The sequence below is a fragment of the Gastrolobium bilobum genome, unplaced genomic scaffold (genome assembly GCF_033153095.1).
Source record: "Gastrolobium bilobum isolate Gb01-03AN ecotype WA unplaced genomic scaffold, APGP_CSIRO_Gbil_v1 utg19485, whole genome shotgun sequence".
NCBI lineage: Eukaryota > Viridiplantae > Streptophyta > Magnoliopsida > Fabales > Fabaceae > Gastrolobium > Gastrolobium bilobum.
In genome coordinates this window covers 32,368-104,456 of record NW_026895112.1, presented here as the reverse complement: position 1 = coordinate 104,456, position 72,089 = coordinate 32,368, and the positions used below count along the sequence as shown (strand labels likewise).

At 35.3% G+C, this 72,089-nt stretch overlaps 1 protein-coding gene and 1 non-coding gene across 3 annotated transcripts; one reads left to right on the top strand and one right to left on the bottom strand.

Annotated features, from left to right (window-relative positions):
• Positions 1-23,231: 23,231 nt before the first annotated feature.
• On the bottom strand, positions 23,232-44,157 carry LOC133311060 (cytochrome P450 716A67-like). 2 transcript variants are annotated; one of them, XM_061512165.1, is made up of 6 exons: positions 44,141-44,157; positions 35,935-36,173; positions 25,232-25,449; positions 24,739-24,983; positions 23,869-24,256; positions 23,232-23,787 (listed from the first exon to the last, which is right to left on the bottom strand). In XM_061512165.1, the coding sequence occupies exons 2-6, from the start codon at positions 36,158-36,160 to the stop codon at positions 23,356-23,358; spliced, it is 1,509 nt and encodes a 502-aa protein (XP_061368149.1). In that variant the 5' UTR covers positions 36,161-36,173; positions 44,141-44,157; the 3' UTR covers positions 23,232-23,355. The 2 variants fall into 2 exon arrangements, with proteins under 2 accessions (XP_061368149.1, XP_061368086.1); XM_061512102.1 differs by lacking the exon at positions 44,141-44,157 and having other exon boundaries at positions 35,935-36,217.
• Positions 44,158-67,390: 23,233 nt separating this feature from the next.
• On the top strand, positions 67,391-67,496 carry LOC133311543 (small nucleolar RNA R71). Its single transcript, XR_009751563.1, has one exon. It is a non-coding gene; the product is annotated as a small nucleolar RNA R71 (small nucleolar RNA).
• Positions 67,497-72,089: the final 4,593 nt, after the last annotated feature.

Here is a 72,089-nt window from a genome sequence, read left to right as displayed (position 1 = left end):
GACCAGCAAGATTGTTGGTGTCGGTGATGTAACTTTGACCACGGATGTCGGATGCCGACTTGTGTTGAAAGATGTAAGGCATGTTCCTGACATGCATTTGAACCTAATCTCGGTAGGCAAACTTGATGATGCCGGGTTAGTGAACTACTTCGGTAGTGTTAGATGGAAGCTGGACAAGGGAAACTTGGTCGTGGCCCGAGGTAAGAAGGAATGCTCCTTGTACGTGATGCAAGGAAAGATCAATGGCGGAGAAGCCAATTTTGTCCGAGATGAACCTAGCTTGGAGCTATGGCACAAGCTCCTCGGCCACATGAGCGAGAAAAGGGCTCCAGATCCTGAACAAGAAAGGATTACTGACCGGGTTGAAAGGCCAAGCGTTGGAGAGTTGCACGCATTGCCTAGCTGGAAAGCAGCATCGGGTTTCTTTTGTGAGACCGGATCAACCTAGACGACGCAGGTATATTCTTGACCTCGTTCATACTGATGTCTGCTCCATGTCGGAAAGATCCCTTGGAAGAGCTCAATACTTTGTTTCATTTATTGATGACCATTCCCGCAAAGTGTGGGTATATTTGTTGAAGACTAAAGACCAGGTATTCCAATCCTTTAAAGAATTCCATGCAATGGTTGAAAGGGAGACTGGCAAGAAATTGAAGGTGGTCCGATTTGATAATGGTGGTGAGTATTGCGGCCCTTTTGATGCATACTGCAGAGCGGCTGGGATTCGACTTGAGAAGACGCCCCCCCAAGACACCTCAGCTGAATGGACTGGCTGAGCGGATGAACAGAACTATTGAAGAAAAGGTCCGAAGCATGTTATCCAATGACGTATTGCCGAAATCATTATGGGGAGAATCCGTCAAACAGCTGTTGACTTGATCAACCTCTCACCATCACGGCCACTTGAAGGAGAAATTCCAGAAGAAGTCTGGACAGGTCGGAAAGCGACCTATAATCAATTGAAGGTGTTTGGATGCCGAGCTTTCGTGCATATCCCTAAAGATGAAAGGGCAAAACTTGATGCGAAGACAAAAGAATGTGATGCGTATAATCGGCAAGTGCACCGATCGTACCAAGTAATAAAGAGTGAGTAGAGTATCGTCTCCATGAGGATTGAGGCACCTAAGTTGTTATAACTATTCCTCTCTTGTTGGATTAATCAAAATAAGTTGAGAATGATTGTTGTTCATCAAACAAACTAAAATAATTAAAGTAAAAATGTAAATGATTCCAAAAGTGTTTTCAGAATGCAAGAACAAAAGATTACGGATTGGGAAAATATTTGAGAAAATATTGCGGTAAAGAGAAACAAACACCTTTCCGATCCCCACCTTGCAACTTGGATTACGTTTACATTTACCTATTCAATTGATCGAACAATCCATCATTTTTTATATAAGTAGTTAAGCCCTAATCCCTTAGTGACTTTAACCTTGTTAACTCTATTAGAATCCTAATCCCTTAGAAATCCCTTTTCGAGTTAACCCTTAGAATCAATGAACCTTTAACGTTCGCTGTTCATGTAGCCTATCCCTAGTGCATACATGAACAGTTATCTTATTCTTTGTCAGGAATTAGAATTCCAACATCCCTATTGTAAACCCTAACCCTCGCAACCCTACTAGATTGATCAGTTCCAGTAGAATTATAGAATGAAGAACAAGAAAAGATAAATGCAATTAAAATAGATAAACATAAATTTCAACCAAGGTACAAGGGGTTCACATCAAGGGTTGTGACCCTTACCACAATGATAAAACTAGCCAGACATGCTCATGTCTGACAAAATAACAATAAAAGAAAGTAGCATTTAAAACCTAGAAGAGAAAGGGAAGATGAAGATCTTCCGTCTTGATCGATCGAACCCTTGAATCTCCGAGAAGCTCCAAGGAATCTCTGCTCTATTTGTTGTTTTTCTCTCCTTGATTCTCCAAAAGTCCCTTCTTCTTATGTTTCTGATCCTTTTATTAGGTTTTGGGAAAACCTCTCTTCCTTTGCACTCCAATTGGGCCTTATTTTAGCTGATTCGCACTTAAAAATATATCGCCCGCGCACGGGGCGCCAAGCCTGGCGCTCCAAACTTGGGAGAAACAGAAGCTGAATCTGTAAACGGCGCCCCGGGCGCCAACTCTGGAGTGCCGTGCGCCAACTCCCGCGCGCTGGGCGCCAGGTTGGAGCGTCGTGCGCCACTTCCCGCGCTCCGTGCGCGGCCGAAACAGAAGCAAATCGTCGATAAGGCGCCCCGTGCCCCAGGTACCGAGCCCCGTGCGCCAGTTTGGCGCGTCGTGCGCCAACCTCCGCGCGGCGTGCGCCAGCGGGAAATTTGGTTTCTCCGTTTTTTCTCATTTTTGCGGCGTTTCGTGCTATTTAACATATAACTTGAGTGAGAGCATGATTGAGAAGGAATAATCAATATTTCTTGCATTTAATGACTATTTTCACACATTTATGATTAATTCCTTGCTTCTTTTAAGTTAGAAAACATCATCTGCTAGACTCACATCAAACAATTCCCAGATTTAGATGTTGCTGTCCTCAGCAATAAATTGAATTTAAGCATGGGAAGCAAGGTTCAATTAATCAGGCATAGCATTGCACAGACAATCATAGAGATTACTATACTAAGCATGAATAATTTCCAAGTCAAACTTAAGATGATGCTTAACACTACATTCAAACGCCAGAGTCTAACTTGATTACCCCTCACAAGACATGATATTCACTCATCACTCAGTGTTTGGGGTCATTCATCATCACTCATTTCATCACAGCTGTTGTACTACCATAAGCTTGATCTTTTTCTCAAGTTCCTAAAGATGAGGAACATCAACACATGTCTGATTGATCAAAAGGGCTTCTTAAGGTTATAACTTGGTTTGGCTTAAGGTTAGAATCTTTTGGAAAGTAGCTGAATAATTATTGAGATTGAAACACCATTTTCATTAATACTCAATCATCTCTCAATTCAAGTTTCAGCACCACTTTTTATTCGAATTCATGATTCCTTCCTTTTTCTCACTTTTTCCTTCATCATTGCTTGTCAATTTTTGCAATTTATTTTTCTTTCTCTTTATATTCATGTGAGAACTATTCTTTTCTTTTCCTTTTCAACTGCTTAACTTCTAGAGGAGCTTACCTCAATTTCTTCTAACTTTTTGATTATTGACATTTCAATCTCAATCAAGGTAAGTTCTGATGGAAGTGGTCTAAACAGTTTAATAAGGTAATTAAAAAAATTGGTCTCAGGCACAACATGGCTAACAATGGATGATTTCTCAGGTAGCTATTTGGCCATAAGCTTAATAGAACAAAATGCCTCTATCACTTCAATCAACACATGCATTGGAGAGAATTAGATCAAGTTCTAGAGTACCACTGCAGTGAGGACTCTCAAAAAAAATTAACTGTATAGGCACAAACCTCACAAGCTGTGGTATCAAACTAGACTCTTCTTAATTTCATTTCAAGCATCATTATCATAGAAATCAAACAAACGAGCAATCATAATCTCTATTCATGCTCTATGCAATGTCATGACAATCTTGCATATCATGCAATGCTTCCTCATATTCAACCAAGGAATTGACTGAGTAGCACATCTAAATCAGGACTGTGCTTTCACATAGCAGGAAATGAAACTAAAAACACAAAATTTCTACCAAAATGAAAAAATAAAAATGAAAATAACTAGAAAGGTTAAAATAACTCCCCTGAAGTAGCTATGAATCCGCTGAACCTTTTTCTGTGTGTGATACCTCGATTGCCGTGTATGCGGCCCCAATTCCCAGATTTAGAATATTGTTGTCCTCAACAATAACTAAAGTAGTTGGAGAAAATACTGCTGCACAAGTATAAACATCACACATATGAAATATCAGGCATAAAATAACATAACCAATGTACTGGAGAATTATAACTCAAAATACCAAAGAGGTTCAAATTACCCTAACATAAACCTAGATGGTCAAACAAAGACAACGAAAATAAAACATCAAAATAAAAATTAAAGTCAGATAAGGGGAAGGAAATAAAAATAATAATAATAAAAACTCATTGGGTTGCCTCCCAAGTAGCGCTTGTTTAACGTCACGAGCTTGACGTACCCCTTGTGATCATGGTGGCTGGTAACTCGGGCTCAGTGATGACACTATACCCTTGCTCAGAATTTGTGTCCCGCCATGGTTATACTCATATGCATGTGGATAAGGATGAGGGTTCTCAGAAACTTTAAACTTAGTCCTCTCATGCTTTTCCTTACCCTTGGGCTTTTCCATCTTAACCTTTGGCTTGCTTCCTTCATGCCACTGATGAATTTCCTGCTTATTCCTTTCCTCAACCTTTTTCTCCGCAATGTAATTGACTTGATTCTTAGGTTGAGGAGCAGGCAATGGAGGAGCTTCATTTATAAGTACTTTGAATATTGCTTGCTCTCCATCCACGCGCATTATCAACTCACCCTTAGGTACATCGATTAATGCTCCTGAGGTTGCTAAGAATGGCCTCCCGAAGATCATAGGCACACTGGCATCTTCATCAATGTCAAGGATAACAAAATCAGCAGGAATTAGAAATTTGTCTACCTTGACTAGCACATCTTCCACAATACCATGTGCTTGCTTTGTTGAGCGGTCGGCCAGTTGAACATTCATCCTAGTTGGCTTGACTTCATCAATTCCCAGCTTCTTCATCAGGGTTAATGGTATCACATTAACGCTGGCACCAAGATCACATAAGACTCTCTCTATAGTTGTCTTGCCAATGATGCATGGAATACTGAAGCTTCCTGGATCCTTCAACTTTGGAGGCATGTTTTTCTGTAGGATTACACTGCACTCCTCTGTTAATGTGACAGGTTCATCCTCTGTGAGCTTCCTCTTCTTAGATAATGTTTCCTTCAAGAATTTGGCATATGAGGGCATTTGCTCCAGAGTGTCTGCAAAAGGAATATTAATCTGCAATTTCTTAAAAATATCTAAAAATTTAGACAATTGCTTCCTTTGCTCATTTTGCTTTGGCCTCATTGGATATGGGAGTTTCTCAAAACGTGAGAAATCCCATTGCTTCTTTTGAACTGCAGGAGGTTGTTCCTTTGCTTCTTCTTCATCTTTTTGAGCTTGTTCATCCTTTCTTGTAGAAATTTCAACTTTCTTTTTTTCTAGCTCCTCATTCCTTGTAGTGATGACATTGCATTGCTCCTTTGACACTGCATCGCTCTTTTCTTGACTCCTCTCAGCTAGTTGTCTTGAAAGTTGGCCAATTTGAGTTTCCAAGTTTCTGATTGAAGCGTCTTGGTTCTTGTGGTAGGCTCTTGTCTCATTTATGTGATCATTAGTGGTTTTGGAAAGTTGTATCATCGCTTTCTCCAATTCAGATGGCTCTTTTTGTGGCAGAGGAGGAGGTTGCAGATAGTTGTTGGATTTATAATCCAAGCCGCTCCCTTGATCCCTCCTTTGAAAGTTATTTCCTTGGCCGCCATTCTGATTCCTTTGATAACCTTGAATATTCTGTGGAGGCCTTGGATCATACCAAATTCCATTGACCTGGAATGGTTCAGCTCTATTGAGTGTAGGGCACTCATTAGTATCATGCGGCTCCTTGCAATACTCACAGTTAAATATATCAACCTTGGATGTTGAGAGCTGCATCTTGTCCAGCTTGGCATTCTAACTGGCCAATTGCTGTGAAATCACTTTTTGCTCCGCCAGTGATGCATCATTATTCCCCAATTGTAAAATTCCTTTCTTGGGCTGAACAGATGGGAATGTTGCTGCCATAGACGCATTCTCATTCCTTGCCATTAAATCCAGCAGCTCTAAGGTCTCATCTGCTGTCTTCTTTCCTATGGTGCCACCAGTTGCACCATTGACAATCATTCTGCATTCTGGCGTCATCCCATTATAGAAGACTCTGACCTTCTTTGTATCTGGCAAGTCATATTGTGGACACTTCCTGATCAACTTCTGGTATCGAGTCCAGGCTGCACATAAAGTTTCTCCTGGTTGTTGGGTAAAATTGGTGATTTCATTCACCAACTTATTGTACTTTTCCATGGAAAAGTGTTCAGCAAAAAATTTAGCCGCCAAATCCTCCCATGTTCTGATGCTGTTGGGAGCTTGTCGATCCAACCATTTGAGAGCTCTCCCGGTCAATGCAAACGGGAACAATCGGAGTCTGATCGCATCGTCTGACACTCCGTTGTGTTAAGTTGTATCACAGATCCTTAAAAATCTGTCTATGAAGTCGTGAGGATCTTCATAGTCCTCTCCACCAAACTGAGTTTTCTCCACCAAGGTGATGAGTGCTGGCTGGATGTCATAATTATTAGCAGCAATCGGTGGTTTGACAATACTCGAGTTTGGCCTTGTGAATTGAGGAGCCAAAACTGATTCCATCAGCTCAGCTGCTGGTGGATTTTCTTCTGCCATCTCTGTTTCTACTTCAAAGTGTGAAGTAGAATTTTCTGCTTCAGAATGTGAAGTAGAAGCCTCTGCTTGCCTCTTCTGCTTGGTATGTTGTCTTATCCTCTTTGCAGTCCTTTCTATCTCTGGATCGTAAATCAAAGCTGCAGGATCAACTGTACCACGCATAAACTAAAGCAAACAGATTAGTAACACAGAGATCTAAGCAAGAAAATCAAAAGTTATAAATAACTTGGCGTAGTCAATCCCCGGCAACGGCGCCAAAAACTTGATGCGTATAATCGGCAAGTGCACCGATCGTACCAAGTAATAAAGAGTGAGTAGAGTATCGTCTCCACGAGGATTGAGGCACCTAAGTTGTTATAACTATTCCTCTCTTGTTGGATTAATCAAAATAGGTTGAGAATGATTGTTGTTCATAAAACAAACTAAAATAATTAAAGTAAAAATGTAAATGATTCCAAAAGTATTTTCAGAATGCAAGAACAAAAGATTACGGATTGAGAAAATATTTGAGAAAATATTGCGGTAAAGAGAAACAAACACCTTTCCGATCCCCACCTTGCAACTTGGATTACGTTTACATTTACCTATTCAATTGATCGAACAATCCATCATCTTTTATATGAGTAGTTAAGCCCTAATCCCTTAGTGACTTTAACCTTGTTAACTCTATTAGAATCCTAATCCCTTAGAAATCCCTTTTCGAGTTAACCCTTAGAATCAATGAACCTTTAACGTTCGCTGTTCATGTAGCCTATCCCTAGTGCGTACATGAACAGTTATCTTATTCTTTGTCAGGAATTAGAATTCCAACATCCCTATTGTAAACCCTAACCCTCGCAACCCTACTAGATTGATCAGTTCCAATAGAATTATAGAATGAAGAACAAGAAAAGATAAATGCAATTAAAATAGATAAACATAAATTTGAACCAAGGTACAAGGGGTTCACATCAAGGGTTGTGACCCTTACCATAATGATAAAACTAGCCAGACATGTTCATGTCTGACAAAATAACAATAAAAGAAAGTAGCATTTAAAACCTAGAAGAGAAAGTGAAGATGAAGATCTTCCGTCTTGATCGATCGAACCCTTGAATCTCCGAGAAGCTCCAAGGAATCTCTGCTCTATTTGTTGTTTTTCTCTCCTTGATTCTCCAAAAGTCCCTTCTTCTTATGTTTCTGATCCTTTTATTAGGTTTTGGGAAAACCTCTCTTCCTTTGCACTCCAATTGGGCCTTATTTTAGCTGATTCCCACTTAAAAATATATCGCCCGCGCACGGGGCGCTAAGCCTGGCGCCTCAAACTTGGGAGAAACAGAAGCTGAATCTGTAAACGGCGCCCCAGGCGCCAACTCTGGAGTGCCGTGCGCCAACTCCCGCGCGCTGGGCGCCAGGTTGGAGCGTCGTGCGCCACCTCCCGCGCTCCGTGCGCGGCCGAAACAGAAGCAAATCATCGATAAGGCGCCCCGTGCGCCAGGTACCGAGCCCCGTGGCCAGTTTGGCGCGTCGTGCGCCAACCTCCGCACGGCGTGCGCCAGCGGGAAATTTGGTTTCTCCGTTTTTTCTCATTTTTGCGGCGTTTCGTGCTATTTAACATATAACTTGAGTGAGAGCATGATTGAGAAGAAATAATCAATATTTCTTGCATTTAATGACTATTTTCACACATTTATGATTAATTCCTTGCTTCTTTTAAGTTAGAAAACATCATCTGCTAGACTCACATCAGAATGCATCTATCTTGGTTCGCCGAGATGTGAGTTCGGGTTCCGACTTTGGGATCCAATCAATAAGAAGATCGTGAGAAGCCGAGATGTGATCTTTCATGAGCATGAGAACATTCATGACATCTCGAAGCCCAAAGTCCAAGTTACTGTCAGACGAGAAGAACTCAATCCTCCTATCCTGTGGTGAAAATGACCTCGGTCCGAACCGTGTTAGCCATGACTGCTTCGATGGACCTCGAGGTAGAACAAATGGACGTGAAGACGACATTTCTTCACGGTGATTTAGAAGAAGAAATATATATGGAGCAACCTGAAGGATTCCAAGCTCCAGACCAAGAAGACTTGCTATGTCGGTTGAAAAAGAGCCTCTATGGCTTGAAGCAAGTACCTCGGTAGTGGTACAAGAAGTTTGAATCATTCATGACTGACTGATCATAAGTTTGAGAAGACTGAGGCCTAAGATTTTCTGATTTTGTTGTTATATGTTGACGACATGCTTATTGTAGGGAATGATAAATCGAGGATAGCCGCCCTGAAAAAGGCGTTGAGCTAGTCCTTCGCAATGAAGGACCTCGGCTCTGCAAAGCAGATTCTCAGAATCAAGATCATCCGAGATAGACAGAAGAAGCTACTGTGGCTGAGTCAAGAGAAATATATTGAGAAGATTCTGAAGAGATTCAGCATGGACAAAGCCAAAACAGTGAGCACCCCCCCTAGCCGGACACTTAAAGCTGAACCAGAAGCAATGTCCGAGATCTGATGAAGACAAAGATGAGATGATGAAGGTCCCTTACCAATCCCCTGTCGGAAGCTTGATGTATGCAATGGTTTGCACTAGACCCGACTTGGCGTATGTTGTTGGAATGGTAAGCCGGTATTTGTCAAACCCCGGCAAAGAGCACTGGGAAGCAGTGAAGTGGATCTTCAAGTACCTCCGAGGTACGACCGACTTATGTCTCCGATTTGGAGAAGGCAAAGCCGAGTTGCAAGGCTACTCGGATTCTGATTTAGGGGGAGACGCCGACTCGAGAAAATTGACGACGAGATATTTGATGAGATTTGTCGGAGGAGCTGTCTTTTGGCAATCAAGACTTCAAAAATGTGTTGCACTATCGACAACAGAGGCTGAGTACATTGCCGCTACTGAGGCAAGCAAAGAGATGTTGTGGATGAAGAAGTTCCTCATGGAACTCGACCATGATCAAGACAAGTACGAGCTGGGTTGTGACAATCAAAGCGCAATCCATCTTGCGAAGAATTCAACCTATCACTCCCGCACTAAGCATATTGATGTGAGGTATCACTGGATCCGGGATATGGTGGAAGTGGAGAGCTCGAACTCGTCAAGGTGCACACTGACCAAAATTGGTCCGACATGATGACAAAGCCGGTTCTAGCAAGAAAATTTGAAGACTGCTGTGAAGGAGTCGGGTTGATGCTGAAGCCGACGCATTGAAGTCGGAGGGGGAGATTTGTTGGGCTTCCTCCTTCAATGCTAAGCCCAAGCCCATTGAGGGGTTTCCTAAAAACCCTAACCCTAGATCTCACCTCCTCTATATATTTATTAGTTGAGGGTGGAGACTAGGTTAAGAGATTAGAGAGAGAAAATTTGAGATAATTATTTGATTGTTTGAGCAAAGCTTTATGCTTTGTATTTGAGAGATCTCTAGAGAGTGTTTGAGTGAAATATCTCTAGGGAGGTTTGATTATCACCAATGTTGGAGAGGTTGAGTTAACCACCACATTGGTGATTCTTATTATTTGTAACCATTATTTTCATAGTGGATTTTTGATCTGGACTAGGTCCCGTGGATTTTTACTTCTTTATTGAATAAGGTTTTCCCACGTTAAATCTGGTTGTGTTCTTCTCTCTCTCTCCTGTTTTTCGTTTTTGACTTTTCCGCTGCGTTGCCTGACCTGGTGAAATTCAGGCCGAGGTATTGCCGAGATCAGGATCTTGTTGATTGACTTCCGCACAAAGGCTGCTTAGCCGAGTTAGAGGGAACCGAGTTTTCCCAACAGAAGGATTTACTAGAACTTACTGGTTTGGCTTCTCCAAAACATAGGCAACTTCAACTCCGCACCTAAAAGCTGAATTCCAATCCCTATTCGAGTTGCTCCATAAAATTCATCCATTTCCCCCTCTCGGATTGTCACTCTTTTTGTCTCCAAAGAGTTCTTCTCCTTCGATTTGCACTCCAATGAGGGCTGTAGTTTAAGGAAACCAAACCCAATTCACGAATTAATCAAAGGACTCAGCACTCTAGCTTTGAATAAATAAAACTCCTATGGCTTCTCATGTGTTTCTCCTCGGTGATGGTTTAGAAGAAAGTAGGAATGCTTCTTTCTAATTCCCTTATGGTCATTCTCTTGCCCTGCCTATCACATGCAGATGCAGCCATTAGATTGCTCATCCTAAGGCTGAAATTCTTTGATGATTATCCCTCAGCGACGTTGACTTTCCACCTTCATCTCTTTTTTGATTTGATGATTTTATCTTCCTTCTTCTTACTTTCGTGTCAAATGACCAACCTAAAAGGTTCCATGCAACCCGTCCTTGACTACCACATTAAGAAGAGCATCTTAATTTACAAAAAAGAAAAGAAAAGAAGAGCATCTTACGTGTAGCTCATTTGCGCCCTTTTTGCATTTGACATTAATTTACTCTTCCCATACATAGTTTACAGCACCACCCCACTTTAAGACTTAGGCAAGTATCTAATCTAAGGTTAGGGAAAATTAATAAATTAGAACAACTGTGTAGGTATATTTTGAATAGAGAAAGAAAAAGGATTCATTTCCAGCAAGGTTTTCAAAAAAATCAATTTACTTTTTGAAGAAATTGATAAAATTACTTAGATTAAAAGTGTATTTGAGGGAATCAACTATAATGACCCAAAATGGTAAATCTTAATTAGAGATTTAATTTAAGGATTTAAATGCCATAATTAGATTTAGTGCGTAATTACGAGTATTTTGACTGTAATCATGACTATGTTATGAGCAGTGCGTTCTGTCGAAGAATTCGCAGTATTGTGAATTAGTCGGTAGAGCTTAAATAAGCAAAAGAAATTTAGAGACATAATTTGACAATTCTGACGACAAATATGAGTTCAGAATGAAAAATTGCATAGTCTGACACTTTCCGTAAAAATCTCGTGAATAGTGTTTCTACCGGGTATTTAGTACTGTTGTTTGAGCAATCGGTAGAGTCCAGAAAATAAACAAATGATGGAATAAGAGTAAGAAAGTCCAATATATGCCATACAAGTCAAAATAGGCCCAAGAAAATGATAAGTTTATAAGTGCTAAGTTTCAAAAATAAATAAAGTACAGTTAGTGGTTCACAGTGTTTTTCGTCAAAAACGGTGCATAAACTGTACTGTGAATTATGAATATTGTTTCTTGGGAAATAAAAATGAATGTAAATGTGGACAGAAAAATAAAAATAAGTCCGTAGCTTTAAGTTAAGTGTCGGGCCATTTTAAGGAAATACGCGATAGAAAAACAACCGAGTAAAAAACTAATATATGTATAAGTCACTTAAGTGGACCAAGACACACTTTTAAAAAAATGATCAGTTCTCTCTCTTATTTTTCCCTGAAAGAACGAGCTGCACCTTTGGAGGGGGGGGTTAGGGTTTTGCTTTGGTTTTCTTTGATTTCTCTTGCAATATCCAACCAAATCTCATAACCCACTACATGAAATCTACGGTAAACTACCCAATGAAGCTATTCCAACCATCAATGTGAGCTATTGTTGAGTGTGTGAAGAGTTATTCTCCTTTCCCTAATTCGTACACTATTCATCAAGGAGGCAAAAGGAAGCTTTTGAAGGAGATTCTCTTGATGGAAGTCTTCTAGGTCTTGAATAAGTGATTAGAGGTAATTAAACTCTAATCCTATGATTATTTTATTGTGAATATGGTGTTAAAAAGCATGGGTATGGTTGGGTAGAAAATAAAGTAGTATAAACTTGAAGGTGATGATGGTTTGGTTGTGTATAGGAAGTGTAGTGAAAAAAAGCAAGCATGTTGCATGTGTAAATAAAAGAAAAAAAAATCCCCTTGTGTTTGGTCCCTTGTTGTTCGGCCATGAGAGGGTTTATAGAGGATGATGTGCAAAATTGTTAGTTATGTATTTGGAAGGTGAGGTGTTGTAAAGAGTAGAGAAAAAAAATGATGAATTAGCAAAGATGTAAGTTGGAAAAAAATCCTTCAAATACTTGCTCTATGCTTCGAACTATAGGATGTTTAGGGGTATATATTTGTTACATTTTATTTTAATAAAATGTGTTGCATTTTAATATACCAATGGATGAGCTAAGAAGTGAAATGCTTTGACAAATGGTTGAAAAATACCTTGAGTCCCTAAGGGTATGCCCGCGACTTTTAAAGAAAAATAGCATGATTTATGTGGAAAATTCTTAAGTAAATGCTTGATTAAATTAAAGAACGCCAACGGGTGTGTAGAGGTCTAGACTTGTGTATTGGCATAGAATTGGCAAAAATATAAAGAAAGGAAAATAAGCGATAAAATGTATGCTTATGAAATAATCATGGTATAGCATAATTTTATTGATGCATTGTAAATTATTCTCTAGGTGTGCCTAGGGATTGAGAAGGATCGGAAATCTCTTGAAGCGATAAAAGTAACTTGTTCCACAAGTAAGCGTATTGGTAAAGCTTCAAGAGGTAAGCTCTATGTTTAAGGAGTCTTTTCCTACTTGAGTGCTCCACCATAGTTAGTGGACTATGGTTGGACTCTATGACTGTATTGATACTCTGTATAGGTGCATTCATATAGAGTTATTTGATGATATGATATGATATAAAATGATATGATATGATATGAAATGATCTGATATGACACGATATGATATGACTGGTTCTGATATAAATTCTGTATTGACTTCTGGTACACTGATGTCTTCTTAGGACTTTCCTGAGATTGACTATGTACACCTTTGAGATACTCTGGTTCCGCTTGGGGTCATCCCTTGGGAACACGTGCGTTGAATTCCGCTTGGGGTCATCCCTTGAGAATTACAGCGCACACCTCTGTTATGATATGGTTATATGTTCTGTTCTGTTATGATATATGTTATATGTTGTATTGGTATACTCTGTATCTGACTTTCATGCAGGAGTGAGCCAGGGGTATGGAGAATTCTCTATAAACCTGGAGCTTACTGAGATTCGAAATCTTACCCCTCGTTGGGGCAACATTTTCAGGTGCACAGACTTCCGGTGAGCCTTCGTTAGGCAGGGACACGACACGGGGCTAAGACGTTTGACGGATCAGTATTTTGAGTAGCTGTAGGCTACTAATCTTTTTGGAGTGTACCTATGTATTTCGTATTTCCGTAGTGATGGATCATTATGTTAGATCCTGTATTTTGTATATGGCCTGTATATGTCTTGTACATGTCATTCAGTGGATGCATGTACCTTTTGTATTCAGGCATGTTGATATGACTATGTAGTATTCAGTTATATTTCTGTATTGGACTGCATGCTGTTAGATTAGTGGCACGGAGCCAAATTCTGCATGCGCCCATGGATGGGTATCTGATTATATTGCATGACTGGTACTTCTGAATATGAATATTATTGAAACTGTCTATCAGGAACTCTTGGGAGTGGGATTGGAAAATCCCCAGTTGTCCGATTTACAGAGGTTACTCTGTCCGATTTTTGGTTATACTTTGTATGAAGCTAAGAAAAAGAAAAAGTTAGCCCGTATTTCTGTAAGATAGGTCTTCCGTTGTATCTGTTTATATCGTATGTATGTTAATTGAACCGGCTCGAGACGGGGATGTTACATCAACTTTCTATTTGTACTAATGAATTACCCGTGCGATGTCCGAGGGAAAAAGAACAAAATATTTGTCGTCCGCCGAGGTTGGTTAATCGCACTGCAAACCTTATACTTACAAAAACTTGTGTTGTTATCTTGTTCTATATTTCAGGTGGAAAAAACTACAGCATTGACACAGAACTTTGCAAATGTCAACCATAAACAAAAATTTGCTATCCAGAGTGATCAATATTACGCAAATCAAATATAATTATCTACTCGATGAGTTATGTAAAAAATAAATACACCATAGTAGACCATGTTAAAATGAGGATGGTTAAAAAAAGAAAAAATGCATACAACTTATTGCTAACTATAACAGTCACTAATAAAATCAAGGTAACAAACAGACCAAGCAAACATGGAATTAAAAGATCAGCTTGTACCTATACTATTAATTCAGTGTCATTCTGTAGCAATCATTGGAGGGATGAGTTTAACACATACCAAACATGTGATTTCCTATGTTTATGCATTATCAGAGACATCCTCTTCTACCATCATATCTATGCCTACGATACAAAATGAAAATGCTCATTAAATAAATTACGCTAATATGTTAACACCCAGAAATAATAATCTCAGCAAAAAAAAAATAGGTTATTTTTTTTAGAACCCAAAAAAACATTGTCTGAAAGGGATTTGAAAGCAAATTAACCAAATGGTTATGTGTGAGTCATATTTTTTGCTTACATTGGAACAAATGTGTCTAAATAACATCAAATCAATACCCATGCTAAAAACTTGTAACAATATAAAGAACCCACAATGATAAATTTTTAAAAAACAACAACATACATTTGGGTCCACCAAAGACTTAAAGAATGAGGTGACAATTAGGGGTGTTCATCAACCGATCCAAACCGATTCAAACCGCGGTGACCGAACCGAAAAACCGAAAACCGAAAACCGAAAAAAAAACCGTAAATTTTAATTAGATTGTATCGGTTTTTGGATGGGTTGATAAAAACTGATCCAATATATTAATTTCCCTCAACCTACTTGGATCTTTCCCCAATCATAGCCCAAAAAATTTTAAACCCAAGACTCATTGGGTATCAAACTATCAACTAAACCCAAGAAAAAATCTAGTCACATCTCATCAACAATTTTATCTTTGTACAGTTTCATATCTCATTGCCCAAAAAAAAAACTATATTATAGTTTACTAATGCTTTTATATTTAAAAAAATAATAATTTACAAAGCCAATATATACAAAAGATGTTATTTGCGTAATAATTATGAAATAAATTTTAGGATTTTTAAAAAACTGAAAACCGATCCAATCCAAACCGAAAAAATCGGATTGGATCGGATCGGATTTGAAAAAAATCCAAACCGAATGGATGATTATATGATCAAACCGAAGGGATTGGATCAGATGATTTTTGCTTCAAAAACCGATCTAATCCAGACCGCGAACACCCCTAGTGACAATAGCTTCGCTTCTTCAAACACTTGAAACTTGATATCTTGGCTCATTATATGACTCCAAATTATTTTTTTTACGTTGACCTTAAATAACATGGATTTTTCATTAAGAGCGTTCAGTTTTTTTGGATAATGTTCCAAATCAGCACCCTAAGTCAAAAAACTTCTTCAAAATTAAGCATAACTCGTACGATGCACAGGAAAAAAAGAAATTTGTTTGTCTGTCTCGTAAAAGTTAATTCAAATCATAAAAATATATCTCTGCATTTTATTTAAATCAATATTGTAAGCTACCTAACTCCAACTTTTTGTACATATAGAGTTGGCAAATTTTTGAGTTATTATGTTTAATATAAAAGAAGAAGAGCAAAATTTTAATTTAATTACAAAAAAAAATACGCGGGGAAGTCCTCCGGACCGACTCCACTTTGCAACCTCTAATTGTCAGCATTATATAGCAGCATGTAATAAACTTTTACATTTATCCACACGAAAAAGTTCTTATATTTGCATCTAAGATTTTATATTTCATCTCAGAGATGGACCTTCGTTTATTACAATCAGATTTAAAAAATAATAATAAATAATTATTTTTTTCAAGGATTTGCGTCGTTTGTATTTGGAATTTTACAAATTTGTATTTACAAAAATTAAAATCAGATTTAGGAATTTAATTATAAAAGAATAAGGATGAAATTGTTTATCCAAAAAAAAAGGATGAAATTTTAATTTAATAAAAATGTTTGGTAGGCCGGCCCTCCGGGCCGAGCCTAGTTTGCCACCTATAACTAACGTTTTTATATTTATTCACAAAAAAGGCTCTTATAATTACGTCTAGGATTTTATATTTTATCTTAGAGATGAACTTTCATTTATTACAATTAGATTTATAAAATAATAATAAATAATTATTTTTTTGCAAGCATTTGTGTAGTTAGTATTTGTAATTTTATAAATTCGTATTTACAAAAATTGAAATCTGAATTAGGAATTTAATTATAAAAGGAGAAAAGTGGAATTTTAATTTAATTATTAAAACGTGTTGGCAGGCGAGGCGTGCAGACCCTTTGGGCCAAGCCCAGTTTGAAACCTTTAACTATCACTGTTTTATATAAATAATTATTCTTTGCAAGGATTGTGTCATTAGTATTTTAAATTTTACAAATTTTGTCTTTTTTAATGATTTTAATTTTGTGTCGTTATTATTTGGGATTTTATAAATTCGTATTTACAAAAATTGAAATCTGAATTAGGAATGTAATTATTAAAAATGAATAATAAAATTTTAATTTAATTATAAAAATGTGTTGGAGGGTGGGGCAGGTAGGCCCTCTAGGCCAAGCCCAGTTTACAACCTTTAACTATCACTCTTTTATATAAATAATTATTATTTTTGCAATTATTTGTGTCATTAGTATTTTGAATTTTACAAATTTGTATTTACAAAAATTAAAATCAGATTTAGGAATTTAATTATAAAAGAGGAAGGATAAAACTTTAATTTAATTATAAAAATATGTTGGTGGGCCAGCCCTTCGGGCCGATCCCAGTTTGCCACCTCTAACTATCAGCATGCAATAGAATTTTACATTTATCCACAAAAAAGTTCTTATCGTCACATTTAAATTTTTATATTTTATCTCAGAGATGGACTTTCATTTATTACAATCAGATTTAAAAATAATGATAAATAATTATTTTTTTTGCAAGGATTTGTGTCGTTTGTATTTTAAAGTATATTTTTATAATTTTAAATCTTTTTTCGTTTAATTAGTAATTTTTTATTAAAATTAAATTAATTTTATACAAATATTTTTTCCAGTTTTATAATAAATCTAATAGGTATAATAATTAAGTCCAATAGACATAATAATAACTATCATTAATATGCTTAATAATTTTCCATACAGAAAGTAGTGGTCGATATTAAATGTTGAATCTTTTCCCACCTCTCAAGTTCAAATTCAAATTTATAAATTTTAAATTTAAAGTATTAAATATTTTCCCTCCCAATAGACATAATAATAAATTAATAGGCTTAACAGTTTTCTATGCAAAAAATAAAGGGAAACATGCATAGAAGTCTGTGCACATTCTCCAAGTAATAGCTTCTAGGTAATCATTCACGACATAGGAAATTATGTTAATTACAATCTTACATTAAAAGAAAGAAAATTTGATTTCTTTATAATATATTTAATTTTAAATTTTAAAATTCAACATGATAATAGAATTAATTATACATACTGTTAAAAAATAATTTTTTCTCTTTTAATTTATATTATATACATATATATAAATATAAATTTAAAATATTTATCTTAAGTATTTATTAAAAAGTTTCTTGTACGATTTTTTTTCCTTTTTGTATCATTATTTTAAGTTAATATTTTAATTTAATTTATTTTAAATTATTTTTTTATAATTTTAAATATTTTTTCCGTTTAATTAATAATTTTTTAATAAAATTAAATTTACTTTATATGTATCTTTTTTCTAGTTTTATAATTTATTCTAATAGGTATAATAATTAAGCCCAATAGACATAATAATAACTATAATTAATATTAGAGGTGGCAAAGCGGGCTGCCCGCCCCGCCCCGCCCCTGCCCGCCAAAAAGCGGGCTGGCCCGCCCCGCCCCGCCATCGAAGGTGGGCTAGATATCTCAGCCCGCCCCGTTTGGGCGGGCGGGGCGGGCTCCCCGCCAAGCCCGTCACATTTTACAATAAAATTTTAAAAAAATAAAAAATCAGCCCGGGCGGGCTGGCGGGCAAGGGGCTTAGAAAACTCAGCCCGCCCCGCCCCGTTTGGCGGGCGGGGGCGGGCTCGGCCCATTTTTCCAGCTCTAATTAATATGCATAATAGTTTATCATGCAGAAAGTAGTGGGCATTAAATGCTGAATCTTATCCCACCTCTCAAGTTCAAAATTCAAATTTAGAATGTTTAAATTTTAAGTATTGAATATTTTCCCTCCCAATAGACATAATAATGAATTAATAGGCTTTGCAATTTTCTATGCGAAAAATAAAGGGAAACATGCGTAGAAGTCTAGACACATTCTTCAAGTAATAGCTTCTAGGTAATCATTCACGACATAGGAAATTGTGTTAATTACACTCTTATATCAAAAGAATAAAAGTTTAATTTCTTTCTAATATATTTAATTTTAAAATTTAAAATTCAACATGATAATTGAATTAATTATACATATTTTTAAAAAATAATTTTTTCTCTTTTAATTTATTATATATATATATACATTTAAAATATTTATCTTATGTATTTATTAAAAAGTTTCTTGTACGAATTTTTTCCTTTTTGTATCATTATTTTAAGTTAAGATTTTAATTTACTTTATTTTAAATTATATTTTTATAACTTTTAATATTTTTTTCGTTTAACTAATAATTTTTTATTAAAATTAAATTTATTTTATACATATCCTTTTCCAGTTTTATAATTTATTCTAATAGTTATAATAATTAAGCCCAATAGATATAGTAATAACTATCATTAATATGCTTAATAATTTCCCATGCATAAAGTAGTGGGCAATATTAAATGCTCAATCGTTTCTCACCTCTCAAGTTAAAAAATCAAATTTAGAAAGTTTAAATTTTAAGTATCAAATATTCTCCCTCCCAATAGACATAATAATAAATTAATAGGCTTAACAATTTTCTATGCAAAGAATAAAGAGAAACATGCATAGAAGTATAGGCACATTCTCCAAGTAATAACTTCTAAGTAATCATTAACGACATATGAAATTGTGTTAATTACACTCTTACATCAAAAGAATGAAAGATTAATTTCTTTCTAATATATTTAATTTTAAAATTTAAAATTCAACATGATAATAGAATTAATTATACATACTTTTAAAAAATAATTTTTTCTCTTTTAGTTTATATTATAAATATATATACATTTAAAATATTTATCTTAAGTATTTATTAAAAAATTTCTTTACGAATTTTTTTTCCTTTTTGTATCATTATTTTAAGTTAAGATTTTAATTTACTTTATTTTAAATTATAATTTTAAATATATTTTTTCGTTTATTTAATATTTTTTTATTAAAATTAAATTTATTTTATACGTATCCTTTTCCTGTTTTATAATTTATTCTAATAGGTATAATAATTAAGCCCAATAGATATAGTAATAACTATCATTAATTTGTTTAATAATTTCCCATGCCAAAAGTAGTGGGCAATATTAAATGTTCAATCTTTTCTCACCTCTCAAGTTAAAAATTCAAATTTAGAAAGTTTAAATTTTAAGTATCAAATATTTTCCCTCCCAATAGACATAATAATAAATTAATAGGCTTAACAATTTTCTATGCAAAGAATAAAGAGAAACATTTGTAGAAGTCTAGGCACATTCTCCAAGTAATAGATTCTAAGTAATCATTCACGACATAGAAAATTGTGTTAATTACACTCTTACATCAAAAGAATGAAAGTTTGATTTCTTTCTAATATATTTAATTTTAAAATTTAAAATTCAACATGATTATAGAATTAATTATACATACTTTTTAAAAATAATTTTTTCTCTTTTAATTTATATTATATATATATATACACACATTTAAAATATTTATCTTAAGTATTTTTTAAAAAGTCTCTTGTACGAATTTTGTTTCCTTTTTGTATCATTATTTTAAGTTAAGATTTTAATTTACTTTATGTAGATGATTAATGTAGATGTAAAGTAGAGTTTTATTTATTATTTTTTTCCTTATACTATAAAAAGGGAATGAGAGGGAATTTTTTTTTTTTTTTTCATAATTTATATATTTATTGGCTATTGTTTTCTTATATTCCATTTTGACTGTTTTGTTTGAGTATAATAGATTATATTTGCTTGATTGCTTCAATCATAGATTTCCATTGCAGATTTTTAAACTGTTTAATCTTATATTCCAGTTTCATGACTATTGCCATATGGATGTATGTTGGACTTTGTTTTCGTTAAAATTGAAGAGTGTCCTTTTGCATCCATTGGAATTCAAAAAATTTAATGAATAACGTTGGAAAAGTAAACCACGTCTGATGTGTATTACTTGTATTTACAAAATGTTAAAATCCCAAAGAAGCTCCACTTATTCATAATGACCATTTACTTCAAGTGAAACAACTATCTTATAATAGGTTTAGCAATTAATGTTATTATAATTCACGCACATCAGGCTTTTCATTTTCCAATGCGTGCATCAGCCATTTTTTAAAAATTCAAAGGCATTCAATAATAGAGACTTTTCAAGTTATCACATGGAATATGAATGGTAACAACTTTTAAACCCATTATTATGAAAGTCATACATAAAATAAATAAAATTCTTTATTTTTTTGGATATACAAAGGATATTAGTAATTATGTTCGGTGGACAAAAAAAATAAAAAAGAAAAGGAAATAATATATAATAATATATATTTTTCGCTATTATGAAGCCACAATTGTATGATACATATTCAAATAAAAGAAAAAAAAGGGAAGCTGCAAAATTGAAAAATCAAAAGAGGGTAACCCATATCTTCTTTAGTCTTGTGCAATGCTCGCCTCTTTGTTGAGTTGCTCAGTTCTGCGTTGTTCCTTGTCTTCTTTTTATTGTGCGATTGTGTTGTCCTCTACAATGTGCATCTCTTTCTTTGATGAAGAGAAAAATCATATATTAAATTTCCTCGACGCACTTCCAAGAGAAAAGGACGAAACTCAATCTGTTTCTCGAGAAATAAATGAATCAAACATTCCTATTTTGTGGATAGGAAGGAATACCTGATGAAAGATTTATCATTGAGGGACTTTTCTTCGAAAGGTTGAGTGTCATTGAAAAAGGTGACTCTGGAAGCATAAAGACCCTCACTGCAGCCGTGGAAGAAGAATGAATTAGCATTGTGAATAAAGATCTCGTTTTGGTAGTCGTGGATTGAAACAATTGAAGGTGGAAGACGCTGAATATGTAAATAACCACTCACAGTATCATGAATCCTTCCACCCTAAAAAATGAATAAATCAGTGTCAGTATAAAATTTATGAAAACGAATTCATAGGGTTTGTTCATAATAAAGGAACCAAAAATTATACTAATAGAACAATCTCTAGACACATGAACGGAAAAAAAATGCAAGCAAGACAAAAAAGAAGAAGCAACACTTCCCTATTTATACAAAAACTCAATGCATTATTTGAGTGCTTGTAGAATACACTTCACCATTACCGATGCAGGAAATAGTGGGAAAGTTATACAGCTGTTTGCCACCAACGAATTTTGAATTTCAAATATTATCTCACTCTTTTTTCAATTTTTTTTGCGAAAAATAAAAGATTTCCAAAAGAGGCAACTTTTCAAACTCTTCTCAAGTGTGAACACAAAGCTGAGAATGAAGGACAGAGCGACACATCAGCAACGTTTTCAAAGTTTGATTCCCCTTTCTATATATTATTAAGATGATTCTTTGAGAGAAAGTAAAAATGGTATGTTGCTGCCATTTTTTAAAATAATTAAAGATCCCCGAAGTACGTCTAAACCCAACTATTCAAGAAAAAGTTAAAAGATCCTTAAACAAGTAAATACTATTTTCAAATAGGCACTCAAAACAAGTATATGTTCGAGCATTATTAACTAACTTCTTATCAATTTTAATTCATTTCAATATGAATAACAATTTAACGGATTCAATTAATTAAAAAATATAACAAGTCTGGAACAAAATAATATATCAGTAAGGAGCTTGACTTTAGTATAGTCTTCTACTAAAAGTGCCAAAGTAGACTTATTTAACAGCTGTAATAAAAGTACACCTCCTTGTTATTAAAAAAAAAAAAAGTACACCTCCTTCGGTCCTTCTTTTCTTTTTCATCTTCTTACCTGTAAATTCTTTAATTTATACATTCTCTAAATATATATATATATATATATATATATATATATATATATAAATAAAGAAAGAGTTATATTTATAAATTTTTTATTCACAAATTCTTACAAATTACATTATGTATTCCTAGAAGTACACTACATTACATTATGTACTTTCTGAAGTATATAGTGTATGATGAGTCTCCAATTTACTATGTATTAAGGATCAATATGAATATGAAATTGATTTAAAAGTAATTAAAAGTTATGAAAATTATAATTAAATTATTATTTTATTTTCAATAATATTCTCGTAAGATTTCTTATATTTTCAATAACATTTTAGTCCTTTTGAGGGACTAATGTGGGTCTTTTTTGAATTTGTGAGGGATCACAATTTTAACTAAATGAGTCCATTTTGAATTTCTTAGAGACCACGAATAACCTTTTTATTTGCTAGGGACTAAAGCGGCCATCGTGAAATTCACTGAGAACCAAAAATGATATTTACTCTAAAAAAAAAAGAAAAAGAAAGAATGAGGTCCATTGATTCACATATCGGTCTCAATCAACTCTTTCTCAAAACCCACTTAAGCCCCCTCCAATATTCCCAAAGTCCCCACTGTGGTTTGCTCTATTTTTTCCTACAACTTCCTCTGCTACTCAAATTCTACAAGAAGAAATAAAAGCTGCAAAACCTCAATCACCTGAATGAGAAAAAAAAAACATACATGCACACACACTCGAAGAATAAAAAGAAAATATAAATTCGTCAAAAATACTGGTGGATAGTCAATGAACAATTTTATGTGATTTAAAATGACAAATATTTTGATTTAGATAACATAAATTATTGCAAACTTATACCATAATCAAATTTATTAAATTAAATCCCAACACATACCAAGGGATTCAATTTAGCTGTGTAAATGAAATCAAACATATCATAGTATCTAAAGGGGGATTTTATTATTACATTACAAGCTTTCCAGCAAAGCTGTGTGATAAAAATCATACCATAAGAGCTTATTATTATTTTTTATATTTGCACTTTATGTAGAATGATATGAGCACCATATTGTGGCTGAAGAGTAAGCACTTGAGCTGGAGCATGAGCATAAGCAGGAGAAAGTTCAAATGAGAAATGTTGTAAAATCAAAGACAAAGCCATCTTTGCTTCCAACATGGCAAAGTTTTGTCCAATGCACATCCTTGGGCCCCATCCAAATGGAATAAAAGAAACTCTGCCATTTGTTGCGTTTGAAACTCCTTCAGAAAATCTATCAGGATTGAACTCCTTAGCATCATCACCCCAGAGTTCACAGTCATGGTGAACCAAAAGTATTGGTAAGGAAATTTCCACTCCAGCAGGTAATGTCATGTTTCCAAGTTTCATATCTTTGTGAACAGTTCGAGTAACCTCAAGTGCTGGTGGGTATAACCTAAGGACCTCGGACAAAATCATGCTTACCTGTTACGAAAAGATTAATACTAATGGTAAGTATCAAGGACATACTATTCAGTATCAAAATCATAATAATACAATACTTACAATATTAAGGTGACTCAGCCCATCAAAATCTGGTTTGTTGTTTCCAAAGACTTGTAAGACTTCATCCCTAGCACGTGCTTGCCAATCAGGGTACCTACTCAATAACACCATTGTCCAAACAAGCAAACTTGAAGTGGTTTCCTGCCCTGCAAAGTAGAATAGCCTGCATTCCTCTATTAAATCTTCAAGATTCATTCCAACATTCTTATTGTGTCCTTGTTCTTCAATTTCCTTATGATTTGACTCCAGAAGTATTCCTAATAAGTCATTCTTAGCAGCTTCACCAGCCTTTAGTGCTTTCTCTCTCTTGTTAATTATATCCTTAAGCGAAACTTGTACATCTCTGTAAATCTGCTTCATCCTCCGTTGTGTAGTATTAGGTAGAAACCTACAAATAATCATAAATTATCATGATACGAAGGGAATGCTCATTCAAATATGAACTAGCCTTCTAGATCTAGTGGTTGTTCTGTCAACAGTAAACATAGTTTGGTTTTCCATATGCTAGTGTTTTACTTTTGCAGGTGGCAATTCAGACCCTGCATCTCATCTTCCCATCACAATATTTCGTAAATAAGTGGACATTGTATATGACACAAAGATTCTTATTCTGTATGACAAATGTAACTTAACTGAATGAAATTTTTTCCTATTCATGTTGCTATTTAGAGACCGCATATTCATATCACCATAATTGTTAAATTGCTTGTTGTTAAAACAAATTTATTTGATTCTTAATGAAAATTATTATTTGCTAAATGTTGTTTCCTGTCTGAAATATGGTAAGTTTAGCTCAGTTAAATAAAACTCCTTTAATAAGCTTGATCTTACTTTAGTCATTGTGCAGTCTGATACACAAATTAGTTATACCTCCATCCAGGGATGAAAGATTTCATTAAAACTTTCATTACAAGTTCAGCTTGCTCTTTTTGAAGTTCAAATATTCTTCTTCCTTCTTCATAACTAGTTCCAAATGCTGTTCTAGAAATAACGTCGCTCGCCAAATTCTGAAGGAAAGGCCATATATCCATTTCACAGGATCCATCAAGAGATAACATTCCCTCCCATTTGCTAATCAGATCATTACAACTTTCAAAAAATATTGGTAACATAATCTGTGGTGTAATAAAGAAATAACAAAGAGTTAACATTCACTGTGTCAAACTACGCACATAAACATGCAGATGTTTGCAAAAGTATATGTTGCTGGATAAACTAGCACAAGCTATGCCAATATGCCATACCAAATATTTTTGCCAATAGAATGCATTTCCAGGAAGAGTAGTTTTGCCAATGTGTTTCTGACATGTTTTCAAAGGGCACAATATTATACAAGATCTATATCTAGTAAAGGGAAACTAACCTTCAATTTTTCTAAATTGAATGCGGGGTTTATTATCCTTCTGTGCGTGGTCCACTTTTCTCCCTCATGGCTTACAAGACCCGAAACTAGTAACTTGACAAGCTGATTAGCATTAGGTTTTGGGAAGTCATAGATCTTGTTAAATACATCTTTCATTAGCTCAGGATCTGTGAGGGTCACACTTGGTGTTGGTCCTAACCAAATAAAAGAATTATTGCCTGCATACGATCAGCAACTTTATCAGAAGTCTCAACTATAGATTAGCAAAAAAAAAGAAAAATTATAATGACAGAAATGTCTTGTAAAAAAGAGGGAAAATTTTTCAGCTTCCGCCTCTTCCTCCAAAATCTAATTCAGGAAATTCCCTGTTATGCAATGTCATTCTAAAACTATTTTAAAAAACTAAGTAGCTTCTTTTTTATGGAAGAGAATGGTAAGAAAAGAGCTACACATTTTATCAATTGAAGGACTATTGCTTAGTATAAAAGGGAAGGAGGATTGAGGCAGAAGCTATAGGGATACTTTGGGTACTGTCAGAATATTAGAATGTATATTATTAGTCCCACTACCATGTGAATAAGGCCCAAGCTAGTGCACTTTATTATTATAAATATAAGTCTCATGTTTTCAATTGCTGGAAAATGTCGTGGCCAACCGAACCTTTCATCGGTGCATGTAGGCATGTCTGGCTGCCTTTCCTTGTTAAACCACCATAGATCAGGTCATGTCTACGTGGATCTAATCAGTTTGCTTATGGTCCAAACCACTTGGGAGATTCCAGCGAGCCACCATTGTTTCAGACATTTTCGTTGTTGATTTTTGCAATGTCTTACTCCCTATTTTGTTTTTCCAATCAACTTTGGGTTTCTTGCAAGTACTTTACCATAACGAGGGGCGGACCTACATAGGGCTAGGGTGAGCCACACCCCCTTCTAAAATATGAAAATATGTTCTACTATATGATATTTAACATGGTCTAAAAAAGCAAAATCTTGAAAGTGCTTTTAAAAAGTGAAAGACAAGAAATGTTATTTATAAGAAAAGTGTTCCACTCATTCATTGCACCCAATTAGAGATAACTATTATTTACCAGATTCAACCTGCTAGTATATATGGCAGGTTTTGTTCTTGGTTTGCTACCCTCCCCAATCAATGTGGAAAGTTGGTTTTTCCGTTGTATACAAAGAAGAGTTTAGTTAGTAATGCATATTCACTCTACCTGTCAAATTTGTGTAGAATTTGATTTTATATTGATGGATTATCTAATTTTCTTTTTATAATCATTAAAAATTTATTCATATTGTCGTGTCAGAACTCAGGAGAAGAGTATTTAAGTTTTGACTTTGTTGGCAAAGAAAAAAGGTCAGTAATAGTTATCAATTATTAGTTAGGACCAAATGCTAAAAATAAATAACACATTAATTAATTTACTGTGTCTTCTGCTAAATAACAGCTAAGGCATGAAGGTAAACAATAAAAAATTGATCTTACAAACAAAATATAGGGTCTTAAGGCTAGTTCCTCATTGAAATAGAGGATACATTGGACCACTGTCACCGAAAACAAAAAATTAACATTCCAACCAAAAAATTGACAAAAAATTCTGTAATTTTATTAAGTTCTTCCTAATAAGTATTGTCATATTCTTAGCGTGATTATCCAACCAAAACTGGCATTACCTCTTCATAATAGTAATATAAATTTTTGCCCCCCGTCATATAATTTTCTGGGTCCGTCACTGGTTCCAATGCTTCGAGGTTGCTTTTCCCGCCCATGTGGCCAAAGGCATTTGCCGGCCTTATTTCTAGAGGTGGCAATATGGGTTGAGCCCGGCGGGTCAACCCGTCAACCCGCCAAAACGGAGCGGGTTGGGTTGAGGTTTTCAACCCACCAACCCACCTCAACCCGCCCCGCCTAGAAGTGGGTCAAAACGGGTTCAACCCGTCGCGGGACGGGTTGACCAGCCGGGTTATAAATTATTATTTTTTTTTTACAATTAGGTAGTATTTCATTAGTCCTTAAATTTTTGTGATATCCAAATTTTTTTTAATCTTAATACTTCCTAAAAAAAATAAAGAATAACAAATTTATTTATGACAAATGTTATCTAGATATAAGTTCCTAAAGAATGTTTGACAAATATTAGTATATATTTAATATTGAGACTAAAAAAATATTAGAAAAATTCATAAAATATAATTTATTTTTGAATTTTAATTAATTTTATTTAATTGGTGGGTTGGTGGGTTGACCCGCTAACCCACCATAAAACGGGGTGGGTTCATTTTTCCAACCCATATTTTTTGGCGGGTCAACCCGCCCCGCCCCTTTTTGGCGGGTTGGTGGCGGGGCCGGGCGGGTCGGGCGGGTCAACCCAAATTGTCACCCCTACTTATTTCCACCATTGTCCTATTCATTACAACAATGACATTGACTGGATCCATCGCTTAGAAGACCTAAGGTACTCCCGTTAAGATTTGGTTGATAGGTCAAGGGCATTTATTCCTTCTCATGACATAACTTGACGATATTCCCAAGAATAAGCAATCTAAGTGGATGAAAGTTGATGACCAGCTGCTGAGAATATTTTGGCAATCCATTAATTCAATGGTCATTGAGTTTTTCATTCTCTTTGAGACATGTTATAAGGTGTGGGAGGAAGCCAAAAGTTGCTTCACAAATGACGTCCAACAATTTTACTTAATTGCTACCCTATACTAGAGATCTATTTGAGCACAAGAAGCAACTTAGCAAGTTTTTATGTGTTTTGCTCTTTCCAATCTTCTAGAGGAATTATGTTTGACTAGTGTTGAAACTCCAAACTAATCACAGACATTCTAGAATTTGTTGAACCTCAACAACAAGGATTTACCGGCACCTGATCAGGGGCGGACCTACATAGGGGCTAGGGTGGGCCCCCGCCCCCCCTCTAAAATATGAAAATATGTTCTACTATATGATATTCAACATGGTCTAAAAAAGAAAAATTTTAAAAGTGCTTTTAAAAAGTGAAAGACAAGAAATGTTATTTATAAGAAAAGTGTTCCACCCATTCGTTGCACCCAATTAGAGATAACTATTATTTACCAGATTCAACCTGCTAGTATATATGGCAGGTTTTGTTCTTGGTCTGCTACCCTCCCCAGTCAATGTGGAAAGTTGGTTTTTCCGTTGTATACAAAGAAGAGTTTAGTTAGTAATGCATATTCACTCTACCTGTCAAATTTGTGTAGAATTTGATTTTATATTGATGGATTATCTAATTTTCTTTTTATAATCATTAAAAATTTATTCATATTGTCATGTCAGAACTCAGAAGAAGAGTATTTAAGTTTTGACTTTGTTCGCAAAGAAAAAAGGTCAGTAATAGTTATCAATTTTTAGTTGGGACCAAATGCTAAAAATAAATAACACATTAATTAATTTACTGTGTCTTCTGCTAAATAACAGCTAAGGCATGAAGGTAAACAATAAAAAATTGATCTTACAAACAAAATATAGGGTCTTAAGGCTAGTTCCTCATTGAAATAGAGGATACATTGGACCACTGTCACCGAAAACAAAAAATTAACATTCCAACCAAAAAATTGACAAAAAATTCTGTAATTTTATTAAGTTCTTCTTAATAAGTATTGTTATATTCTTAGCGTGATTATCCAACTAAAACTGGCATTACCTCTTCATAATAGTAATATAAATTTTTGCCCCCCGTCATATAATTTTCTGGGTCCGCCACTGCACCTGATGTAACTTCTTTGGTCGTGCCTCCATTGGTTTCCACTGCTCTCATTTATAGTGCTCGTGACTAGCAAGAATAGTAAATGTTATAGCAATCGTGATTATGGATGGAGGCCTCGCTATCGCTGTAACTATTGTCAAAACTTGGGCCATTTCGAAGAGCGCTAGTATTACAAATATCCTAATCTAAACCCAATTATTGCTAACTTTGCTCAATCTGACATTGCACCACCCTCAATTGGATAAGTAACCAATTCTAGTGCCGATTATGACACTCTTCTTGGACTTAAGATTGCTTCCCAACCTTTAGCTTCAAAAATTGGTAATTCTTTTGCTCTCCGCTCTCAGTCACCCACTAGGCCCTTGATATTTGACTCAGGTACTACTGATCATCTATGTGATAATAATGACCTCTTGATAATTTAACCTTTGTTACTTTTGCTAATGGGACTAAGGTCTCTGTTTATGGTATTGGACAAGCTCGTCCACATCTTTCCCTACCTTTTACATATATTTGATATTCTTAGTTATCATTTTTAATTTAATATTTGTTAGCCAATTAGTTTGTTCTCTTTCATGCACTATCAAATTTTCTAACAATTTTGTTATGATGTAAGATCTAGGTAGGGCGAGGACGATTGGCATGGGTTGTGAGTCACTGGGTCTTTGCCATCTCGCCATGCCTAGTTCCCTAGTGGCATATTTTATAATGAAGCCTCTAGAGCTCATTCACAATCGTCTGGGTCACCCAATCTTTTTCAAACTTCAATGGATGATTCCGTTTTTATCTGATCTCAAGTCTTTAGATTGTCAGTCTTGTCAGCATGAAAAATCCACTCGCTCTTCCTTTATGAATACAGTTAATATAAATGAGCTTATGCTTCTTTCTTTATTGTTCATTATGATATTTGGGGTTCAACTTAAACTACATTTGGATTTTTAGTATTTTGTTACATATATCGATGACTCTTCTTGTTTACTTGCGTTTACTAAATGAAAAATTGTTATGAGTTTTTTCTTTTATCAAAATTTTGGCTGAAATTTATACTCAATTTGACTTTTTTATTTGGATTTTGCGTAATGACAATGTCATAGAATTTATCCTCTATAGTGTCAGATTTTTTGACAAAATAGGACACCTTACATCAAACTACATATCCTCATACTCCACAAAAAAATGGAGTGGTCAAATGCAAAAATAGTTTACACACTGCAACTTTGTTGCTCAGGAGTAGTCTAGATTGGTGTGCAAGCTTCGTTAATCTTTAAACAAACTGAAGTAGTGACTCTGAGCTTGATTCACTCGTATCAGTTCAACTATTTAGGCTTTTGGATTAATCCATAGTGAAGTCGATCACACTGTTTTTTATCATCGTAGTTCTTCTGATTAACGCATCTATCTCCTGGTCTATGTTGTAAAATTATCATCACTGACAATGATCGAGTTGAATTGAAAAGCTAAAATAATACTTGTTCAATCAATTTCAGACCAAAGATCTTGGTAAATTCCTATATTCCTTATGTGTACATGTGGCACAATCAAGGCAATGTATCTTTATCTTATAGAGACAGTATGCCTTAGATATCTTGGAATAGGGCAGTATATTAGGGTGAAAATCCATTGACACACCCATGGATGCTAATGTCAAGCTTCTACCTGGACCGAGTGAGCCTCTCACAAATTATGGTCATTGTCAGAGATCGATTTGGAAGGTCAATTATCTTACTGTAACAAGACCTATCGCTTTCGTAGTTAGTGAGGTCAAATAATTCCTTGATCCTCATTGGGACTTAGTTGCCAAGATTCTCAAATACATCAAGGAGGCACTTGAAAAAGGCTTATTATATAAAGATAATAGGCATATTGAGGTTTGCAGCTACTCAGATGTTGATTGGACATGTTCTGCTACAGAAAGATGACTTTTTTAGGCTATTGTGTCCTCTTTAAGAAAAATATGATTTCTTGGAAGAGTAAGAAGCAAATCATGGTATCCAGGTCAAGTGTAGAGGCTAAGTATTGAGCAATGGATATTGCAACTTGGGAGTTTATATGGTAGAAGCAATTCGTTAAAGAACTAAGTCTATGTGAACAACTTCTTATGATATAAGTATAGCTCCATTTTATCTTTTAAACAAGACCAAGATCATATTAATTGGACAAGTATAGCTCAAGTTATGTCAAAAATATGAAACCATATTTTTGTTGTCAAAGTTGTTTTATGTTGTAGCTTGCTCCAGCGAACAAGTTAGCAAGCAGATCAAATTTCCTGAGAAGTTTCTCACTTCAGCAAGAAAAAACAGCGAGGAAGATCATAAAAAATCCATGGACTTTTATTTAAAGGGAAGAACGGAAAGAGAGTAATTCAGTTCATGATGGCTGTGTCCTAGAAGAGGAGAAGGCTTTGTTCTGAAGCGAAGGAGCTGAAGGAAGGGTCAAAGCTTCCTTATAATAACCAATACCTCTATAATGAGAAAATAGAGATTAACCATAACTAATAGAAATAAATGAGAAAAGAAAGAGGTTATGATAATGAATTATTTTACAGAAAAATGGAATTAGAGTAAGTTTTGCAGTAAAAATACAATTAAGTAAAATTACTAGAAACTTTAAAATAAATTAGTGAGAGGCTAGTTTATTATGTTTACGAGATAAAACACATGTATATAAATACTAAGCTATTTGGCTATAACAAGTTAAAAAGAAAGACTGAAAAAGTAAGTGACCAAGTGGATCCCATTGACCAAAGTCCAAGTCATTTAAGTGACAAAACACTTAGCGTTTTCTCCCCAAAAACAGCATCCTCGGCCTCTTCTTCTTGTCATACTCGAAGAAGCCATTTTGGGAGGAAGAAATATTGTGAAATTCATACATGGAGCCAGGGTTCACCAAATCAAGTGATTCCAAAGCCAAAACCATTTAAAATCGCATCCTCTTCAAAGCCCAAACCTTGTTTTCTTATAAGGAGCATTGTGGAGAGAGAAATCTTTCTCTAAGTTTCGAGTTTGTGAAGGATTTTGGTGATTTGGGAAAGTTTGAGTGCATTGGAGCTTGGAGTTTGCTTATCCTAGCATCCTGGAGTGATTCATGGTAAGTTTCCACCATTCAATTCATGTGTCCTTGAATTTTTAAGATTCTTAGATTTTCATGAATAATAATTTCTTTTGATGGTTGAATGAGTTAGAGATTGTCTGGATATAGCTTCCTTTGTTAAATATGCTTAGGATTATTTCTTGTGAAGAAGACAACAAAAGAAGTCACCACTTAGATCACTTTGAAAAAATGACTTAAACAAAGTGTTGTGTAATCATGGTTTAGAAGGAATATTCAAGAGCCACAAAGTAGAGTTGAACTCTCTTAAGGAGAGAAAGAATATTCAAGAGCCACAAAGTAGAGTTGAACTCTCTTGAGAAGAGAAAGAATAGGTATCGAAGAGCCATAAAAGTATAGTGGAATCCTCTTAGATGTTTATTACATGCATGCTTGTTTTAATATTTTTGATGCACTGAAAGTGAAGTATAGGGTGGAGTGATCCTCCAAAGACCTTTATTTTACTGAGATTTTATCTTACCCAACGTTTGGGAACATTTCAGGTACCTCTACTGATAGTGAGGGAGCATCCCTTGGAAAAAGGCCATCTTAGGTTGATTTCATGGCATATTGATACATTTGGAATACTTTTGTTGTAATTATAATTGTAATCCCATTTTGAGAAGAATATATATTATGTGGGAACTTAAAAGATGATAATTGTTATCTTGTATTACCCTTGATGCATACTTTTGTAAGGGACTTTGATCATGTTTTGTAATATTTAAGTTTGAAGGTTGTAATGACTATGAGACTTAATTATATACCTTTGTGATGTTATTCATTGGTATGTTTGTATGATAAACTAATATGCAAGTATACAATAATATAGATGAGAAACGAAGGGAAAGATAAATGTCTATTTTGTATGAGAAAGAGTTAGAAAGACATAAGATGTCAATGAGATCCTAGGCATATTGATGCTAAAGGATTTGAATGAGAATGTGATGTGTATATATGTGTAAGTCATGAGATTATATGATGTACATTGATGTATGTAATGAGATGGACCATGGATGGATCTTAGATTTTAAGCCTTGAGATGCCTAAGAATGGCATGTACTATGAGAAAATGTTAATTAGGTTCAAGTTGGAGAGTCTATATGACAAAAGGATGGCCTTTAGACCCTAAACCGAAGCTGGCAAGTTTTTTTTGCCACCTCTATGAAATATTTGGATATTTCATGGTCAATATCTGGATATTCCCTCGATGAATATCTGGATATCTGGGCGAGACAGCCAACAAAGTGTAGTAAAATGACCATAACTTGAGCTACAAAGCTCCAAATTGAGTGAGATTTTAGACCTATGTGAAGCTAACTCATAGAACTATAACCCTATAAAATCTTAGGGCCATTGGTTAAGCATATTAATCCCAGTTTAAATTTGAAGTCACTTTCCTATTTTTCGAAAGTTTTGTTGAAGCAGTTGACTTATGACGGGCGTAACTTGAGTTATGCAGATCCAAACGAGGCTTATAATATCCGTTGGAAATTCCAAGATGTATAGTTTAACACACCAAAAGAGAGGAATTAATGGTTATGTGAATTATTCCCAGTTTTATAAAACGTGAAGACTGTTCAGTTTTGAACATGAATAAAATGAGATTTAAGACTTGTTGGTGAATGGTAACCACTTGACATTTATGTAGAAACAATGTATGGTATATTTGAGTAAAGTTTAAGTTTTCCACATATTATTTAAGTTGTGATTACAGTTTTTGAATTGCTTTAATTACGGAAAAAGTTTTAATCAAAAAAACAATTATTAACTGAAAAGAAAGTTTATCTGTATTTTAATTCAATTATTGTAATTATAACTGCGCTTAATGCCATACTTATTGATAACAAACCGGTCATGAACGAGGTGTTACATTCACCGTGGTGACCTGTTATCATGTTCTTTTGTGGATATCATTAGTTTCTTATCTTTTGTCTTAGTTTTCCTGACTATGTCAGGCTAGGTTTTTTTGTACTTAGGGTTAGACGAAACCTTTTGACCTTAATGTTATTTACTTTTTCCTAGTAATTTGATATTCAATCTTTATGTTATGCAATTAATCATATTTTATTTATGAATTGATCACTCATAGAAGAACACATGAATCTTTCATGATAATAAGGATGTTGGTGTAGGATTTTGACTTGATTTATTGCTAGATTTTGCTTGATCTAGGAATACACTTGTGGAATCTATTACTCTTTTGATTCTTCATTCTTAATGCCTGCCCTATGCGAGATCACTAAAGGATTAAGATTCTTAATAGGGTAAAGAATTGAAACACCAAGGGATTGAGTTTTAATTAATCTTGAAGAATTTTTAATAACATGAAATTGAATGTCAATTGAGGAAAATGGTGGATTCATTAGGATGAAATTGGAGAAATCGACACCCTAGCTACGTTTTGAGTTATTAATGTTTGTCCCTATTTTCAATTTTGCGTTCTTGATTCAATTCTTGATATGTAGTTTGTTAGCTCTAGGTTTAGATTTTATATTTAATTCATACTCCCAAAAACTTTAACGGTCGATCAAACTTTGGTCGCGTAGTGAACTTAATGCTTGATATATTAATCCTCGTGGGACTGGTAATTCTACGTATCACTTTATTACTTGTACGACCAATATACTTGTCATGATTGCAACAGTGTCCGATTCTACATGAGAGAAGCAAGCATGTAGATGGGAAGTATCATTTCTTGAGGGATCTTATAAAGGATGTGTAACTGGTCTTGTTTTTTGCAGAAGTAAAGATATGTTGCTGATTTGTTCATTAAGCCTCTCAAACTTGAGAGATTCTTTTCACAAGCCCAGTGGAATACTTTGCATATGTTCCATGGAGAATGTAAAAGGATGTGGAATAAACTGAATGTTACAAACACCAATTTAAGGGAGGGAAGTTAAGACTTTTCATTTTCTAATGTTATTTGAAAGTTCAGTAGTTGTGTAGTATTTAAGTGTGAAGCAATAAACATGGTCTATGTGTCAGTTATTGATGACAAGCTTGGAACATAAGCCATAGCTTTCAAACTTTGGTATCAAGAATCTTTTATTGATGACATAATGAGTCAGTTATCGGAGGTATAATTAGTCATTTTGATTAGTATTTATTTTTGGTTTAGTGTTATGTGTATATGATCTATGATAGAAAAAATATTCCTTATTCTAATGTTCTGAGTTTTTTAGTTTTGTATTTTATTTTAGGGTTCGCTTTTTCTGCAGTTACTGCAGATAAGTTATTTGCAGTAAGCCCAATATGACATTGTTTTGGGGCAGAAATCATGATATTTTTGTAATTTTAATTTATTTCAGGGTTATAATAGTCTTTATATTTATAATTTTTTAAGATTTCAATACCAAAACGACGTCGTTTTGGGAATAAATGCAGATAACTTATCTGTATTAACTGCAGAAACATTTTTCCCTTTATTTTATACCAAGTATAGCTGCACACCATATATAGGAGTCCTCATTGATTTTGTAAAATTTCTAATCATATATTCACATATGCATAGACTAAACAAAAATACCAAAAATAAAATAAAATTAGTAACACGGAATAAGATAATGCAAAAGAGGGATTTTTTTTTTTTGGGTACTACTATATCTTTTTTTTCTATTTCCCTTTAAGTCCTAATTTTTTATCCATGTTTGGAAAATATGTTGATACTACTGTAGTACCGAAAAAGCACTCGCAAAAGAGAGTCACTATTTTGTGGGTACAAAAAAAAAGTGAAGGAACATGGATTATCAAAGTCATTAAGTCAGGAAGCGTAAGGAAAAAGGAAAATAGATTAAGTATACAATAACAAAAAATGTAAAGAAAGAGGCAAATAGACGACAATTGCAAATAAGAAGAGTGAGAAGCATAGGAATACCTTGTTTGTTGAGATGTTTTTGGACAAAAGGGAACACACGGGGCACTATATCATCAGAGAGATTCATGAGTTTGGACCTTGCTTCCTTTTGCATCTTCAAAATATCCTTTAAGTCCCCAACCATAATCTTGTATGGATTGCCCTGAAGACCTTGTTCTCTTAGAAGCCTCTCAAGCCTCTTCGGCTTCAGCCACAACCAGTTCAGCACCCTCCATGCCCATATCATAGCAACTATTACTGTGAAAATTAATATGCCTGCACTTGTGGCCCATGCTGCTTCCATTTTTGTGTCTGCAATTGGTAAGGGAAAGAAAATAGGGAAGATAATAAAACCAAAGGAAGCAAAGTGCTATACTTTTCAAAAATCAGAGCTAGTAGTTCTTACAGAATTTGGGTGGCAAAAACTATGAGGTGCTGTGCTATTATATAAGTTATCCTTTTGATATTTTATTTTTATTTTTGTGTTTTTTGTTTTTGTTTTTAGTATCTTCATATTCGGCATGAATAAGATTACTAATATACAAGGAAATAATTCTTTTAGGGAGAAAGGACTGATATTTTTTATATTCGTATTATATAAAACTTTTTATTTAATGTTTTGCAATTTGAAGTAATTAAAAAAATGTAGAGATTTTATTTTATTTTTTAATTATGTAAAATAATATTTTTTAATAATTAATAAACTATTATTATTAAATGTTAGCCCCTCTCTCAAAAATATTTATTATAATTAGTATCTTCTATTAATTTTAATAATACTTATAATTTTAAAATTTTATTATCGCACCCTATTATAAAAAGAATCCTACACGTAAGTTTTTTATTAATCTTGAATATTTAAAAAATATTTAAATACTTTACATGTTTTTTATTTTAAGTAATAATAAAGATTTAAGAGAATTAGTTAAAAAGACATAGGATACCTCAAAACAACACGTTTTGTTTTCCTGGTAACTTCTAGTATCTTTGATATAGTCTTTGTAATTATTTCAGAAGAATTACTTTACAAATTTTATCTAAAATAATTCAAAACAAAATGATAGCCAAGCATAAGATACCGCGTAGCTTTGTCTTTCGGCTCTTTGTGTAGACTTTAAAATTTAGCCCTTAATTTCAACCATTTCTAGAAGAAAGCTAATATCATTCGGTTTGGAAAACAATCTGCATATAAATAAAATATTGTATTGAGTGATTACATTATTTTTTCCCCTCTTTACCGAGAAAAAATTGTAAAAATATGTTGGAGTGCGTGCGCGCTTGCGTGCGCTCGTGCAGGCGCTAGTGCGTACGCACGTGCACGCGCGCATGCACGCGCGCCTGCACGCGCGTGTGTGCGTGCCTAAAATAATATATAACAATCTACCGAAAATAAAATAAAAAAATATATAACACAGATAATATTATGATAAATTGTGCAATATTATGATAAATTGTGCGTTAGTCTATTCGTGGATATTTAGTCATGTGTAGTGGAAATCAAACTACTAACAACACAAAAAGTTATCTTAATTGTGAGTCAACCAGTTATATTATACTATTCTATTTATATATATTTTCTCTCAATATACATCAAACACAATATATTTTGATTTTTTTTTGTCAAAATCATGGAATCAAAATATATTTGTCCCTATATATTAAATTAAAGTAAATTCCTTTTAAGGGAGGCTAAATATTGTAATGTACTCTTTCCTAAAGAACACAATATGTGATATCATGTTTTCTTTTTAAAATTTAGATTTAATTATTTATAATAATTTTACATATTTTTTTATAGTTTTAAACATTTTTAAACTATACTTTTTTATATTCTACTTGAATTAATTATCACATATATTTCTTGCACAATTTTTGAAATTTTTTTTTTAATAATTTTTTATATTTATCTAAAATAAAAATATACATATGATACGGACAATATTTAATAATGTAAAAATATTTATACGTGCTTAATTAAATTACTGTCATCCCAATTTCCCAAACATTAATTTTGCATAGACGTCTATGTAAAAGCAGATCCATATCAAAGCAAAATGCTTCGACAAACCATCCTTCGCATATAAAAATGGAGTATTTTTTAAGACAATTTAATTTTTTTAACTATTTTTAAAAAAAACTAACACATATAATTTTTTATTGATATTCTTCTAATATTTAAATTAATTATGGATATACCTTTTATAATTTTAAACATTTTTTTTAAATGTTATTATTTTTTAGTGTATATCTTTTTATATCTTACCTAGATTTAAAGATGCTTAATTTTAGAAAAAATAAAATAACTCAGCTTATCCCTAAAAAAAATAAAAAGAAAAAACGCTTCATCAGCATACGAAAGATTTTTCTTTAGTATGCGTTTAAAAATCAGATTAAAACAATAAAAATATATTGGCCAACTGTGTCTTGATCCTTCACCAACCTTAGTTCGTGGGTGGGAACTGGGGACTCGAGTCTAAGTTTGATTGGGTCAAATTAAAACTAAGCTGACTCAAAATCCAGACCGAACATTAGACGAAGAAGAAAAGGAGATTGGAGATTTGGAGTCGTTAGATTCATCAAGTAAAATAACATTTTCTGAAATTGTGTGGTTCTTTCAACCATATAGAAAGTGATAAATTCCTTATGATACCTAACTAATTAGTATAGTTAATATTCTTGTGTATATATATTATTTAATCCTGGTCCGTTTCTAAAGATGAATCCAAGTCGAACCAAACCTGAATAATTCAGACGGGGTTGGGCAATTCTGACTGATGCTCACCGGCAAGTATACCGATCACACAAGTAATATAATGATAAGTAAAGTATTGTCTTCACAGGGATTGGGTCGAATATCAATTAATTGTTCCTTTTAAGAATGGAAGAGTTCAAAGGTTGTGACAAATATTGTCGATTGGTTTGAAATTGAGAACTGAAATTAAAGACTTATTTTTGTAATTTTTGTTTATGAGAAATAGACAATAAAATTAAGAATTGATTTTTCTAAATGTATGAAAAGCATTGTAGCTAGAGCGCACTCACCTTATGATCCCCACTTCTTATTTTGGATTGACTTACAATATTCATTTATAAAATTACTCGGATAAATTATTATCTAAAATAATTAGTTAAATCTCAATCCCTTGGCAATTTAACCCTTTAATCTCAATTGGAATCCTAATCCCTTAGCAACCCCTCATGAAAATTAAGCAATGAACTCAATAATTTAGGCATCCGTAATTCAATACACATCTATTCCTAGCATGTATACGAACCGTTATCCTACCCCTTTCAGGATGAAAATCCCAATATTCCTATCTAGAGTTCTAACCCTCAGACTATTATCAACTATTAGAGTGATCAATTCTAATAAAGAAAATATAAATTACGAACAGAGTAGAGATAAAGATAATTATATAAACGAATAATTATAAATCAATTCAGCGTAAAAAGGGTTCACATAGGGCTCGTGACCCTAACTACAATAAAGAGTAACTAGCCAAGCATAATCATGGCTAAAATTCAATATTCAATGAAAGCATAAAATTAAAGAGAAAGAAAGAAGAAGAAGAACTTGCTCTTCCGAATCCTCTCGGAGCTCCGCCGTCGTCTCTCTCAGTAGAATAGGTCTGCATCCCCTAATTCTGTCATAAGGATCCTATTTATAACCTTGCTTCTTTCTTCCAAAATTACCCTTCGCGCATCACGGTCAAATTTCCCGCAAACCGGCGCCGGTTGGCGCCTGTGTGGCGCTAGTTGGCGCCATGACTCTGTCAAATTCTTCACCAAGTTGGCACTAGGTGGCTTGGAAGGTGGCGCCACTTTGCTGTGTTTCAGCGCCACTTAGCATGGGTTTTGCGCTAAGTGGCGCCACTTCCCTGTGTCCATTTTTGCTTTCTTTTAGTTTGGCGCCTGTTGGCGCCATAGTGGCGTACCAAAGTGAAATTCGAAAACTGGCGCGGTGTGCGCCAGTGTGGTGCCGGTCCGCGCCATGTTGTTGGAATTTGTAGTGTGCTACACCTATCTGAAATTGCGTTAACAGGCTTTTTATAATTTTCACTTCTTTTTCTTATAAAAACACAACCAATAGGTGATAAATATTATTGAAAAGAAAGAATCAATATAATTAGCAAATATATATTTAAATTGCTCTAGTATGACTCAATTCTTATCAATTTTAACACAGAAAATCACACTTGCCAGAAGCACATCACCGACCAGGATGAGCAACGAGCATCACTATCTTGAGGGCAAATCTATCACTTGTTGGTGCCATTGACCATATATTTTTATTTTTAACCATGTTTTCAGTTCCAAGATTGAGAACAATTGGTGGTGTCTATGTATATATGGAGTTCATAGTATGAGAAGTATGAAAATTTAATATGGATAATTTAACTTTACATAGATCATTAACATTAATTTATTTAAATTTAATATTAATTATTCATGTATGATTGAATTATTAAAACTAATTCATTTCATCTTTTACTTTTTCACTTAATACGTTATATATATAATTGTATTTAAAAATTTAATTTTTTATTTAAACTCTGTCTAATAATCAAATCGAATTTCATTTGAGCACTTTAGTCTTTTTGTACTGTAGTCTTGTATTTCATATCCCTCCGGCCCAAAGTGTTCAATGTTTTTAAAAGAACAAAAAAATAATATTGAATTTGACATGAATAAATTATTAATAAGCCTACGTCTTGGAAGAACCAATAAACATATACAATTGGTTGCAGAGGAAATATAAATTTGTGCAATAATTCAAAGTTCTTTAAGTATTTAAACCAATGATTTATTTAAATATCAATACGTCGTTACATTATTTAATGAATATAATAGTTTATATAATTACTACAAAAATTAAATTTATTAAATGAAGTATCAACACACAATTAAATAATAGTATAAAACAGTTTTAAATCAGTAACTGCAGATAAGTTATTTGCAGTAAGCCCAATACGACATCGTTTTGGGCAGAAATTATGGTGATTTTGTAATTTTAATTTATTTCAGGGTTATAATAGTCTTTATATTTATTTTTTTTTTAAAATATCTATATAAAACAACGTCGTTTTTGGAATAAAAGCAGATAACTTATCTGCATTAACTGCAGAAATATTTTTTCCTAATAATATATAAAAATTAAACTCATTTAATTTATGGATAAAGGAATGAATGTTAACAATGGATTTGGATCCTCTCATTCATGTGGAAAAAAAAAATGACATGATCTTTACCATACAAAGAGATATCAACGGTAATAAAGGAATAGAGAGAAAAAAATATTGAAATACGTAATTACAAAATCATAATTCTTGATTCACTTTTATAGATACTGATCGGTCACGATGAACCGCTGCTGGCGGCGAACCGCCGTGACTGACGGCGGCGAACGGGTGCGACCGGTGATCGATTCGGTGAACGGGTACAACCGGTGACCGATTTGATGTACAGACACAACCGATGACCGGTTCGCGAAAGGTAAGAACCGGTTCGGTTCAAAACTAGATGATCATGTCATGCTTTTTTTCACATGAGAGGAATTTTCGTTAGCAATACACTATCTTGCACACTCTTTATTATTAGATGAATTTCACCTAGTTCTCACTAAATAAAAAATAGATTTAAATCATTTAGTGTGAATCATGTAAAATTTATTTAATAATTAAGAGTGTATTAAAAAATATGCAATGTTAACATTTACTAAGATATGTATTGGCCTCTTATTGTTACACAATTAGATATTATGTATTTATTATTAGGAGAGCATGGTATACATATGCAAGTTATAAATGTAACATCATCAAACCTATTAAAATATTGTGTACTTTGATGCGTCACTTTATTTGAAAATGTAACATGGGTTGAGATACATATGGTAGAAGTAAATGGGTTAACGCGTTAGGCTTCTCAAAGCATGACAATGCCTTTCTCACGCATTTTAAGTTGGGCATCGCACACATAAACCAGGCTTTGATGATTTTTTTTTTGGAAATAAACCAGGCTTGATGATGTAAGTTATAAACTAAGCATGACAATGCAAGTTATAAACCAGGCTTAAAAACAAAAGATGAGGTGGGCTTTTATTTTATTTTTCCCTTTTTTCTTTTTACAGATATATATATTTTTTCTAAAACATAAATTTGGTATGTCTTACTGTAATGATAGTTATTGGTACAGGTGATAAGACAGGTCCAACTGTCGGGTTAACTCATTTAACCAGTCCACAGATGACGGGTTGGATTGAGATTTTTAACTTGTTAACCTGTTTCAGCACCTCCATATAGGTGGGTCAAATCAAATGGGTTCAACTCATCGCGACCTCGTCCCACAATGAGTTGAACCCAAAGGTTTTTTTTTTTTTTTTGTAGTATCAAGTAACATTGCATTTGTCATATCAAGTTTTGTGATATCCAAAGTTTTTGTTTATCTTATTTCTCCTCTTCAAAAGATAAAGAAAAAAAATATTTTATTTATGATAAAATTTATCCATATATGAAGATAAAAATGAGTTCCTAGTATTGTGAGACAAAATATTAATCTAATTTTAGACTTGGGATTAGAAAAAAATAACGAGAGTGTGAAATGAAATTAAATAATACTATAAAATTTATAAAATAATTTATTTTAAGTTTTTATTTTTAAATTTTTGATACGGATTAACCCATTAAACAATCATGAAACCGGACGTTTCACACCATTTTTAAGAGCAAGCCAAACCTCCGTCCTATTTTGGACACATTAGGAGTGAGTTGGAATGGGTCGAGCCACTTTGCCCCCAAACATCGGCAGATCCACACTATTGCAAGTGTGGGCACTTGCAGACACAAGTTTTTGGGCTCATAATGTAAAATATGCCAAGGCTAAATTTAGTGTTAAGGACACGTGGAAAAGTAAGGACGCACACGTTTGGTTGTTGGCTAATGTGCTGTTGGAAATGTCTAGCCATGTATCTTTTATGTATAAAGTTGGTTTTACAACCAAAAATATTGAAACTTATTAGAGTTTCTATGAAATGTTGTACAACTCATAATGTAAATTTTTTTACCTCACTTGTGATATATAATCATATTTAATATTAAAATAATAATAAAAAGTAGGACAAGAATATTTTGCATCGCTATACAAATAAAAATCTTAAAAAATAATCATTGCTTGAAATTATGATAGTTTAATTGACTCTTAATTATTATTTTTTTGTATTAAGTTGAAGTTTTCTTTTCTTTTATTGTTTATATTTTTTTTGTTTTTTAATGCATTTAAAAAAATCTCAAAACAACTAAATGTGCAAACATAAATAAAATTTTTTGGGTCCGCCACTGCCTCCAAAGCACCCAAATATTTGCACATATTTTCACTCACATAGTTACGCTATTTTATAAGTCATTAGATAACAAACTACGCTTAACATTTTCCTTTTTCGAATAATTCACATTATGACCACTGTTCGCGTTGCATGTGCAATTATCCCAACTTAAACGAATTAAGCCGTGTTGATGTTGTATACGCATATAAGATATATAAATAAATTTAACATTTATGCTTGAGATTATAATGTATTTTTGACTAATATATCCAACTATTTGTGTTAATACATTTTATTATTAAATATTTATTAGAAGAATGAGGGTGAATAATCTTAGTCACAGAGATTTTAATATTATATAAAGCAACAAATTTAGTCCAACAATTTAAATTAGTACATGAATGTCATATTAATGATATTACTCCCCAAGAAAAAGGACAAATAGGTATAGCTCAATCCCATTACTGGGTTAGCAGAATAGAATGAAGCCAGATGATCACATATATATCTCCCATAGATACTAAATTTACTAATTGCTATTGCTTGTCCTATACGTTCACTTTGTTCTTGAAGCATTTTTAGGGACCTATTTATAGGCTTGGGTAACCTTTAAACTTCAAAGCCACCCCAGAAGCAAAATGTGGGACTTTAGTAAGTTCTTTCCTCCCACTTGCTTAATTTGTTCAAAGTGGAACCCACGTAAATCTCACTTCCCAATTCTTCCAAGTTGTATATCTCTTCTAACATATAGGATAACATGTCATTAATGTTGGGATACAGCTTTCACCCATAATACTAATGGTTCAAGAGGAAAAGGAATCTCCAAGTCGTGTAAAAACAACCTCTTCCAGAAAATTGAGGAGGAAAAGTTATGGATCTGTCAACCCAAAAAGTTGAAGGCCTGCAAATAGAAGGCCACTAATCCAACCAAGGGGCTGATGGTGTGGGGTAGCATACCTACGTACCCACTAAGGTAGGTGACTCGGGCCAGTCTAGATTCTTCCAAGGTTTAGCTTATTGATTCCATATGTGATATATTCCCTTCATTTTTCGTGACTCATCCTATTTTGACATTTCAGAAACCATAACCTTGGTGTAGAAACATCATACGTAAACATGAAAAATATATGGTATCTTTCTTACCATAGTATATTGGACTTTTGCTACTGGCTGTGCTCTTGTGCTTAAATTAGAATAAAGATCAAAAAACTTAATTAATACGAATTAAATGAAGAAGAAAATTGGAATCGTCTAGATTCTTATAAAACTAATGTTTAGAGTAAGGACAACGATAAGTGTATACACACACGTTAGAATAATTGATTTGAAGATCTACACATTCTAAAGATATGTTGTTCATATTTTATATGAACATAAATGATTTAGTATCACTAAATGATGGTAGTTAGTTAGCACATGGGAGCTGAGCAGGTAGAGGTGAAAGTATGTGTTCAATCCTCCCTCACTATCTTTGGAAATTGTTTAAAGCTTTAATCCTGAACCCACTCTTAACATGATTGTCTCACGTTGAGGATATATGTGGTTTATCCAAAATAAAATAAATGATTTAGTATCATAGAATAATTCACATGTTGTTAATATGTTTTTGCTTGCTTTTTAAACATCTAAGTTTAAAATGATATTACCCATCACCTAAATCTACTTATAATTTTTTGAGGAAAAAAACTGCCTGTATTTGCAATATCTGATATAATGAAGATAATTATTATATAAGAAAAGTGTTTATCTTTTTAAACGATACAACTTATATACTTTCACTCTCACAAAGAGATGGGACCCACACCTTTATTTTTTTTTGTCAACTCTCTCTCCTCCTTTATCTATCTCCTTCTCTATCTTGAAATGACATAACTTTACATTCTTTAAAATGACACACACTTTTCCTTTATTATATTGCAAATACTTGGCCGGATGTATTTGGTATTTTTATAAATACATTTTTCAACACCAAATAATATTTTTATTTTTATTTCTAAATTCAGGAGGAATCTCCACTTAACATCTCCAGTCATCTCCAGCCTTTATTATATTCCATAATGGCTCCCATATAGGAGAATTCCAACTGTGGACCTATACGGACTGAAGCCAAGTGTCCCCGTACCGAAGTATGCCTATATGATGCGTGCTCAAACGAATGCATATTTATATAGATATTATTATTAGCCAATGCAACATGAAATTTATGCACGTATGCCATGCTATGCTCTCACACACAAAACAGAAAAACAGATGCGGTATGATGTAAAGTGCATGCTTATATCATCATCATCATAACATATACTTCATGTACTTTGGATGCCATACTGTTGTTGGGAGGAGGATATTTGAGAAAAGGAAAGGTTTAGAAAGATTTGGAGGAAGAGAACACTTTTATTACTACACAACTCTTTTTCCTTTTTGGCTTTTTGGCTTGATGGCTTGTTACAAAATGATGGAGGACACACCTATTTATACTAGTGGCACCTCCTTAACCAATGGCTAGGATTGTGCCAACACAATTCTCATCTAATGGCTACAAATCATTCTCTAGAATTCTCCACAATTTTCCTAGCCTAGATGTTTCCATGGTAGTTTCTAGGTTGAACTATTCTAGATATTTCCAAGGAGTAATCTAGAGTGGATTACTCTAGAATTTGGGCTAAACTATTCCTAAAGATTATTCTAGAAGTTGGGCCAAATAATAACTAAGCCCAATGGACCACAAACTAATTAAATCAAGTTTATTTATTTATTCAACACCCCCCTTAAACTTGATTTTGTAACTCCAAGCAATTTTCTTATCTTGACAAAGTCTTCATTCTTGAGTGGCTTGGTGAAGATATCTGCTGCTTGTTCTTGAGACTTGACATATTTTATATGCACCTCATTTCTTGCAATGCATTCCCTTATAAAGTGATAGCGTGTGTCAATGTGCTTACTTCTATCATGGAAGACTGGATTCTTTGCTAATGCAATGGCAGATTTGTTGTCAACATAAATATTGGTTGGCTCCTCTTGTTGCATATTCAACTCCTTCAGCAAGTTCCTTAGCCAAATGGCGTGGCAAACACACGATGTAGCTGCGACATATTCGGCTTCACAAGTAGATAGAGTGACAATAGGTTGTTTCTTTGACATCCATGTGAAAGCAGTATCTCCCATGTAGAACACAAATCCAGTGGTGCTTTTTCTATCATCTATGTCTCCAGCCCAATCGCTATCACTATATCCAATAAGTTTATATTCATTAGAGGATGAGTAAAATAAGCCAAAGTCGATAGTACCTTTAATGTAGCGAAGGATTCTCTTTGCAGCCTTCAAGTGCGTGGTAGTTGGAGTCTCCATGTAACGACTAACGAATCCAACAGCAAAGAGGATGTCAGGTCTGGTGCATGTCAAGTAGCGTAAACTTCCAACTAAGCTTTTGAAGAAAGTAGGATTAACATCTTCTCCTTCACTATACTTGGACAACTTAACTCCACATTCCATTGGGGTGTTGATAGGCTTGCAATCGTCCATCTTGAATTTCTTTAGTATCTCCTTTGCGTAACCTTCTTGAGTGATGAAAAAACCTTCTTCTTTCTGCTTGATTTCAATGCCGAGATAGTATGCCATTTGTCCAATGTCAGTCATCTCAAACTCCTTCTTCATCACTTTCTTAAACTCTTCAAACATCCTTGAATTGTTTCCAGTGAAGACTAGATCATCCACGTACAAGCACACGATCAAAATATCTCCATCTTTGAGCTTGACATAAAGTGCATGCTCGTAAGGGCATTTGATGAAACCATTCTCTTGGAAGTACTTGTCTATTCGACTATTCCAAGCTCTTGGTGCTTGTTTTAGCCCATAAAGTGCCTTCCTCAGCTTCAATACCTTATCTTCATGTCCTTTGACTTCGTACCCTGCTGGTTGCTCGATGTACACTTCTTCTTCAAGTACTCCATTCAAAAATACTGACTTTACATCCATTTGGTGTATGCTCCACTTGTTTTGAGCTGCCAAAGAAATAATTAGTCTAATAGTTTCTAAGCGAGCAACAGGAGCAAATACCTCATCATAATCGATTCCTGCTTGTTGACTATAGCCTTTTGCCACCAATCGTGCCTTGTATCTTTCAACTTCTCCCTTGGCATTCCTTTTAGTTTTGTAGACCCACTTCACACCAATCGCATTGTGCCCTTTTGGAAGTGAGGCTAGCTCCCATGTTTTGTTCTTCTCAATCGCATTGATTTCTTCATCCATAGCATTTCTCCATTTCTTGCTTTGAACGGCTTCTTGGAAACTTACTGGTTCACAATCAGCAAAGAGGCAAAACAAAGTGAGATTATCTTGATTTTCTGTTACCTCATAAAGTTCTTGCAAGCTCTTGAAGCGTGGTGCTCTTTCGCTTGAACTTCCATATGACAATGGTTCTTGTTGTTGACTTTTGATTGGTGAAGTTGGGGGAGTCATGATCTCTTCTCTTTCTTGCTCCATCCTTGGTTGCTCCATCTCTTCATCTTCCATTAAATTGGGAAGTAAGTTGTAGTTTTCATCATGTAGACCCCAATTCCATTCTTCTTCTTCATTGAATTCCACATCTCGGCTAATGATGGTCTTTCCATTGTTAGGATTGTAAAGTTTATAGCCTTTAGAGTTAGAGTCATACCCTATGAAGATGAGCTTCTCACTTTTGTCATCAAGCTTGGACCTCTTCTCTTCATGAATATGTGCATAGGCTATGCTTCCAAAGGTGGAAGATCCCAGGCTTTCTTCCACTCCATGCTTCTTGTGGTGTCTTTCCCCACACGCTCCTTGTTGGCGAGCGGTTTAAAAGGTAGACTGCAGTTGCAACAGCTTCAGCCCAGAACTCCTTTGGCATCTTTTCGCTCTTGAGCATGCTCCTCGCCATGTTGAGAATGGTTCTATTCTTTCTTTCAGCTACTCCATTTTGCTGCGGGCTTCTTGGAACGGTTAAAGGCCTTCGGATTCCGTTATCATCACAAAATTCTAGGAATTCTTTAGAAGTGAACACTCCACCTCGATCGGATCTCATTGCTTTGATCTCGCATCCACTTTCTTTCTCCACACTAGCCTTGAACTTCTTGAAGACTCCAAACACCTCTGATTTTTGCTTTAGGAAATACACCCATGTCTTTCTTGAGAAATCATCTATGAAGAGAAGAAGGTAATTACTCTTACCGAGTGAGCTTGGCTTCAATGGTCCACAAACATCTGTATGTATGAGCTCGAGCGGCTTGTTGGCTCTTGACAAAGACTCATTTGGAAAGCTCTTTCGACATTGCTTCCCAAGTAGACATCCTTCACATAGTTGGTCAGGTTGACTGATGGAAGGCAATCCTCTCACCATCTCCTTCTTGTATAGTAACTCAAGACCACCAAAGTTGAGGTGTCCGAATCGTAGATGCCACAGCCAAGATGCATCCTTGTAGCAGGCTTTGAGACACTTTGCAATGTCGTGTTGAATGTTCAGCAGAAACATTCTATTTCTTGACATAGGCACCTTAGCAATCAAGTTATTTTGATTATCTCTTAAAGAAAGAGTATTATTTTTTAAGTGAACATCATACCCTTTCTCTAAGAGTTGCCCTAGACTCAAAATATTATTCTTCATGTTGGGCACATAGTACACATTAGAAATGAATTCATGCCTCCCGTCTTTTAATCGGATAAGAATCTTACCTTTGCCTTTCACTGGTGTCTTTGATTCATCTCCAAATGAGACATTTCCATTCACTGATTCGTCAAGTTCCACGAACATGTTTCTTTTTTCACACATGTGATTGCTTGCCCCCGAGTCTAGATACCATGTATTCTCCTGTTCTCCTACATTGTTGTTGCGTACCGTCAACAGAGTGCCATTTTCTTGACTTTTCTCTTCCACATAGTTTTCCTTCTCCTCAATCCTCCTTATAGGGGCTCTACATTCAGAAGCATAATGGCTGAACCTTTGACAATTGTAGCACTTGATTTGTGATTTGTCACACCTTGGTTGGAAGCCACCTCTTCCATGACCTCTTGTTGAGCTTTCTCCTCGATCTTCATGGGCATAGTTGTTGTTGAAGCCTATTCTTCCACGTCCACGACCTCTTCCTCGACCACAATATCCTCCTCGTCCTCTTGTGTTGCCAAAGTCTTCTTCATTTCCTTTGAAGTTGAGTTGTGTCTTGAGTAATTGTTCACCAACCCCTTGCTTTTTCTTTTGCTTCTCCTCATATGCTTGTAAGGAGCCCAAGAGTTGCTCTATTGTCATAGCTTCCAAATCTTTTGTTTCTTCTATGACAGTGACAATATGATCGAATTTCGAGTCTAAAGATCGCAAAATTTTCTCCATAATTTTTACATCATCTATCTTTTCACCATTTCTTTTTAATTGATTAGTCACCATCAAGACTTTAGAAAAATAATCGGAGATACTTTCGGCATCTTTCATGTGTAAAGTTTCAAACTCACTTCTTAGAGTTTGAAGACGTACCTTCTTGACCGGCTCAGCACCCTTGTAAGAGGTTTGTAGCTTCTCCCATGCTTCCTTTGCGGTGGCTGCCTCCGAAATCTTCTCAAAAGCATCTTCATCCAATCCTTGATAGATGAGATAGAGAGCTTTCTTGTCTCTCTTTCTTGAATCCTTCAAGCTATCCCTTTGAGCTTGGGATAGAGTAGCTTCTTCTTGTGGCTCATTGTAGCCTTTCTCTACCACTTCCCACATATCTTGTGATCCAAGGAGGGCCTTCATCTTGATGCTCCAATTATCATAGTTGCTCTTGGTGAGCATAGGGACTTGGAAAGGAACCATGTTGCTACTTGCCATTTCTCTAGAAAGGATCTTAAGGCTCTTGATACCACTTTGTTGGGATAAGGATATTTGAGAAAAGGAAAAGTTTAGAAAGATTTGGAGGAAGAGAACACTTTTATTACTACACAACTCTTTTTCCTTTTTGGCTTTTTGGCTTGATGGCTTGTTACAAAATGATGGAGGACACACCTATTTATACTAGTGGCACCTCCTTAACCAATGGCTAGGATCGTGCCAACACAATTCTCATCTAATGGCTACAAATCATTCTCTAGAATTCTCCACAATTTTCCTAGCCTAGATGTTTCCATGGTAGTTTCTAGGTTGAACTATTCTAGATATTTCCATGGAGTAATCTAGAGTGGATTACTCTAGAATTTGGGCTAAACTATTCCTAAAGATTATTCTAGAAGTTGGGCCAAATAATAACTAAGCCCAATGGACCACAAACTAATTAAATCAAGTTTATTTATTTATTCAACAACTGCCACGCCATTATTTCTTTTCATGACAGAGTTACCTTCATAACATTTCCATATGCAGAATACTTTCATCATAAATAACAGGATAATCATTAGGCACATGTGAGCAACAATTCACAACTTCATACACTAGTTAATAGTCACATTAGGTAATACCACCTAACACAAACCTTGGGTCCAAGCAATAATCAACAACACCAAAATTCAGCTCACTCAATAAGAATTATGTGCACCTAAAATACATGTGTGACAAATCAGAATTGGTTCCATGCCATTCCTATAATTCATCAACAATTTTCATGCTTCTCATTTTTATTTTGTGATCGGTTTCCCATTGTATTAGGTGTGAGCTCATAACAGTTAAAGCTTATAAACAGTCAAATTTCAACTTCTCTATTTAATCCCATTGTATCTATAGTGCAGACTATCCATACCCATACGCAATTAGGCAAGCATTATAGTAACCAGTCAGAACCTTCCGATGCTTACTCGAACATTTATTTCAGCAAAGTGTCAATTACTCAACATAACACAACAAACCAAAAAGTGTATTTCCAAGTAATTACAGTTTACCTATTCAGTCCACTATATTCTAAATTCAGTTCAGATAGTCTTGCTTTAATTATGCCTTCAGTTCCAATGAAATGTTAAAAATCTAAACTGGTAACTTCAAACAATCACCACATGGAATCCGTTAATATAATCAGAGACGATAAATTATATGCAAGTCTAAAAGTGGTCAAAATCACACAGGGTAATCCAACTTGTACGAAGTAAAATGTCAAGTATCACTCACAAGAAGAACACAAAGATAGGAGTCAAATACCCTACTCTACACATCACCACTTTGTTTAACAACTTCTTTCTCAAGAATTATGTCTAGTGCCAATTCACCATTAGAAGATTTGTAACGACAGCAGACCCACATGTCTATGTCTTGATTAGTTCCAACTTCTACTTTCTAAGGGAATTAACTGGATTTACTTAAATAAGTGTCCTGTTCCTACATAAGTTTGTCTTCGTACAGTTTTCAGATCTAATAACAAGTCCTTCGTAAGGCTAATTAACTACATTATCGTCATGATTACACCACTGTTACCCTTACTCAGTTTTGAGACCTAGCAGAATTAGCGAAAAGAATAACAGTTTCTACTACCCAGCTATACGCTACAATCACAACACCCAAGAAAAGTCATAAATCAGAAAAACAATTACGTAACAGCAACCATTATAAAAAAAAAAACTTACTATCATCCACAGCTTAGAATATCACAAAAATCTTCACATCAAGCATATATAGATATAAAACCCTACTTATAATTCATAGAGAACAGAATCATTAATTCAAGTAGCAATTCACTATTTCAAACATAGTGCTCAGACACAAGTGTACCCCGTGATAACCATGATTGTGCACACACAACTTGCGCGACAGTGAGTTGATCAGGCTCACCACCTAGCAAGGGAATGGGCACAGCCATGCTTAACACCGTGTACTACCAGTATCATCACACCTCCAAATATAGATGCGTGAATTCCCCTTCCCATAAAGGTGAATTCCAACTGTGGCTCCCATAAAGGTGAATTCCAACTGTGGACCCATGCGGACTGAAGCCAAGTGTCCCCTTCCCTGGTACCGAGGTATGCCTATATGATGCGTGCTCAAACGAATGCATATTTATATAGATATTATTATTAGCCAATGCAACATGAAATTTATGCATGTATGCCATGCTATGCTGTCACACTCAAAACAGAAAAATAGATGCGGTATGATGTAAAGTGCATGCTTATATCATCATCATCATAACATATACTTCATGTACTTTGGATGCCATACTGGCACGCCATCATTTCTTTTCATGACAGAGTTACCTTCATAACATTTCCGTAGGCAGAATACTTTCATCATAAATAACAGGATAATCATTAGGCACATGTGAGCAACAATTCACAACTTCATACACTAGTTAATAGTCACATTAGGTAATACCACCTAACACATACCTTGGGTCCAAGCAATAATCAACAGCACCAAAATTCAGCTCACTCAATAAGAATTATGTGCACCTAAAATACATGTGTGACAAATCAGAATTGGTTCCATGCCATTCCTATAATTCATCAACAATTTTCATGCTTCTCATTTTTATTCTGTGACCGGTTTCCCATAGCTCCTACTGTAGAGTACTTTCTTACTTAAGTTAATATACCAATTCAGTTTTCATGATTATTTTACGGAATGAAATTTCTGCCTTCTTATAGATTTAGTAGCTCATTTTAATGATGAAATCCAACACATGCAGGTTCGACTCCCTTAGTATAAAAACATTCAGAGTTTTATTTAAATAGCCAACCCCACTAAGCCTAGGGTACGACAAGGAGGCCTAGAGCATGTTGTCCCTAAATTCCTTAACTCCATGGGTTCGGTTTCTTACCAAGGAAAATGCTCACGAAATATCAGGCCCACATAATAACTCTCCTAGGTCATGTGTGTGCTGAAAAGTTCTTTAAACCTGCTACACAATTAATTATAATAGATGGATTATTGGGTACATCTTCCTAGCATAATAATCAGCCTAACAATTTAACCGTGGAGGCTTTATTTTTCATTCTTCTCATTCTTTGTATTTTATTCAATTTATCAAGCATCCAAACTAATGGTTCACTGCCTAAGTTTTTATTTCAACAATTGCTAGCAAAACAAAATCTCCAAAGTTCTTTTTGTGTATACCAAATCGGTCCTGCCTATCAATTGGATGCCACTCTTTTATCATTTAATTAACCATGTTCAACAATACTTACATTCCATCGGTTTCCTATACTTATCAACCCTGCACCCATTCAACCTTAAAGGTTCTCATTCTAAAATAATTTTCTGGTTTCAAAAAGGAATTATCTCCCAGCTAACAGTGAGGAAACCCAATGTCCACACACATATAGTTTCGGATTGAGCAGTTAGATAGGCAGTGTTCACTGATTTTAAACACATGCAAGAGAAATAATTCTTCCTAGAAGTTAGGCAATGACCGAACAGAGAGTGTGACAAAAGAATTACCCTCCTAAAACATCCTTGCCAACCAAACAGAAACAGTGAGGAATGATAGACAAAAGTGGCATCTGCTCATGGTACTCGCCACAGTCAAACAGTGAGGGGAACAAGAAGGAGGTTTTGAGACTTGTTCATTCATTTGCATGCATTTAATTCTTACCATTTGTACGACCGACCAAATTCAGAAAAATGACAAACCGAAAATCATTTCCTAGCCTATGTACCAAAATCGAAACAGAGAGAGAACCAAGAATTCAGATCATGCTACAATACCTCTTAGCAACAACCCAAGTGCCCCAATCGGCCAAGTAGGTAATCCTCAAGGTCGATGTTATAGCCCTTCCTCTCCTACCCTCCTAAGACCACGGTTTAGGTTGCATGCAAGGGTGAACATCTACTCTTCAAGGCTCGTTCCCCAGCTCCTAGATGATGGCTGCTTCGGCTGAATGGGAAGGGAAAAGCAATGAAGTTGAGGTGATGATTTCCCCTCTTAGAACAGTCACGGTCTCGGTGGCTGATGGAGAAAATAAAATGGACAAGCAAACTTGGCAGTGGAAGGTTCAATCGGCGGTGTGAGGAAGATGAACTCGGATGGTGTTTGGGGACGTGTTTTGGTTTCTGTTTCTCTGAATTTTTGGTTTCTCAATTGATGTGGGAAATGTGATGTGCCGAGAGGAAAGGGATAATCCAAGATTAATTAGCATTCAGAATTAATTTCCTCACTCAGATTTAGTTTACTACCCTTATACGCACCATTGAGGGGGATAACGTTGGCTGATGGGGCTGACTCTTGCCCAATGAAATTTCATGCATCAAGATAACTCTCTCCCTATTGGCTGCATGCTAAATAAAGCTGACTTGGATTTAACACACGCACCAATTGGTCAGAATCCTCTTTCAATCCTAACGCACCAATGATGGAGGGATAAGGTGGTTAGATGTTATCATGTGTTTCCACTTGGCTAATGTTTTAGTACTCTACAAACCTTATTAAATGATTAATAATAAAACCTAGTGGATAATGGCTGACCTAAGCCCTCCAAGAGGACCCTTGGGCCGTGGCCCTAAAGGGGAATTGAGTACAAAAATAGATAAGTCCAATGTACTCCTATCTTAAGAATTAATCCTTGCTTTATTATTTTATGTACCTTAACATTTTATGTATCCTCCAATCATTAACTAAGTGTTTATTCTTTGTAATAAAATTAATCACCTACCTTTAATGAGTACTCATAATACTCTAAGTAGTGTTATGCTTGCTATATGTTATCTTAATTTGTTCCTATATTTTTAACAAGGGTGTCAAATGCCTAAAATAAATATTCATTGTAATTATTGTTCGAATACTTCATCAAATTGAATTTAATTTCATTCTTGGGGGAATAGTTATACGTTATAATTAAATTATTCCTATACTCATAATTAGAATTTCACATGCCTAAAATAAACATTCACCTTCCATGGTAATACAAATAATTTTCCCTAATTTAATTTAACTCCATTCTAAGGCAAACCTTTAATTAATCCAAAGGCAAATACTCTACCACATTCCTAATTGCACTTAAATAGATTCCTAATTAGACGGGGTGTTACAAGGTGCCAAAATACATCAACATCAACAACACCTTTAACCCAAATTAATTGGAGCCGGTGGTAGATGAACCCAATGATAGATAAGAGGAGAATAAAAAAATAATAAATAAAAATAATAATTGAATAAAACAAATAAAAACAAATAAAATAAAAATTTGGGGAAGGGGGAATAAGATAAAAGACAAGAAGGGGAAAGAAAGAGGAAAAGGACTAAAAAGGGATAATCTGAAACATAGGAATAACAACAGGTTTAACCTTCCACCCTACTTATAGCTTTTCTCCATTCCATCCTAAGACACACTAACCGTCAATCTATATCCCACTACGTTGTCTTATTTAACTACCTTTCTCAAGGTAAGTTTTGGTCTACCTCTGTCTCTCTTTGCGTCGAGCTCTTGGTAACAAACTTTTGTTTTTACAGGAGCATCCAAGGGTCGTCTCATTACGTGCCCAAACCACCTCAATCTATGCTCCCTCATCTTTTCAGTTACCGGTGCTACTCCTACCTTTTGTCAAATATCTTCATTTCTTATCTTATCCATCCTCGTATAACCACACATCCACCTTAACATTCTCATTTCTGCTACTCCCATTTTATGCTCGTGTTGCCTGTGTGCTGCCAACATTCGGCTCCATATAACATTGTAGGCCTTACTGTTGTTATATATAATTTTCCTTTTAGCTTAAGGGAAATTTTACGGTCACACAAAAACCCAGATGTACTCCGCCATTTCGTCCATCCTGCTCTGATTCTATGATTTACATCTTTATCAATCTCACCACTTTTTTGCAAAATTGATCCCAGATATCTAAAAGCATATCTCTTGGGTACCTCTTGACCAAGTAGATGCACTGGGTCTTGATCTCCATCTCTTACTAGATAAAACTCGCACATCATATACTCAGTCTTGCTCCGGCTTAACGTGAGACCTTTAGACTCCAAAGTGCTTCTTCACATTTCAAGTTTCCTATTAACACCGTCTTTAGTCTCATCAATAAGCACAATATCATCAGCAAAAAGCATACACCACGACACTTTCTCTTGAATGTCTTTTGTTAGTTCATCCATCACTAAGGTAAAGAGATAAGGACTCAAAGCTGAACCTTGGTGTAGACCTACTATAATAGGAGAATAACTTGATGTTCCATTACAAGCTTTCACACCCCATCGTACATATCCTTGATTGCATTTATATACTTTAAGGCTACTTTTTTCTTCTCAAGAACCCACCATAAATTTTTTCTTGGGACCCTATCATATGTTTTCTCAAGATCTACAAACACCATATGTAAATCTTTCTTTTTTTCTCGATATCTTTCCATCAATTGATGCATCAAGAAAATAGCTTCTATGGTACATCTTCTTGGCATAAATCCGAATTGATTTGCAGAAACCTTGGTCACTCTCCTCAGATGATGTTCAATAACTCTCTCCCACAACTTCATAGAATGGCTCATAAGCTTAATGCCTTTATAGTTAGAACAATTCTGGATATCTCCCTTGTTTTTGTAAATAGGCACAAGCACACTCTTCCTCCAAGCATCAGGCATCTTATTTGTTTGAAGAATCTTATAGAAAAGGTTGGTCAGCCAATTTATTGCCACCTCCCCTAAGCCTCTCCACACTTTAATAGGTACGCCATCAGGTCCTAAAGATTTATTAGTCTTCATCCTCTTTAAAGCCTCCTTGACTTCATGTGTATTGATTCTGCGCACAAATCTTCTACTTCGATCATCATAAGCATCCTCCAAGCCCACTTCGCTTTTATCGCCATCCCCATTAAAAAGCTTGTTAAAGTAGTTCATCCATCTTTCATTTACATCTTCATCTTTTATCAAAAGTTTTTGGTTTTCATCCTTGATGCATCTAACTTGGGTAAGATCTTTACTTTTCTTATCCCTCATTTTTGCAAGGACGTATATACTTTTTTCACCACCCTTGCTCCAAAGATTTTTATACAAATTGGCAAAAACCTTACCTCTAGCTTCTCGCACTGCTTTCTTTGCAATTTTTCTTGCCAATCTAAACTTTTGAAAATTATTATCATTGGGACTTTTATGCAAAGATCTAAAGCATTCCTTTTTCTGTTTAATTGCCTCTTGCACCTCTCCATTCTACCACCATGTTTCCTTTGTATGGAATCTAATTCCTTTGCTTTCTCCTAGCACCCTCTTTCCCACATTTTGGATACATATAGCCATCTCATTCTATATTTCATTAGCTCCTCCACAAACTCCCATTGTCCTTCATGCAACATTCTTTATTTGAACTTTAATTGTTTTTCCTCCTTTAGCTTCCACCATCTTATCTTTGGATTTTGAGCCCTCTTCCTCATTTTAAGTACTTTGTTGAATCAAACCTCTAGAACTACCAGCTTATGTTGTGTAGCAACACACTCTCCAGGGTAGACCTTATTGTCGACACAAGAATTTCTATCTTCTATTCTAGCCTTGACGAAATAAATTTGACTCCGATTTTGGCCACTATGATAAGTGATAAGATATGACTCTTTTTTATGGAAAAAGCGGTTCGCTAGCATCAAATAATAAAGGTGCCGAAATTGAGCGAGAAATTTTGACTAAGGTACAATGAATGCAAGTGATTGTGCAATTATTGGAAGAGCTAATATGCAATTGAAAATGAGTATATAGACTGTATGATTAATAGAAAAACTAATGTCCAATTGAGAAATTATGTGATGTTCTTTTTGAATATCCTTAGATTGATATCGATAAAGGGCAGAGTGTTCTTTGGGCATCCATAAAAAAATGACATCGCAAAGTTTGTTGAGAAATGTCTAATATGTTAGAAAGTCCAGATTAAACACCAGAGACCTAGTGGTTTGCTTCAACCTCTAGATATTCCATTATGGAAATAGATTGCATTTCCATGGATTTTATTGTTGGGTTATCCAGGACTCATGCTGGATATGATTCTATATGGGTTATTGTTGATAGATGTTGGGTGTGAACTTGTTGGTTTCTTAAAATATTCTTATAAAGGATGTTCCCTTACTTCAATTCATCAAGAGAAACACATTCGTTCTCCTGACTTCAACTTAAGTGCGCAAGTGCACGGATCAAGTGATAAATGGGACTATTAGTGCCCAGATTATCGTTCCCACGAGGATAGTACTCTAAGTAATGCCTTAAACTATTTTAAAAAGAATGAAAATGAGAAGAAAAGTTAGTAATTGATCTGTTTGGTCAAACGTTCCCTGCCATCTTGATAACGTTCCTCAAGAACAGTAGGTTCAATCTGACAGCAAACAGCTTCTCGCATCGTTATATATGAAATCCTTATTAATGATAGAGGAACGACAATATTCATTGGAGATTTGTAGATTCAATATTGAATAAAGAAAATAACAAACGCAATAGAAATATTTAAGGGACAACAATATGGAATGATAAAATAGTTTTTAACACAAGGAAGGGATCCACTGTTCCATTCTTAAATAGTTATATTCTCCACTCAAGACTTAACTCTTTTGGCTTCGATCAGGTCTTTTCACTGCCAACTCTGATTCCTCAGCTCATGGACTAAATGGCTCACTAGTTTCCATATTTTTATGGCTCACTTGACTCCAACAATTACTAAGCACAAGACCCTTAGTGAACGGGGTGGTCCCTTATTTCTAAGGCAACCAGCAGTGTTGTTTCCACAACAATGCCTTCCTCCTCTGATTAAGCTGTCTGAAATCTCTTCCTTATGGAAGTTCCTTTCTCAGTATGCATTCAATTTCCATTGATACATAATGAATATAGCACACTTAACCAGAGAAATACAAAAGCTTTAGTACCAGAGTTTTGAAAATAGTTCTTTAAGAACTTCACAGTTTCTCTGTTCCACAAATAACTTAGCCCATGGCTAATAATATAAACATAATTATTCCAAACTGAAATCCCATAGACCCGAGATTCAGTTCAGAGATAACGACTGGAATAGAAGAGAAATAACATGTATATTAATCAAAAACAAGTTAGGTTACAATGAAATGAAAATGAAGAAGTATGGTTGTTGCTCGTGAGGAGTTTCAAATGGGTGATACATAATAGAGAAGATGTTGTTGTCACTTAACTATTGCTGAAACTATACAACTGAAATATAAAAACTACAAAAGAAACTAAGTGATCTCTTCTTAAGGAATTTGATGGTTTTCTTCGTGCTGAAACGTCCTATTTATAGGTAGAAGAATGGGTGGCAAAACTGGTAATTTCCATTGAGTTATTTTCTTGACTGCATGAAAGGGGCGGTGATAAACCCTTGGTTTATAAGGTTTTTAAGCATGAATTAGCTTAACTTGTGTGATTAAATAGATGAAAAATAGGGTCAATGTCCTGGAAAGTCCTAAATACAAGTTCTGAAAGTTGTGTTGAAAATTTACATTGTTCTTGTAGGGAAATGAAGCTCAAGAAGCAAAACAGAGAAGGAAGAAGATTCTGAAGAAATTAGAGAATTCTAAGTGTTGAGCGCTAAAACGTCCAAAGCTAACATTTTAGTGCGCTGCTGCAAAATGAAGCCAAAAAGTGCTGATGTTGAGCGCTAAAACTTCCAAAGCAAACGTTTTAGCTCTCTGCTGTTCAAAAAGATTCTGGTCTTGAACGCTAAAACGTTCAAGTCAAAAGTTTTAGCGCTGAGGACAGTTGAAAGCAGTTGAGCATCCGTCAAATTTGAACGCTAAACGTCCAACAAGGAACGTTTTAGTGCCCGTGTCAGTTTCTGGATGTTATTCAGTTGGAATTTGTAAACTATAAAAGGGAAAAAGGCCTTCACACTTAAAGAGATCCTCTGATCTAACTTTTTACTCTCTGAAATTCTAAATTCCTTAGGTCCTAGTTTTGTATTAGTTTAGTATACTTTATGTAATTATGATTGAAGATTGAAGATTCAACATCATGATAATGAAGTTTGATCTTTCCTCTTCTCTTGTTATTTCTTTTTCTATGTCTGAGTAGAGTCCTTTGTAGTTAGATTTCAATAGAACTCAAAGATGAATTTATGTATGGTTGATTGAATATTGTGATTATCTTTTATGTGATGATATGAAATTGTCTTTGTCAATTCTTTCCATTAAGGGAGTAGTGTAGAACAGGAATGTTTACATTATTTCTGTAACTAGCAATTTCATCATCAGTGTTCTAGTATTCAAGGGATTGGAACTAGGACTCTAATGTAATCTTCAAAATCTTAAGTGATTAATGTATGTATTAAGAAGGGAATCACCAAGGGATTGGAGTTCTTGATTAATGTATCAACTAAGATAGTAAGGGATTACATCTTGGTGATAAGAAAAAGGTTGATTAACATCACATGGGAGATAATTCATAATAGGATTGATTTCTACTTAAGTTTATGGTTGAGGGACATTGATTTCTTACTACTTGTTTTAAAATTATAATTCACATTTTAGTTATTTTACCAATTCCAAATACAATTCAAATTCTGGTGACAATTATCAATGCATTCAATGAATTCTTGTTTGATTCAACTTAATTATAAATGGTTAGTTGGTGTTTGAACACAAATCCTCGTGGGAACGATCTTTACTTATCATTTTATTACTTGTACGACTAGTACACTTGCTAAAGTTGCAACAAGTTTTTGGCGCCGTTGCCGTTGGCACTAAAACGTTCAAACAAAATGTTTTAGCGCCTAGGTCCAGAAAATGTGCACATAGTTGTGTGCAGGCGGTGTGAACAGTGCTCAGAGGGATGCAAGTTTCTTGGATAGGACACTTATTGTTGAGATTTGCCTTTTCTTCTGCAGTCCCCCATATCTTGCTTTCCTCTTAGCCAATAGGAACTCTTTATTCCCTACTGTGCACGTTTCTTCCCACTTGATTGTTGTACCTCTTATGCTTTATGGAAGCTTCTTTTCAACGTTACCTGCAAAATGTACAAAGGGATTGAGTTAGTGGAGCAGGTGTATTTAATGTTCCCATTCCGTTCCCCTTTTTCTATATTTCTCAAATGATTACATCATCATCCGTTCTCCCACTGTGTTTTTGTCACAAAGATATAAACATGTGTTTTTAATGCAAAATTTGCTCACCAGATGAGGGAACAAATGGTATTTTGCCATCAAAATGTGCTTAGATGGGAACGATTTTTCATCCCATCAAACACCCTAAAACTAAACTGTTGATTGTCCTTAAACAACTCAAAAATAGTGGTTAGGCTGCTCAATTCAAAGAATAGCTCAACTTCAGAACTTAACCACTGAGTAATCATCATCTCATTCAAAGATTGAACTACTTTTTATAGATGATAAGCAGAAAAGAATTTGTTCCAAGGTAAGTAAAGGTTACTGATATTCTGTCTCACTGTCACTCGGGGTGTGATGTTTCTCTGTCCATTTGTAGATGTGATTCTTCAAACTTGCTTATCTACTGCTTTCCTAAGAATTATAGGTGACTCCCATTTCAAAGGATCTTTGTGGATGAGAGTTGTGGAGAGGTTTAGAATAGAGTGAGCTTTGGTCCTGAGTCAAGGAACATTTTCATTTTTCTATTGAGAGCTGAACTTTTCTGTTTGGGGAACACCTTGTCTTTGTTTTTGTACCTTCTTTTCTTCCTTTAAAGGAATTTTGTCTGGTATTTTCTTCTGAATTCTTTTGAATGGTTGTTCCCATTTTCTTTGTTTCTATCTTTTTGTCCTTTCTGCTCATGTTGCTGTTGTTCCTTGACTTTTTTTGTTGACCTAGTGGTGTTTTAGGAATGTGTGTGGTTGTGTAGATGTATGTATAGGATGGAAGTGTTTGTTTGATTGTGGTGGGGTGAGAGTTTGATGATTGATCCTTGTCTGTGGAATTCACCTGTTCTTCAGCAGTACTTACAACATCAAAGAAAGTTCAGAAGTTTCATTGTGGTTACACCTTAGGAACGCTTTCATGAGTAAGTGTTTGGCATTTTTCTTTCCTCACCATTTTAGTTCACACAGATCAGCATCCTTAAAAAATCTGAAGATTAAATTCACTTCTCTTTCCCTACTTCTAGCATTCAGAGTAAGAATAAGGATGACTGCTTATTGATTTTATGTTCCATGCCATTGGTTATCTAAATTTTCACAGCCACAATACTATAACTGAAATGTGTGCTCCAAGCAGTTTGAACAAAAAAAGGCTTTTTCTATTCAAAAAGTTAAATTTACACTAAGGAATGGAAAACATGGGTTATGTGGTTATTGAACCACCCCAAAACTACGTTCCTGCTACGGAACCTATTTCAATCATTTGGATTAGAGGTGAACATCAGACGTTCCCTCTCTTTTGGGAGCTCTTTGGTTAAGTTTAACCACCCCAAAACTTTGTTCTTGTTAGAGAACAAAGGTAACAACTAGGTTGTCTCCCAGTCAGCACTTAGTTTAATATCTTTAGTTAGACATGTTACTTACCTCTCAGTTGGAATCAGAAAGAGGGATATTTTCCTCTTTTTCATTGAATGATTCATCAGCATACAACTTTAGTTTGTGCCCATTGACCTTGAATGAACGGCCATGTTCAGCTCCTTGGATTTCAAAAGCTCTATTCCCTGCATCTTTCACAATATGATATGGGCCAGTCCATCGTGATTTGACCTTTCCTGGAAACAGCCTGAGCCTAGAATTGAATAACAACACTTTCTGGCCAACCTTGAGCTTTCTGGTCTTAATCCTTTTATCGTGCCACCTTTTCATTTTTTCTTTATACAGCTTATGATTTTCATATGTGTTTCCCCTGAACTCTTCTAGTTCTTCAAGCAGTAGCAGTCTCTTTTCTGCTATTGAATTTTCATCTTTGTTAAGTGCATACACTTCCTAATATACTTTGTGTTCTAACTCTAGAGGAAGGTGACAGGCTTTGCCAAATATCAATCTATAGTGGAACATCCTAATGGTGTTCTGTACGCTGTCCTGTAAGCCTATAATGCCTCATCTAATTTGAGAGACCAGTCTTTCCTAGAAGGGTTGACAACCTTCTCTAGAATCCTTTTAACCTCTCGGTTAGAGACTTCGATCAGTCCATGGCTTGTGGATGATATGGAGTTGCAACTTTGTGTCACACTCCATATTTCTCCAGCAATTTTTCAAATTGGCGGTTAATGAAATATTTCCCATCATCACTGATAACACAGCGAGGTGTTCCATATCTCGTCAAAAAAAATTTCTTTAAAAACCTTATGACCACCTTGGCATCGTTAGTGGGTAGAGCAACAACTTCTACCCACTTACTTTCGTAATCAACAGCCATCCATATGAATTTGTTCACACAGGAAGGGGAAATGGCCCCATGGAATCATTACCCCACACATCAAATAACTCAACTTCTAATATGGGATTAAGCGGCATTTCATTTTGTTTGGTTAAGTTACCCTTCCTTTGGCATTTATCACATTGTTTAGCATATTGAAGTGCATCTCTAAAAAGAGTTGGCCAATAAAAACCTGATTGCAGTATTTTGGATGCAGTTCTAATTCCACCCAAATGGCCTCCATATGGTGAAGAATGACAGTGAAAGAGGATTTGAGGTTGTTCTTCTTCCGGGAGGCACCTCCTTATCATCTGGTCTGCACATATTTTAAATAATAAAGGTTCATCCCAGAGGTAGCTCCTGCAATCATGAAAGAACTTCTTTTTCTGCATCTTGTTTGCTTTATATGGTTCTAGCCCTGCTGCAAGGAAGTTAGCTATATCAGCAAACCAAGGAACGTCAACTTCTTTGTTATGGATAGCAAACAATTATTCGTCAGGGAAAGTCTCCTTGATGGGTAGTCCAACTTCAGTATGTTCTAATCTGGACAGGTGATCTGCAATTTGACTTTCGCATCCTTTCCTTTCTTTGATCTCCAGATTGAACTCTTGTAGCAGTAGGATCCACTTTATCAAACGTGGCTTTGCCTCTTTCTTGGCAAATAGTGACTTTTGACCCTAAAATGTATGGCCCAAACTTTTCGCAGGCATATACTACAACCAGTAGCTCTTTTTCAGTGACTGTGTAATTCACTTGAGCTTCATTCAAAGTTTTGCTGGCATAGTATATGCTACGAAAGATTTTATCCTTCCTCTGACCCAGAACTACCCCTATAGCTCTATCACTTGCATCACACATTAACTCGAAGGGTAAGTTCCAGTTCGGAGGCTGAATAACAGGTGTGGTGACTAACTTTCTTTTTAAGGCTTCAAAAGCTATTACACAATCAGAGTTGAATTCAAATTTCATATCTTTTTCCAGCAAATGATATAGAGGTCTAGCTGTTTTGGAGAAGTCTTTAATGAACCTTTTGTAGAAGCCTGCATGCCTAAGAAATGATCTAAGAGTTTTAACACTGACAGGAGGTGGAATCTCCGCTATAGCTTCTACCTTGGCTTGATCTACTTCTAATCCGTTCCGGGAAATTTTGTGTCCTAAGACAATTCCTTCTTTTACCATGAAATGGCATTTCTCCCAATTAAGAACCCAATTAGTAGAGATGCATCTTTTTAAGACTTCTTCCACGTTAACGAGACAGTGATCATATGATGTTCCCAGAACTGAGAAGTCATCCATGAAAACTTCCACTCCTTCACCTATCAAGTCAGAAAAATAGAAAACATACACCTTTGGAACGTTGCTGGCGCATTGCATAAGCCAAAAGGCATTCTCCTGAAGGCAAACGTTCCATAGGGACAGGTGAAAGTGGTTTTGTCTTTATCTTCTAGTGTTAGAGCAATTTGGTTATATCCAGAATAACCATCAAGAAAACAAAAATACTCCTTACCTGCTAGGTGGTCTAACATCTAATCTGTCAAAGGAAGTGGAAAGTGGTCTTTCCTGGTGGCAGCATTGAGTTTTCTATAGTCCTGGCAGATCCTCCATCATGTGACTTTTCTGACAAGTATCAGCTTATTCTTCTCGTTTAGCTCCACAGTTATTCCTCCTTTTTTGGGGACACATTAGATAGAACTTACCCAATTGCTGTCTGAAATAGGATATATGATTCATGCATCTAACCATTTGATGACTTCCTTTCTTACCACATCTTTCATAACAGGATTCAATCTCCTTTGGTGCTCCACTGAAAAGCTGTTAGCATCAGTGAATAATATTTTAAACATGCAAAAAGATGGACTGATACCTTTAAGGTCTGCTATGGTCCACCCAATAGCTCCTTGATATTTTTTTAGCTTGCTAATCAGTAATTCTTCTTGTTCCTTCGTGGGGAGTGAGGAGATGATGATCGGGAGAGTGTTGTCGTTCCCTGAATATTCATATTTCAAATGTTGGGGAAACGACTTCAATTCTAGCTCAGGAGGTTGCTCTTCTTTCCTGTAGGTAAGGAATCTGTTCTTCCTTTTGTAAGCTATTTTCTTTTTCCGTTCCTTTATCATCTTTTTCTGCTTCTTCAACATCTGAGTACAAGTTAAGGTGGTTACTCAATGCGGCAATTACAGAGCATTCTTCCAAATCCTCTTTTTCATCACGGAACTTCATTGCCTTCAGGACATTAAATTTAATTTCATCATCGTGTATTCTCATAGTGAGTTCCCCCTTTTGTACATTGATGACCGCTCATCCAGTGGCAAGGAACGGTCTTCCCAGAATGATGGGGACGTCAACATCAACTTCATAATCCAAGATGATGAAATTAGCAGGGAAAATGAATCTGTCTACCTTGACCAATATATCTTCAACTTTTTCTTCAGGTTTGACAATGGATCTATCTGCTAGCTTTAGTGTTACAGTTGTTGGTTTTGTTGGACCGATGGAAGTTGTTTGAAAACTAAGGAAGGCATTAGATTGATGCTTGCTCCCAAGTCACACAAGGCTTTGCCTTGGTAAGTGTTTCCTATTACACAAGGAATGGTAAAACATCCAGGATCCTGCAATTTTGGTGGAAGCTTGCCCAAGTATTTGCAGCTTTCTTTTGTCATTTTCATAGTTTCATATTATGTTATTCCTCTCTTTTTGGAGAGAACATCTTTCATGAATTTGCCGTACTTGGGCATTTGTTCCAGTGCATCCATCAGTGGTTTGTTGATCTGAAGTTGTTTTAAGATGTCTAAGAATTTTCCAAACTGCTTATCATCTTGTTGCTTCATTGTTCTTTGAGGGAACAGAATTGTCCAAACTGCTTATCATCTTGTTGCTTCATTGTTCTTTGAGGGAAAAGAATTGTCCAAACTGCTTATCATCTTGTCGCTTCTTTGTTCTTTGAGGGAACAGAATTGTAACTGGTACTTGCTTGTTCTATGGTGGTTTGATTGGTTTTCTTCCTCCCACTTGGGCTTGTTCTCCAGCTACAATTCTTTCTCCATGTTCTGGATTTTCTTCACCAACTACTTGTGTTGGTTGTTGTTGTGTCACACTTGGACATACCTCCGATGGTTCATCACGTTCCTTCCCAGGATTGGTGGTCTTGGGAGTGGTTGAGGTTTGTGTAGCAATTCTCCCACTCCTCAAGGTGACTGCCTTGATCTGCTCTGGTGAGGACCTTGAGGGAACATTAGTATCCCCTGGCATTTTTCCTGGTGTTCTGGTGTTGAGGCTAGCAGCTATCTGTCCCAGGTGGGATTCAATGTTTCTGACCACAGCATCGTTCCTGGTAACATATTCCTTGACATAATTCTCCGAGGTATTGATGTGTTGGTCATCTCTAGGGAACGGAGCATAGTTGGGTCTTCTTTGTTGGTCATATGCTCCATTTCCCATGCTGCTACCTTGTTGGTATTGTTGCTGATTGTTGTATGGTCTCTGGTTCATGGGTGGTCTCCATTGTGGGTTATGGTTCTGAGCTATCACTATGGTGACTCCAGAATTCTTATTGTTATTGCATCTTGCAAGTTGATTGTCCCTGGTCTGGGTGAAGTTTTGGTTCCCAAAATTTGTTGCATAGCATACCAAGGCTGTGGATGGACAGTCTGTTGAATCGTGATGATCACCACAGGCTGAGCATGGTTCACTCTCAGTGGCTGTGAGTTGTAAGACTTCCATTCTTGGTTGTTCTTAGTCAGCTTTCAAATTCTTCACCTCATCCATTAGTGTAGCCAGTTGAGTTTCCATTGCAGTTTGTTTGTCTAATTCTAGCATGCCTAGCTTCCTCACTGGACTTATTCTTTCTAGTGGCCATTGGAGAAATCTTTCTGCAGTGCCTTCTATTATTTCGTATCTGGACTCAAGAATTCCTGTAAAAAGGTATCCTCCTACAGCAAAATCTAAATATGATTGAGAAGTACGATCAATTCCTTTATAGAAAGACTATAAAATTCTCCATTTCTCCACCCCATGGTTTGGCATTTTCTGATGATGTCCTTATATCTCTCCCATGCTTCATAGAGATTTTCTCCATAAAACATTCTGAAGTTAGAGAGTTCATCTCTAACATCAGATTGACGAGACATAGGGAGAAATATCTCTATGAACTTGTTAGAGAGTTCTCCCCATGAGTGTATACATCCAGGGGTGAGAGATTTCATCCAGATTTTGGCTTTTGAGCCCAGAGAATAAGGAAACAGCCTCATTCTCATACTCTCTTCTGTCACACCCTCAGTTGTAAAATTATCACAAATATCTTAAAAATTGGCGAGGTGTGTGTAAGGATCTTCTATAGGGAGTCCATTGAAGACTCCAACCTCCCTGATTATGTTAAACATTATGGGTTTTAGTTCAAAATTGAGAGCTAAATGGGGGAGGATTACTCCTCTTTCTGGTCTGTTCCTTGAAGGAGCAGCTAGAGCTGTAAAGTTCGTTCAGGAGGAATCTCTTCATTGTTGTTATTGTGATAAGCCATGTTTGTTTCAAAAATATTTCCCTGAGATCTTTTCTTCTCCTCTGAAGAGTACGTTCTGGTTCAGATCAAAGAAGAACTCAGGTATTTCACTAGAGTGGTGAGAATCTATTTCAGACTCTTCACTCATAAACCAGGAAACATATACAGTATAAACAACAGAGCATGTAACAAAAAATTAAGAAAATGAAATATTTACAGAGTATGTACTTAAAACAGTAATAAGGACAGAATTTAGTGAAACTATCCCTGGCAACGGAGCCAAAAACTTGTTGGGTGTGAACTTGTTGGTTGCTTAAAATATTCTTATAAAGGTCGTTCCCTTACTTCAATTCATCAAGAGAAATACATTCGTTCTCCTTACTTCAACCCAAGTGCACAAGTGCACGCATCAAGTAATAAATGGGACTATTAGTGCCTAGATTATAGTTCCCACGAGGATAGTACTCTAAGTAATGCCTTAAACTATTTTAAAAAGAGTGAAAATGAGAAGAAAAGTTAGTAATTGATCTGTTTGGTCAAACGTTTCCTGATGTCTTGATAACGTTCCTCAAGAACAGTAGGTTCAATCTGACAGCAAACAATTCCTCGCGTCGTTATATATGAAATCCTTCTTGATGAGAGAAGGAATGCCAATATTCATTGGAGATTTGTAAATACAAGATTTAATAAAGAAAATAACAAATGCAATAGCAATATTTAAGAGACAACAATATGGAATGATAAAATAGTTTTTAACACAAGGAACGAATCCACTGTTCCATTCTTAAATAGCTATATTTTCCTCTTAGGACTTAACCCTTTTAGCTTTGATCAGGTCTTTTCACTGCCAACTCTGATTCCTCAGCTCATGGACTAAATGGCTCACAAGTTTTCATATTCCTATGGCTCCCTTGACTCCAACAGTTACTAAGCACAGGACCCTTAGTGAACCAGGTGGTCCTTTATTCCTAAGGCAACCAGCAGTGTTGTTTCCACAACATAGTCTTCCCCCTCTGATTAAGCTGTATGAAATCCCTTCCTTATGGAAGTTCCTTTCTTAGTATGCGTTCAATTTCCATTGATCCGCAATGAATATAGCACACTTAACCAGAGAATACGAAAGCTTCAGTACAAGAGTTTTGAAAATTGTTCTTTAAGAACTTCACAGTTTCTCCGTTCCACAAATAACTTAGCCCATCGCTAATAATATAAACATAATTATTCCAATCTAAAATCCCATAGACTCGAGATTCAGTTCAGAGATAACGAGTGGAAGAGAAGAGAAATAACACGTATATTAATCAAAAACAAGTTAGGTTACAATGAAATGAAAATGAAAAAGTATGGTTGTTGCTCTTGAGGAGTCTCAAGTGGGTGATACAGAATAGAGAAGAAGTTGTTGTCACTTAACTATTACTAAAACTATACAACTAAAATATAAAAACTAAAAAAGAAAATAAGTGATCTCTTCTTAAGGAATTCAAGGGTTTTCTTCGTGCTGGAACGTCCTATTTATAGGCAGAAGAGTGGGTGGTAAAACTGGTAATTTCCATTGAGTTATTTTCTTGACTGCATGAAAGGGGAGGTGTGAACAGTGCTCAGAGGGATGCAAGTTGCTTGGATGGGACACTTATTGTTGAGATTTGCCTTTTCCTTCTGCAGTCCCCCATGCCATGCTTTCGTCTTAGCCAATAGGAACTCTTTATTCTCTGCTGTGCACGTTTCTTCCCACTTGATTGTTGTACTTCTTGTGCTTTATGGAAGCTTCTTTTCAACGTTACCTGCAAAGTGTACAGAGGGAATGAGTTAGTGCAACAGGTGTATTTAATGTTCTCATTCTGTTATTCTTTTTCTATATTTCTCAAATGATCACATCATCATTCGTTCCCCCACTGTGTTTTTGTCACAAAGATATAAACACGTGTTTTTAATGCAAAAGTTGTTCACCAGATTAGGGAACAAATGGTATTTTTCCATCAAAATGGGCTTAGATGGGAACGAATTTTCATCCCATCAATAAACTTTCGAAGTCTGCCTATTTTCTTCCAGTGAAAGTGACTTTTACTAAATAGCAGTTGGCTCGACTCTACTTGAAGGAGATTGTGAGATTTCACGGGGAGCCTGAGAGCATTGTGAGCGATCAAGACCTGAAGTTCACATCTCGCTTCTGGGGAGCACTGTAGCTGGCTTTCGATACTCAGTTGAGACTGAGCATGGCTTATCATCTTCAGACTGATGGTCAGACATAGTGGACTATTCAAACCCTGGAGGATATACTGAGAGCTTGTGCCCTGGAGCAGGGAAAGCATAGGATAGGTACCTTCCACTGGTAGAGTTCTCATATAATAATAGTTTTTATTCTAGTTTGGGCATGACACCGTATGAGGCTTTGTATGCCCGACGGTGTAGATCACCTACTTGTTGGACTGAGGTTGGAGAAGAGAAATTTATTAGACCAAATTTGGTACATGACTCTTCTAATCAGATCAGAATGCTCAGAGATAAATTGAAACATGCACAGAGTCGTCAGAAGAGCTATTATGATCACAAACATCGACCTCTGGAGTTTGCAGAGGGTGAGCATGTCTTTGTGAGGTTTTCACCTATGACAAGTGTGGGACCGGTTGATTATCAGCTTGCCTTTCCTCCACAGTTATCCGGTATTCATGATTTATTACACGTGTCTCAGCTTGGAGATATTCGGGATGAATCCCATGTTGTACATATTGACGAGGTACATGTACGAGAGAATCTTAAGACTCCCGTGGGGCAATGGGAAATTCTAGATAGAGATTAAAGAAAACCGAGAAATAAGTCAATTCCTATGATCAAGATTCAATGGGAGGACAAAACACTTGAGGAGGCTACTTGGGAGCTCGAGGATGTGATCTTCTGGCTATATCCTGAGTTTGTTTCCAAGTATGATCCTAATTTTACGGACAAAATCCTAAAAATGTGGGGTGAGTATAATATCCCTCACATGTAGTTGTGGATTTAATTATGAATTAATGATTTTAATCATAATATTTAAGAATAATTATAAGAAAAGTAGAAGAAAAAGAAATAAAGTCACATTTGGTGAAAAAAAAGTTAAAATGGCCGTTAAGGGGTAAAAATGCGGGTAAACAAAGTTACCCAAAAAGTGATAGTAAAGTTAGAAACATTACTCGAAAAATATTCTACTCCATTGGGTAAAATTTGATAATGAATAGAGGTCATTGGATAGATAAGCCTTTACCTAGTTGAATTTCACTTAACCTATGTAAGTGAAAAAGTTTCAAAAACGTTACTATTCCTTCGTCTCCTTCGAAAACAGATTGATAAAGGAGAGAAAATTGGAAAGAGGGATTTTTGCTGGAAAATCTTCTAAAATTAATAAAGAGCTAGAGACCTCCAAATCACTTCGTTCCAACGCCAACCTTGTGAGAAATTTCGAGAGAAATCCATTGGTACCAGTAGTTCTGGGTGGGGAAAATTGTAGAAAGAGTTATTTCACCTCTAAGATTTTGAATTTTATGGAAAATGGGGGTTTTGATGGAGCTTGAGGCCATGGGAGCTTGAAGTAAACTTTCCCTTTCATTCTAGGTAAGTTAATGTTAAGAAATCCAAGTTTTCTTTGAGTTTTGAGGAATATTGAATATAGGTTTCCAATTTGAAAGTGTGGCTTGATTGAGCATGTTATAGCTTGATCGAGGCTTAGCTCATGTTGAGAAAAATGTTTAGATGTGGATGTAAAGGTGAAAATGTATTTGGAAAATTAAAGATACTATATTTTTGAATAGTATCATATACATGATTAGTGACGTATATGTGAATAGTACTGTAGAGATGAACAGTACCGTATGTATGCATTGATAATGGATAATGATGTAAATATGTTCATTGGTTATAGTGTGAGACCAAATGGACTTATGGAGCAAGAGCATGGACTAGAGCAAGATATGGACATTGAGCGAGGCTCTTGATTATTTGAGATTGAGATAAGTATCAAACAATGGTTTGATAAAAAACTTATATGAAATGGATATATGATTAATTGTGATAACTTCACCATGGATAGGTGTGTTGGCCATTTGTTGAGTATTTTGTTGCTTTGTGTACCTTTTGACTTAGAAGAGGCTAGAAAAAGGCTATTCCAGGTAAGCTTTCGATCTTTGGGATTAATCCCCTGGTTGTTCCACCAAACTCCGAGGGAGGGTGGTATTTTGAT

What these genes read in the sequence shown, in the direction of transcription:
- LOC133311060 (XM_061512102.1), bottom strand. Translation starts at nt 36,217, where the DNA reads ATGGAAGCAGCATGGGCCACAAGTGCAGGCATATTAATTTTCACAGTA. An exon ending in AAAACATCTCAACAAACAAG is followed by an intron (nt 25,450 to 35,934) that starts GTATTCCTATGC and finishes GATCGTATGCAG; the next exon opens with GCAATAATTCTTTTATTTGG. An exon ending in TCTTTCATCCCTGGATGGAG is followed by an intron (nt 24,257 to 24,738) that starts GTATAACTAATT and finishes GATTATTTGTAG; the next exon opens with GTTTCTACCTAATACTACAC.